General features: G+C 40.5%; 3 protein-coding genes across 4 annotated transcripts; 2 read left to right on the forward strand and 1 right to left on the reverse strand.

Moving 5' to 3' along the window:
• Positions 1-4,095: 4,095 nt before the first annotated feature.
• LOC139662548 (transmembrane protein 266-like) lies at positions 4,096-9,979 on the forward strand (the record flags this gene model as incomplete). Its single annotated transcript, XM_071541225.1, has 4 exons — positions 4,096-4,211; positions 5,640-5,835; positions 8,782-8,844; positions 9,342-9,979. Coding segments are annotated over 4 exons (1,013 nt in total), but the record flags the coding sequence as incomplete, so codon positions are not given.
• A 4,346-nt stretch (positions 9,980-14,325) lies between these two features.
• Positions 14,326-30,861, reverse strand: LOC139662553 (electron transfer flavoprotein subunit alpha, mitochondrial-like). Its single transcript, XM_071541233.1, has 12 exons — positions 30,746-30,861; positions 28,647-28,796; positions 27,768-27,849; positions 27,458-27,540; positions 26,231-26,330; positions 24,909-25,019; positions 24,389-24,490; positions 23,527-23,595; positions 23,088-23,170; positions 19,336-19,401; positions 16,796-16,876; positions 14,326-14,561 (listed from the first exon to the last, which is right to left on the reverse strand). Exons 1-12 carry the CDS (start codon positions 30,785-30,787, stop codon positions 14,526-14,528), a joined length of 1,005 nt encoding a protein of 334 aa, XP_071397334.1. The 5' UTR covers positions 30,788-30,861; the 3' UTR covers positions 14,326-14,525.
• A 3,628-nt stretch (positions 30,862-34,489) lies between these two features.
• Positions 34,490-40,170, forward strand: LOC139662555 (insulin gene enhancer protein ISL-3). Of its 2 annotated transcripts, none has more exons than XM_071541238.1 (6): positions 34,490-34,547; positions 35,015-35,204; positions 35,736-35,998; positions 37,749-38,035; positions 39,258-39,425; positions 40,054-40,170. In XM_071541238.1, the coding sequence occupies exons 1-6, from the start codon at positions 34,490-34,492 to the stop codon at positions 40,168-40,170; spliced, it is 1,083 nt and encodes a 360-aa protein (XP_071397339.1). The 2 variants fall into 2 exon arrangements, with proteins under 2 accessions (XP_071397339.1, XP_071397340.1); XM_071541239.1 differs by having other exon boundaries at positions 37,752-38,035.
• The last annotated feature ends 31,919 nt before the right edge of the window (positions 40,171-72,089 follow it).

Genomic DNA, 72,089 nt, shown 5'->3' on the forward strand with positions numbered 1-72,089 from the left:
TTGATTTCCCCGCAGCACACCTGAACCTGTTGGGTTTGATATTTGTGAGTGATTGAGTTGGCTTGTTAGGCAGGAGGCAACACACCTTGGAGGAAAAATCACACTCAAACCAATACAAACCAACAAACAGCTGAGGGGCCAGCTCAATTATCCTATGAGAGGGATTGAGTCCCTCACAGAATTAACTTTGAAGTGTACCGTAAAGTGCCAACATTTGTGTCAGTCCTCTGGAGGAGGAAATACAGAGGAGCAAACTGCAGCACAATTGGTGGGGGACAAAAACTAAATAGAATTTATCAGCAAATTGAAACATCAGATGGAAAGTGTCAGTCTCCAGCAAAAGAAATAATTATTGTGTTGCTACTTGAATGAAAGTATTTGAGAACAATCTGCTACACTTTTGAATGAGGAAGTTTGGTTTGCTATTCTTGTAGAGTGACCAAAACACAGTGAAGTAGCTTATAAGATAATAAAACTTGGTATGGGATGAAGGCTTTATTTTATTTTATTTTATTTTATTTTATTTTATATTTATTTGAGTGTCTCAGATGTCTCCTCTCCAGACCCAGCTGTGTTGCTCTTAACCTTTACTGTTGCTGTTCAGTGCAGATTTGGTGGACATTTATGAGGTTGTTGTCCTGAGCCATGCACAGAGTGTCAGTTTTTGTGTTTCACCTCTCCTTTCCTGACCTGTGGCTGAGAAACATTGTGCTAATGGGAATCATGCTAATGCTTCTTCTACTACTACTACTACTAGTACTACTACTACTACTGCTGCTACTACTACTATTACTACTACTACTACTACTACTACTAATAACAATAATAATAATAATAATAATAAAAAATGGGCTTGTTGATTGAAACAAAAATTAAATAAAACAACCCACTGAGCAAAAGACGTGATTTCAATGTTCTATGCTTTAGCTCTCATATAGCCCAGGATCATTACGGCTATGTATAGACCTATTTTAGACCAAGCAGTAAATACATTATTACAATGAATAAACATCTGTAAATCCAAGCTAAGACGTAGACATCTAATAAACTTTCACTTTTCAACCCCATTTAAACTTAATTTAGCCTAGACGGCTATGGGCCATTTAGACGTGTTTTAAACGTCTAATCTACATAAAATTGCTCAGTGGGATCTCTCACTTTTTCAGTTCTAACCTTCATCGGGGAGTAAAACATAAAATATACCAAATAGCACAGTACTCTTAGAAACAGACACTACATCAACTGGCCCACAAGAATTGTCATACATCCGAGTGCAGGGAATACAAGGCTTTGTGGCTTGGTGTATCATGTGAGGGAGGCAGGTATCAGTGAGGGGCAAAACACTTGGCCTGGGCTGAGAGCAGAGAGCGGAGCAGGTCCATGTGTTGGCTTCTGTGATGTTGTGGGATCAGCCATGGTGTGAATTACACTGTTCTGCATGTCCTGCCAGCAGCTGTCAACAGTGTTCTACCACTCACACACACACACACACACACACACACACACACACACGATCACACAAATGCACTCGCACACATGTACACGTGCATGCACATACTGTACACATACTGGCTCCAACAAAGACACACACAGGCACCCATACGTACACTTGCACAAGGTGCGTGTGCACAAATGGACACATATGCATGATGTGCCTATTATTATCATGCACAAATGGTACGGCTAGCTAATCTAGTCTAGTTTATTTATATAGCCCTTTATCACAGTCAAGTCTCAAAGGGCTTTACATACTATCATATACCATATGACATAATACATATACATACTACATATCTACATACACATCATATACAGTACATCCTATACTAGGTCATATACATCATATACATACTATACATCATATACTACATCATATACATCATATACCATACTACACACAAACCCACTCACACCTATGGGCAATTTAGAGTCTTCAATTCACCTGACCTGCATGTCTTTGGACTGTGGGAGGAAACCTGGAGGAAACTCATGCAAACACGGGGAGAACATGCAAACTCTTTTCTGACCCCCCCCCCCCCCCCCCCCGCCCCCCTTTCTGTGTTTTGACACAGCCACCAGCTGAGTCGCCAGCTACACTACAACAGCAACAATATAAGAATGAGACAAAGAATAAGACCAGAATAAGTAATGGTTAGTTTACACTACCAGTCAAAAGTTTGGACACACCTGATTGAATGCACTATGTTTTACATCTTAAAGCCATTTTGATCTAAAGGCTTATGCTTAAATGCTTGAAATTTGTTTCTTAGACAAATATAAATAGTGAGGTTGATGCCTATGTATCAATTTCTTTCCAAAGCCTTTGCCTTTCCATCAAGACAAAGGGCGGCTACTTTAAATAATCTAAAATATAAGATAGTTTTGACTTGTTCAGCACTTTTTTGGTCAGTGTATAATTCTATTTGTGTTATTTCATAGTTTTGATGTCTTTACTATTCTAAATTGTGGAAAACAGTAAAAATAAAGAAGAAATGTGATGTGTCTAAACTTTTGACTGGTAGTGTTTGTGTCGCTCATAGCAACATTCCCCATCAGGATACACACAGGATTATTGTGTGATGTCACACAACTGATTTACAAATGTGATGGCAGAGGTGTGAAGGACTAATTGTCTGCCAACTGTGATGACAAGAGGTGTCCAGATGTAGCCTCACTTCCTTAGGTACATCTCCCTGTTTATTCGAACACCTCCCTCAGTGAGTCACGTATAAATAAAGCTTGCAGACAGGTTCGAGAGGTACAGTTATTGACTACACGTTAAAACTGGCAAGACGTGATATAAGCGATTGATGTGTGATATAACCCTTGGTGCTAGACGCATCAGTTCCAACATCTTAGAAACGGACGTCCTCCTGAGATTTTTTCACAATAGTGTCTAGAGTTTACTCAGAGTGGTGTGATAAATAAAAAAAAAAACATGCAGTCAGCAGCAGTGCCTTTATTGATGATAGAGGTCAGAGGAGAATAGCAAGACTCATTCAAGGTGTGCAGATAACATCTCAGTACAACAGTGATGTGCAGAAGGTCAGCGTGAAGCCTACGCCAGGTTTCACTTCTGTCAGCCAAGAACAAGAAGATGAAGCTCCAGTGGGCATGTTATCACCAAAACTAGACAAGTGAAGAGTGGAAAAATGCTGCCTGGTCCAACAAATCCAGGTTTCTGCTGTGATATGCTGATGGCAGAGTGGGAATTTGGTGTAAACAGTGTGAATCCATGTATCCTTCCTGCCTGGTGTCAACAGTACAGGCTATTGGTGGTGGTGTAATGGTGTGGAAAATGTTTTCTTGGCACACAATAGGCCTCTTAGTTCCAACTGAGAATCATTTGAACTCAGTGTACCAAAACATTGTTGCTGACCAGGTGCATCCCTTTATGGCCGCAGTCTACAACTGTTTCAAATGGATACATCCAGCAGGATAATGTGCCATCATCTCAAGATGGTTCCGGGACCATGACAGTGACTTTAGTTTATCCAAATGGCCTGCTCAGTCCCTAGATGTCAAACTAGATGTCCAGATGTAGCCTCACTTCATTAGGTAGACTTTTGGGATGAGGTGGAATGGGATGTTCATAAATGTGAGCTGAAAAAACTGTGTGATTCTATTAGTTAGCATAGACCAATATTCCTGTGGAACATTTCGGCACCTTATTGAATCCATGCCTCAACAATTCAAGCTGGTGAATTGGAGGCCTTACCCAGTACTAGGTAGATGTATCGAATAAAGTGGCCTCTGTAGCTGTAGAACCAATATTTTTAAGGTGACACAAAGCCATGCTTTTGCTGTTTTATGGTTAACTGACATCACATATGACACGCTTAGTTCAATCACAAGGAGTGATCCTGTATAGCCTGATGGCAAATGGATTTTGGACTACTGAGCAAGTTATTAACTGACTTAAGTGACACTGCTGTCCACCAACACTGACCCTGTGTGATGCCCCTTATCAACATAGCTGGTAGTCCTTGTCAGATCATTTTAATCAGATGATTAAAGATAATTACCTAAATCAACTAAACTCTCTGTCTGTGTGTCTGTCTCTCTCTCCCTCCTTTCCCTCCTTTCCCCCTTTAGCTTATGTGTTACAGGTTAAGGTTGAGATGGAATTGGAGATCCAGCAGTGTGAGAAGACCAAGGCTGTGAGAGAGGAGCAGCTGGAGCGTCTCACTCAGATCTGCCAGGAGCAGGCTGTGAGTACCAAAACACCTTAGATTTAGCCTTACAGTGAGGCTGTAATTCCCCATAGACCTACACCTTAGATTTACCTTTAAAGTTATCTCATAAACTGCATAGGAAGAGAAAAGAAAATATTGCAATGGCTGGTCAAAATTGGGTTATGCTATAGCACATGCATTGAATAAAGTTTGAACATACATTGAACCCTAAAGTTGGCCTAAGTTAATCGCTGGAATTGCACTAACTTCCTTTAAGCCTACATTCATTTTGGTCCTTCAATTTATTCTTAGAGTTAGCCAGTAAATTTCCATTCATTTTACATTTAGCCTTAGAATCACTCTGCAAGTCCACCTTATATTTACTGTGAGTTAAATATTAAATGTAAATCCAAATTTACTCAGATCTAACATTAGTCTCCCTAATGCCTCCCTTCACATTAGAATTAGCCTTACTGTAATTAGACTGTGTGTAGACTTGTCATTGTAAATGTTTTACTACAGCAAGTCTTACGAGGGCCATACAAGCCCATAATGGTCTTTGCCAGATAAGAGGTTGTCATTTGATAAACCACCAGAGGAGGGCAGCAACACCTTACATACAGGTTCAATCTCTCTACATATTTCAACAAGATTCCTCAGAGCCTACACAGAATGCGACAATGCAGAATGTCAAAAGGCATTGCTAAATTGATAAAGATTTAAAGGAAGGAAAATGATATAGTATAATTTGTGCTGATGGATGCTACAAATTGTTCATTTTTATTATTTTGTAATCACTTTCATTGAAGAAGCTTACTAGACTGCATGCAAGTGTTTCTTGTCAATAGGTGCTTAGATGTGCACTTATTCTCAAGACCCAAAACCCCAAAATCAATACAGAGAGAGGCCATAACTGTACATCAATAAAGCATATTGTTGTGCAAAATACCTTGGACATAATTGGATACTTGGAGTAATGCTGAAAACAGTTCACCAGTAATTTGCCTTGATGTTTTTCAATATGACTTGTCAGGTCTGGAGAAAACCTAATGAAAACATTGATCCAAATCAGTCAGGACACAGCTTCCTGTCAATGTTTGAGATGGTGCTGTGTGTTGAAACGTATGCCTCATTGTATTTATAGATCATTTTTCTCTCTCTCATCTTACTTCTCTTTCAATCCTTCCTTCTGCCCCGAACTCCCTCACCTCTTCACCTCATCTTTGTCTCTGTCATTCCATCCTTCCTTCCTCCCTCTCTTCTTTCCTTCCCCTTTCGGGTTCTCTTCTCTCTCTCTTCCCTCTCCCACCCTCCCTTTTTTCCATCTCCATCTCCAACCTCTTCACCCCTCCTTTTTTTTTTTTATCTCTCTTCACTTTCCCTGTTTGTTCACACTTACCACCATCTCTTCTTCTCTCCCTCTCCACACACACACACACACACACACACACACATCTTCTCCAGTTTGAGATCAGGCAGCTGAGGGCCCATCTGGCCCAGCAGGACTTGGACCTGGCAGCGGAGCGTGAAGCAGCCATGCAGATCCACCACGTATGGGGCAAACAGGGCAGGAGCTTCCAGGTGGTGGAGGGCTTGACTCCTGGGGAGTCTGACGATGAGGGTGGCCAGAGGAACCCCAGGGAGCCCCATGCCACTGCAGGTATATTACGGTTACTACAGCAGTGCTTCTTCGAGACTAGGAAGGAACCCAAAGCTGGGCTGCAGGATACTGAGAATGAGTCCTCAAATTGTTCTGGAGAAACATTTCACAGATTATAGCTAAGCATAAGTTTTACGTATTTTGGGGCAGTATCAAGTGATCATATTTGTAACCAGTGAAGTAAAACACACCTGCACTTTTCCTTATGATGGTGAAAAACATAGTTTCCATCTACAAGTCAACTCCTCAAAAATATTATGTGGATATAAAAATAAAATCCAATTTAAAATAAAAAAACAAAATGTACTTCTAATAGTAAATTACTGCAGGTTGAAAAATAATGACACATATTTGCATCATAAATAAATGTATTGCGTTTTGGTACAAACCAACTGCAAGGATCTTGGTACAGTATGCTATAAGTAACAACAGCAATAAAAAAGATGACTTCTCAAACTGAAGACTGCATCTCAGACAAAAACCTGTGGAATAAAAATATGGCTCATTTGGATATTCACTACGATGGGTACAGTGTTTGCTTGAGAAAGCAGCATGACAAACCTGGACAGAGGTGCAGCATAAAGTATGTACATAATTATGTGGGACAAAAAGTCCCAAACGGTGTAACATCAGGTGAATTGGATGCCAGAGTGTTCAGTTAATCTGGAGCAGTAGCCCTGGAGCATCTTCCAGGCCAGGCTCTTAGCCCCTCCATGCTCACACACAACACCCATCTGACCGCAGGCGCTGTGGGATCAATACGAGGGCAAAAAAGCTTTTAGGATCTGGTGAATCCTGGAGAAAACAAGCATGTTCTCCAACACTACGTCAGCCCGCGTGGGCATCTGTCTTACCCCAACTATCTCTCTTACTGCCCCCAGCCTAGCCGGCCCAGACCGCTCGGGCTATTTCAGGTACAGAGTGCTCTGTGCTTTGGGCCTTGTTGTTAGGAGAGAGTGGGCTCCTGTCAACATCTGTTCCCCTTCACCTGCAAACCACAATAGGGCACCAGGAGGCTCCACAGCAGCCACACAACCACCCCAAGGGGATAGTGGGAAATCTGGCTCTCGGAAACAAGTGGGGCTTTTTACAAAAACATGGTCATTGGGACGAGCACTTAGGCCGCAGGGCTCGCCGGGTGGACTGGGGCCTGTATGGGTGTGCAGGCATGAGGGGGTGGCTCACTCTTGCCTGTGGGGTGCCATCAGAGTGTCAAGCATTCTCATCAAGGCAGTGAGCTAAGTCTCTTTCCTTGTTGAGAATAAGCAGGAAAAGCAAAAATAGGGGTCAGAGCATTGTTGTAGGAAGAGTCTGAATGTTTGAAAATTGTGAATTCAGTGAATGTGTCAGGGGATCGGTGGTTTTGTCACCTTAAAGTACTAAACCGTGTAGATTTTGAGAGCATCCAGTGACATCCAGTGTTGATCAATGAGCCACTGGTGTTTTCTTTCTGATTCTGAAAGATCATACAGTGACTGAGCACACAGTACTGTAACAGTACAGTGCAACATTCATTGCAAAGAATACAGAAAAAGCAAGGCAAGTGTGGTCGAAAGGAGCATTTCAGATTGCCCCACCCTATCTGTCAGATTGCCTGATTGCAAAGCCTCTGAAACAAATTTAAATGGATTGTTTCTAAGCATACAAAGCTGATATTTTACATGAGAATGTGCTAAAACAAAAGACAAATACATTATAACTCCATCCAGTTCTATGGACTATTTGATTTTAATCTGAAGTAACTTTAACTGTCTACTTCCATACAATTTTGCCTACGATATAGAACTGATACCTCACCTGTAAATATCATAATTTAGAAATGAACTAAAATGACCTTTGCATGTTACCTCTCCATTCCCATAGACAGCCTGACAGCCTGACTATCACAGAAAGAGGACGAGTCTTTTTACGTATGCTGGACAGCCCATTCTCTTTTCTGAGACTCATGTGTTATTAATTGCGGAGCGATTGTCTCGGTCTTGTTTTAGTGAGCGCAATGCCTCCTCTCCAGGGGTGGCTCTGGGATTAATATTTTAGACTGAAAAATAAATGAAATTACCCATCAGAGTCTGCAGCATGTCCCGGGGGACAGGGGCTAGCACTCAGGGTACTTTGGGCTCCCACTCAGCCAGCGGACAGTGAGCTCAGGACCAATCAAGCGAGCAGAAGAGCAGAGCGGATCAGAGCCATTCACCGTGCGGGCAGCCCACCAGACTGGAGGGATGGCTGCTTGAACAAAGAACTCCCACTCTCTCTTTCTCACTCTCCACCTATATCTGTCTCTCTCATCCCTGAAGTCAACCCCACCCTGTCCCTGTCCCAGTTTATTTCTTATGCACTAGGGTGCAGCTAATGTACAGCGTAGCTCTGAGACTTGCCTATAAAGCACCTGTGGCCTGTGGCAGATGTAGGAGAAGTTATATTTGTCGATATTAAGTTGTGAATTTTCCATTTGGGCCAGTTTGCCCTGTTAAAATTGAAATAGACCTATGTACCTGCTATCTAAAAAGAGTGCCATCCCATTAAAATAGAACTTAAATAAGGGTGGAATTCTAGCAAGAAAGACTCAGTTTTGATATAGGAGTATGTGTCTGTCAGATCTGACCCTAATTTGACTGATTACTCCCTTGTCATGTATACTTAATAATACAATTTATATGTGATATATATGCTATAAAAGTACACTGTCCCTTTACTATGCTTTTGACATTTGATTTACAGTAAGTAGGAATTTAATTGACAACACAAAAAACAGGAAATAAGCATAGGGTTGAGGTATCGGTTTAGAAGAAATTTGCATCTTAATTAGAAATTAGTTCTTTTTTTATCCAAAAATGTCATTCACTATGCATGAGAACCCATTCAGATATTATTGTTGTTCAGAATTTTATTTGCTGTAGTAATAATCACATTATCCATTTCCATTGTTTTTGTTTTTAAATTCAGATCCAGTTGCACGTGATGACATGAACAACTACATCAGTCAGTACTACAGTGAAGCAAGCAGTGGTAAGTGACTATGAAAAACATTTTGCACAGACTGCACACCACACAGAGCTAGAATATGTAGAGCAGCTACACTAATGTAAATCATTCTTATTGAGTGGTAATTTGGCTTCTAAGTCATAAGACTTTTAAATTCATTGTTTGGCTGCGTATAAATTAAACTTTATTATCTTAATTCCTTGTTTGGCTTACTTATGGTGGCCTACATAGAATGTTACATAATGGATTTAACCTTCTAAATTCATTATTACATTTATCAAAAATTAATTTAATTTAAAGGTTATTCTGTTGAGCAAATAGGCTATCTTAGATTAAGCTACAGCTCCTAAAACAAAATAGAGCTAGAATGATTACTAGCAGCATCATTCATTCTCAGAAAAAAGGTTTAGTCCCTGGGGCCGACAGAAGGTTGTGTAAATGTATTGTGTGTGTAGTTAAGGGCTACATTCTTTTTCTTTGTGTTGTCTGATTTTTCCCAAATGTACACAACGCTCCTCAAGATGCCGGGGCATCTGTCTCAGGTGCTCGGGTCATCACCACAGCAGCCATCGACGTCCACCTCCCCACCAATCCAAACCCCATCCACTCAAACCCCCTGCTGGCTATGGAGCGGGTGGGCAGCGCCGTGAGCGACGCCTCCACCAGCGTATCGCGGTCCAGCGGCAGCCTGACGGCCCGCCCCCACAGCCTGAGCAGCCACACCCTGGGCTCCTCCACCACAGACTGCAGCAGCAGCACGGCCCGGGACCTCAGTCTGAACTACAGCGCCCATCACTGCTGCCCCCCCTCCGTCTCAGGCCAGGGTCCCTGCAGGGACCCCAGCATGGTGGTGCAGGAGCTGCTCTCCTCCCTCTCGGAGGACTCCTGCCTTGGCCAAAAGGGCCTGGTGGTGGACCCTGTCAACCTGAAGCTTCCCAGCCCCGCTGGCTCGGCCAACGCCAGCCCCGAGCTGGAGAATAGGATCAACATCTATAACCGCAGGAACCAGGAGGAGAGGCGGGGCCGGGGCAGGGGCTGCGTGCTGCTGCAGACCAAGCCCCTCATCCACCTGCAGGGCGGCGCTGAGCCCTCCCTGGAGGAGAAGTACCGACTGCTGGGGCCGGCCGACACATCGCTGGGGCACATGCCTGATACATAGGCTAGATTTACACAGAAACAGAAAGTCCTTTTTTTACTGTAACCCTGTTTGGTCCAGATCTGATCTTTTTCATTGGCAGGACAAATCTGTTTGGAGAACAGGGCCACATAAGAGTTAAAAATCTGATTTTTCAGTTGCTGTGTAAATCCAGCCATAGCAAACGCAGAGCAGGCTCAGAGCCTTAGCTTCCAGCTGACACTGACTCTCTTCAACATGTGTTCAGAAGTCAATGGCAGAAATTACATTTTGAACTCAAGCTAGGCCAACAGCCCTTTTCCATATTGTACAACCTCCGCTGTTCCTCCTTGAGGCATTTTTGAAATGAGAAATGCCCTGATATAGCACAACAAAGACAATAACATCCCAGCGAGGGGGAGACTAACGTGTTCTTGGACACAATCTTCATCAGGAATTCCCACTTTGAATAGGTCCCAAATGTACTGAACTTAACTTGAAATGAAACCAGCAAGGGGCCATTCAAGCCTATACTGAACAAAACTTCTGTACTGAACAGTGTTGCACACCAAGACACTGTTCTCTGTTCTTGGATTTTCAAGCAGTGAAAGGGAGTGTTTTTTTTTTGAGTGCATTTAGTTTTTGTTTATTTGTTTCTTTTGATTTGTATTAACAACTTTTATCATTCATTGTGCGGTTCTCAAACAGCCACAGAGTGCGTAACTGGTTGAACCATGCAAACAGCCAATTTCTTACCTTTGCCTTTCTAGCACTGAGATTTATTTGTTTGATTTGAAACCATGGACCATCATCAACATTTATTCAACAGTATTTTTTGTTTTACTTGATTCAAGAGTTAGTAGGGTTCATTTGTGTGGGTGAAATGAAAAGGTAAGTCTCTGGATTCTTAAAATGAAACTAGATTGGAGTGCTTGTAGCATGAACCTTTAAAAGATAGGTGCCCTGAATGGCAAGCAAATCCTTTGCACTTTAATGTTTACAGACATTTTTGTAAACTTAATATGGAGGAAGTCATTGCCAAATGCAGGTGTTGTCATTTGAATAAAAATAGCAAAAATAAAAGCTGGTATTTCTTTAATTGCTTTCAGTTTACTGACTTGTTAATATGCCATTTCAAGTGATTTTTGAGCCGTACCAAAGATACTGTAACAAGAGAGTATTGGATAAAAAACAATGGCATACGCTTTAAAACACATGGTCTAGTTTGTAGACTGGGCGGGCTTTTTATCAAATGTGTTTCTCCTGACTGGCTTGCATTACTATACGCTGTACAGTACAACATTATTGCATTAGCAACTGTCTCCTGATTTGCATACCACTCTGAAAAATGTAAATTATTTAAGGTTATTAACATTGGAAGACCTGTCACAACGACTAATTGGTCAAGTCATTATAAGTGTCTAGTGTGAAGAATTAAACCCCCTAATTACCATCTCATATCATTAATTCAGAAGATAAACTATTGTACCATTTTGTTGCTTGTCAAATGTTTACAAGTATCTAGAGAATGTTTAATTGTTAATAACAATTATGGCTGCAATTAAGCAATCAACACAAGTGTTTAGGTATTAAGAAATGGGCAATGTGCAGTGCAAGAATCTGAAGACTCATCTCGTAATATCACACTGATTTTCAAGCAGGAGTTGCTCTATTGACCCTGAATGGAAGACTCATAAAATGTTGGTCTGAACCTTTACATCAAAATACTAATTATAATGGTTCATGCAATTAGCTATGAACCTGAAAATGGCATCTTAATCCCAAGAAAATCATCCTGGAGTCTACCAATATCCTTTTTTTCTGTCTTTTCCAATTCATTTTCTGTGGAGCAGTGCTAGCCAGTATTACAACTGGTTATGGGTCAGGACAACCTCTTCTCTCATTTCTGGGTATGAAAGACAGGAATTTCAGTTTAGACCAAACTAGACTGGGGCATATGAACTGAATCTAAATTGTAAAAACGCATTTCCTACTTTCCTACAGACTATCATAATATTGTTAAACAAGAATAAGCCAAATCCACGTCATCCTTTTCACAATGCTCATGTTTGCTTATCGGATATCTTCTGAGTTTGATTTTCCGACCAAGAAGCACGTGAATACAACGCTGTTTGGCAGCCAACTTTGAAGTCCTGGATGTTGAAGCTTCCCAGCGGCATGCAGGGCCGGATTAACCAACCACAGGGCCCCTGGGCACACATGTCCTATTGGGCCCCCCACCTCTCGGTAAGCACAAACAATACAAATGTAAACCTTTTACAGGTTCAAAGTAATCTGAAACTCAGATTTAGCTATTACAAACTGCCATTCCTTCTATCTAGAGCTTGCTCATTCAATTTGAGAGTGATAACATTTGTCCAACCCGAAGGCAAGCTTTAGTTCCTAGTTTTAGGTGTTGGGGCTTCCCTTTGTTTACATTTGGATTGCACGTTGTGGCTTTGAGGCGAGGTGATAGGTGGCGAGAATGAAGGACCAAAAAATTTGAAATTTATTGAAAAGGTTTGACTGTCTGTACCTAGACCCCCCTGCCCCACCAGTATATAATTAGTGCTCTGCATCTTAGCTGGATGATACTCACTAAATGCACTGCTCATGAAGAAAAAGGAGACTTACAGGGAATTCTTCACACAAATATTGCAATTATTTCCAATCAGACATTGTTGGACAAAATGGACTTCATATACATGTATTATTTTTTAATTGATTTTCTGAACTCAGCCACACAATTTCGAATTGTTCGCCGCTTTCATCCCAGTGCAGCTGGACCGGCTGGAGGCTTGGTGGCGTGTTTATGCTTCAAGGCTGTTAGACAACATTTAGGCCTATATCTCACACACACACACACACACACACACACACACACACCTACCTAAGAAGCATGTGACATCCAATTGCACATAATTGTTTACTTATTTTACATCCATTCGTCTTGAAAAGTTTGACTTGTAAATGCATGCATCTACAAGCCTACTCCAAATAGAAATAAAGTTCTACGTAATAGGCTAAATATCATTTAAAATAATCCAAACTCATTTTGGGCATTCAATCAGAACCAATCAGAACATGGTTTCGCTTCGCCATTCTAACCGATTATGACATCACTGGATGTAGCTGGACTGTGCATTACCAATCAGAGCCTTTTTTCTAGTTAATTTGAGGGGAGGTTAGGGTTAGAAGAGCTGGTGGTTGGTACAAAGAGACGCAAACCCGCCACCCAGTCCAAAATATCAAAATTACCTAGAAAAAAAATAAAATTCTAGTTAATTTTGATAGTCTGGACCGGGTGGCTGGCGGCTAGCGAACGCGGTTCGGTGAAGAGCTGGTGGTTGGTACGAAGAGGCACCGCTCCAAAGGTGCGATCTGGCAGTTAGCGATGGCGGTTTGTTGAAGAGGTGGTGGTTGGTACGAACAGACGCGGTTCACCTCCCGCTGAAGCTAGCCTGCCAGCCAGGAGCCTACAAAAGGTGGTCTGGCGGTCACGATTGAGGGAAGGTTAGGGTTAGAAGAGCTGGTGGTTGGTACAAAGAGATGCAAACCCGCCACCCAGTCCAAACTATCAAAATTAACAAAAAAAAAAAAAAAAATCTAGTTAATTTTTATAGTTTGGTCCGGGTAGCGTGGCGACTAGCTTATCTTATCTAATCTTATAGGGTTGTAGGCCACAGTAAGAGCTTTACCAGGGGCTCCAGGGACCGTGCTGGGTAGTGCTGCTGCAGCAGTACTTTTAAGCCAGGTGGTATTAGTCAGTAGTGGCAAGCAACAACACTGCTGCTGCTGCTACTACTACTACAGCTGCTGCAGCAGTATAGGCAGAGTAGTGGTAGTTCCAGTAGTTCTTATTACAGATATCTGAAGTATTTTAAAGTAGCATTTTGGCTAGTCATAATGTAATGAGAGATACTGTAAATTAGCATTTAAGATATCTCTCATTACATTACATTATGACCAACCGAACTGCTAATTTAAGATATCTTTCATTACATTATATGACTAGTCAAAATGCTAATTTAATATATATCTAATTACATTATCACTAGTCAAAATGCTAATTTAAGATATCTCTCATTACATTATGACTAGTCAAAATGCTAATTTAAGATATCTTTTATTACATTATGACTAGTCAAAATGCTAGAGGTATCAAACACAAGGCAGAGTCCAGGTGGCGGATGCGGTTGGGATATGACTGGCATGCTTGGTGATTGATGATATGTGGTTTCGATAGTGAATGTCCTGTATCACAAACAAACTGAATGAGATTGAAAATGTGATCCGTTTTGTTTTGTATTGCCCACATTACCACAATTTAAGGAATAACATTAAAAAGTAAATAACAAAAGGGTAAAAGTTTAGCATAAACAATAGCTTTATTTACAATTAATAATTACGAATACAGAATCAAAGATGTATTACATCTAAATACAAAGCACCTATTTCAAATGCACCAGAATAATTACCAAAATAATTCATGTAAAGCAGGATTCTCATCTGGGTTCACTTGCAGCTGATAAGCAGTTATTGTTTAATGTTTGGATTTGTTACATTGTGATTTTGACTTTGACTACAGCGATCACTTCTTCAGTGCTTCAGTCATCTCTGGAACAACCTACAAATAGAATATAAAAAAAAACAAAAAAGGCATTTTTGTTTTTCCATTCCATAAAACTTAACCCAACAAATACTTTTCTTTCATAGTCTGCAGCACGTTGTCTGATTGCATTGCTGTTACGTGAGACCTGAGCGCACACGTAAGGTGATAACCTGGATCTGCAACCTGCTAGCTATTACTATACCCATCACATCAATCTAGTTTACTAAAACACCAGCGCCTATCACACGCCATGGAACAAGTAAATAAATAATGACCTACGGCCAAACAAATGGATGGATCCACTAGGCTTTCAACACACACAATGGAGCCCTTCTGCATGTGGGTGCCAAACCTTGGCTGTGGCACTACCTGTCACTGCCACCTCCGTATTAATGGCTGAACTCAAGTGTGGAGGTGCCGTGGCTCTAAACTGAACCCTTCCCAGCTCAACAAGGCATGTAAATGAAGAGATAAAATGAAAACAAGGCACGGAGGCTCAGTGGTTAGCACTGTTGCCTCACAGCAAGAAGGTACTGGGTTCGAACCCCGGTCCGTCCCAGGTCCGTTCTATGTGGAGTTTGCATGTTCTCCCTGTGTTTGTGTGGGTTTCTGCCGGGTGCTCCGGTTTCCTCCCACCATCAAAAGACATGTATGTTAGGGTTAATACTCCTGTCAGTGCCCCTGACCAAGGCACTGGCAAAAGAACTGGAGTTGGTCCCCGGGCGCTGTACTGCGGCTGCCCACTGCTCCTAGTGTGTGTATAGGATGGGTCAAATGCAAAGGCAAAATTTCCCCACGGGGATAATAAAGTATACAAATACAATTTTTAACAAGATCAATGTGAAAGCCAACACCAAGCAGGACTGCATTATTTGTGTGTCCAAAAAGTCTGTGGGGCTGTATGTTAATTGTACGCATAACGTATGCTGCCAAATGCCTTCAGCTTATGGCTAAAGGGCAAATGAAAGGTGGGCCTAAATGATTCATATGAACCTAATTTGTCAATACGTATCATACAGAGACAGTTTGAGTAATTGTTCAACTTTGACAGTCGGGCACACTGAGCAGACCTGTAGGAGACATGGTAAGAGGTAAATTGCTTTTGGGACCTCTCCAGTGAACCAGGAGGTGTAGTCCCTGTCACACTCAGAGAGGAAGCACAGTGAATTAACAGTGACCATTAGACACTTGTCTTAATAATTGAAATGTTTTAATAACGGCTCAGAGGGAGTCACTTTAACTGCATTAACATTACATGATCATTGTTTTCATTCTCATTAATAGAGGGAAACTGAGGGTCTTGGAGATGAGATTACATCTTCTCTAAAGCACAATAAGATTACAACTTCCTTCCTTCCTCTCTTAGAAAACAGACAAATTCTTAATAAAATAGCATTGTATTACTAGTAATATAATCTGAGCTGTTGTTGAAAATCTTTTATCGCCATTAACATAAGAAATTGTTTTATTTCAACTCAGAAAGAGCACATGGATTTACTATCAGTTAAACTTTAAACTTTGCAGGCTGACTTTAAATTATAAATTGTTAAAAGGTGCTTTATTTCACAAAAGCTTATGTTGACCCTGAAAACAAACAAAAAAGATTCCTTAAGACAATTCCTTAAGAGAAGGGTAAGGATGTGTCACACGTCCTCACTCGGCGGGTCATGTTAGGATATGTCACCTATGATTTTCTCAGTCCTATCTTTCTGTCAGAGCTGCCCAGATCAAAAGGAAATCAACACTGAAATTTTAAATGGCATCATGAATTAGACATCCTGGGTATCATGCAGATTAAATCAAGAGTTTGGATAGATAAGAGTAGGAATCCACCACAGGCAGTCTACTTAGTTGTGTGAGTTGGGTGTTATTTTTTGCCATAGTACCATTACCTGTCTGTGTCACTTTTGTAAGCTTTCTTACCTGTCTGTGTCACTTTTGTAAGCTTTTTTGTAAGCGAATAGACATTACATTCTATTCGAGTTGTCCTGCTTTAGTTGGCGTGTTAGAAGTACGACACTTACACACCGAACACACCCAGCAAGAAGAACAAAAGTTAGCGAGTGACATCACCAAGACCACGACCTGCCAATCATGGTGGTTGACTACCCAGGAACTCCTAATAGGATGTAAGTACTCAAAACTATAAATGTTATTTGCAAAGTGAACTACCAATTTAAGCTCACAGCTAACTAATTTGAATTCTGTCTAAATGTCAGTAGCTGCTTATCCACCTCACACTCCCTCACCTTGAAAAGATCAGCCACCAAACCATAGTCAGCCACCTGGAAGATGGGAGCCTCTGGGTCCTTGTTAATGGCAACAATAGTCTGTAAAGAGACATCATGGTCATAAACACCAATGTCTGACTTCCATAATACAACACCATTGTTATTTTATTTTAAATTACCAGACACTTGTCACGTGCAAACAAATTTTGATACATTTATCATCCTGTTCTCCTAAAAATGCGTTATTTTCATTGTTACCATTCCTCATTTTAACCAATGAGCACCAAAAGCTGCAGGATGGTGAAAATAATCAGAGCTACGAATCCATTTAGAGAGACAGGACAGGAATTAGGGAAACCTCTTCCTCACAAAGTGACAAACGCCTGGTGAAGAAAACTAACCAGTTAAAATTCAAAATGTGAAGGTATTCCTTTAAGGGCTTTGAGGCTAAACCACAAACCCCTTAAATCCAAAGTTGTGTTGCTATGTTAGCTGTCTACCAGTACAACAAATATGAGTCAGCATACATATCCGGACAACAACCAGTCACTATGATGGAAATGGAAATACGGGAAATTCTAGTATGATCACGCCGTTACTGTAGCTTGTATTATGTATACAGCATGCTTCCATGATGTTTTGAATTTTCCGTATGACAATATGCATTTACAGTGCAATTCGAATTAACTACACCTAAGTGGTTTCATTTTTGAATGTGATTTCTTTTCAAGTGGGCGAAAGTGATTTTGAACACAGCTCTATGGCATCAACCAGCTGGGTATATGTTAAAATGGGTAAATCTCATAAAGAACAAACACATGGGGGAGTATGACTGCATTACTGGGGCGGCCTGACAGATTCAGAACACGTCTCACACAGGACGCTCTTTCAAGAAGCTCTGAAGCAGGAGAAAAATACAAATAAATTATACATCATTCTTTAAAAAGCTTCTCAGGTTCTCTTTTTGAAACATACTTCTTAAGTGCACAGGATCCAGAGGCAGGATAGCTCGCTTGGTGGAAGAAATCCACTCAGGAGACTGTTGTCATGACTACAGAATATTTTTTTTTTTGTTTCGCATTTACATAAAACAGGTTTCTTCTGGTATCCTCCCCTCCACTTCTTGTTACACTTCTTAGGATAAAAGTGGGTCAACTCCAGCAAAAAGGGGGGAACTGCAAAGGACTGACTGACCAAGCTCAATCACATCAATCCTCTTGAGATATAGTATTAATTATTAAATTACTTTGTAGTATGTGTACATTAAATTAATCTATTTAATTTGCTAATTTACTCTATCATGCACACAAACGGAAACTATGAACAGAACCTATAAACTCTATCAGAAGCAGATTCTCATTCTTTAGAAGTTCCTTGCTAATTGCTGTGGCTTTCCCATTTTTTCCCAAAAGAAAAAAAAATGTTACTTTTTGTCCTAGCTATTTTAATATTCCATATGGTATAAGCAATCAGAAGAGGAACTACACTAGTTAGTCATGTGATAAACATGAGGATACAACTGAGCCGGTCCTCTGGGGGACGGGACACAACATGACTCTGAGCTCCAAAGAATTGAATAAAATAATCTACACCAAAATTAACTTAGCAATCCATCGTGCAAGACCTAAATTCTATGTAGTTATGCATGACTTGTTCCAGGGTGAATTAGCAAACAGTTTTGAGTAAAAAGCACAACTCTTCAGGGAAATAACTGCTAAAGATTCAACATTTCGCAAAATCCTCCTGAAGCAACATATTCATAATGACTTCGCTCTGAAATGACAAACATCCTGACCATGCATGTCTTTTAGTGACTTACCTACATGCATGAAAACATAGTTTTAAGGGATGTAAGTGCTTACTGACTCACTGAAACAGAATGATTTACTTACTTAAAACCTAATCCTTAATCCAAATGTAAACAAATTGTGCCTATTTTCTCGTTCATACTGAATGAAACAGGGCTGATAAAGGACACAACTCTTGCCACAGTTTTAAATGGTTTCTGAAATTGTTAAAGATTTACTTATCTTTCTAAGCAATGAAGTTAACTTGAATTTTGAGTTTGGAGGAATGCAAGACTTGAAAAAAGTTTATTTTATGATTATTATGGAATATACACTACCAGTCAAAAGTTTGGACACACCACATTTGTCTTTATTTTTTACTATTTTCCACATTTTAGACTAATACTAAAGACATCAAAACTATGAAATAACACAAATGGAATTATGCAGTGACCAAAAAAGTGTTAAACAAATCAAAACTACCTTATATTTTAGATTCTTTAAAGTAGCCGCCCTTTGCCTTTATGGAAAGGCAAAGGCTTTGGAAAGAAATTCACACATAGGCATCTTCACTTCACTATTTATATTTGGCTAGGAAACAAATTTCAAGCATTTAAGCGTAAGGCTTTAGATCAAAATGGCTTTAAGATAATGAAAAACATAGTACATTCAATCAGGTGTGTCCACACATTTGACTGGTACTGTACAGTAGGAATATACAATATGGAGGTACATTATAATTCACTGACAATTCTGTGTGATCTGACTTACCTTGCTGTCTTTCATTCCAGCCAGATGCTGAATTGCTCCTGAGATGCCAACTGCAATGTAGAGCTCCTGGATTTAAAACAAAGATATAGAAATAATAACGGAAAAGCATTGATTCACTATTTTAGACATAGTGACTTATATAACTCCAACACTATATTAAGAAATGAATATTGGTAAATTAAGAGAAATTAATTCTTTAACTTTAGTTTGCTGAGACTGATGCTGAGACGTTAAAATCAATGATTTGCACAGAACACACACTCACTAAACATCTGATAGTGAGCAAAGCCTGTAAATTTAGATTGTATCCATCTAAAATCAGTGGTAAAGCCACATACCACTAGGATGAATAAAGTGAATCACCTAAATCTAAAAAGAGAAGAGCTAAACCGATGTGTCACTGTTGTTAGAAATACGCTGATTTAATAAGATTAAGAAAAAATATCTAATCCCAGACAAGTAGCAACCACACGCACGGACGCACGCACGCACGCACGCACGCACGCACACACACACACATTTGACAACAAGAGTAAATGTCTCTAAACCAGGAAACCATGTGGCTATTTAACAGCTTGACACCTTGAATTAATGTGGGCCTGACTGTGCACAACTCTACCATTGGTCATATTTGGGAAATTTGTTCAAATGAAGGAGGGGAAGAAGGGGATGGGCAGGTTAACTATAATCTATAGTTAATGTGTGAGGTTGAATTCATTATTTTTTTCTATCAAATGAAAAAAATCCTAACTGGCTTGCACCCGTGTCAAGTCACCCCCTGGTTTGCACCACAACCCTGCCAAGTTGACCACAGCATGTCTCTGGCCAGCAGGCCTGACACTGGGACCACCCTGCTGGATCCAGGAGCTTTCAGCTGAGTTTGACTCGGTATCCCCGGCCCCTGGTACAATCACTGTCCCAGCCGGAGCTCAGGGTGTCTGCCAGCGTGTGCTGGGGCCCTGCAACATTTCCATCTGGCCTCTGGGGAGTCGCACATCAATTGCTTTCAGCTAAATGCACTCACATATGAATATTTCAGTACAATTTAATGTTTCAGCTACAGCCCCAAAGGAGCAGAGCATCAATTTGTGAACACAGTTCTCCCGGAGTTAAAAGCCAGGCCGGATAATACAGTATGAAAGGCGCTGTCAATCTAGGGGGCCTTTTTTCACTTGAGAGACAGAAAAAAATAGAAAAGCACACCCCTTTGCCTTTAGTACCCAGCTGCATACAAACAGCTTTTGAAAGTTTTCCTCTACAAACTAGCCGGCTGGGGCAGCAGGCAGCCTTCTGTTTAAAAAGACGCAGGGAAGGGAAAGAGGGAGAGAATGACCAGTCGATTTGCCAAGCTCGGTCAGTTTTCCCAGAGCTCTGCTTGTCTGCTGTCTGCCATTTGGTCTCCACATGCACATGCACATGCACACGCTCACACACACACACACACACACACACACACACACACACACACACACACAAACACACACACAGCTGGTGGAGGGAGCAGGCCAGGGAGTCATGCACCTGCTGTCCTGTTAATAAAATACCCCAAAGTGATGCTGAAACGTCTTCCTTCACACAGCAAAGCTTCCCTCAGGTGTGAGAACATGAGTGCTTTACAAAACAGGCAGATTGTGACACAACTGAGTTAATCAGCCAGTCCGTATGCAGGATATTAGAGCGTGTAACAAAAGACAAAAGCCTGGACTGCTGCACAAATTACTGTTGATTACCCAATAGTGTACAGCTGAAAAGGCAGTGAATATGTCTTGCATTCCATGAAATAAACACCATGAGAAGCATTAAAGCAATTGTTTCTATTCATTCATCAAATTAAATAAATAATTTTGTAGATCGCTCGTGAAAAGAGACTATATAAGACATTCACCTGCAAGAACTTTATGAATGAAACCGCTATAACCGGTATCATATGGGTAAAGTTTCCACATCACTAATAGAAGACACAAAACTGAAGACACTTGAAGAAAATTGTTTGTTTTTTTCTGCCTGAAACCAGGTTGCAAAAATTTAAAATACAGCTTATAGAGAAAATACTAAACCAAGAAATCCTGAAATGAATCTAAATAATGAATAAATAGTAAATATTATTCTGAAATTAAAAGAGATCGCTATAAAACTGGACTATACATATTTTTCATTTTCAGTTCTCTCTCCATCTGGCTTCAATGGACAAAGTTCTTCATTAAGCAGCAGTTTCAGTGTGTACAGTAATTACCAATAACACAAACGTCACGCTATGTGCTGGCACTGTTGTGACTGGGCCGAGCAGAGACTCTATCCTCATTAAAGTGACACGCTCTCTTGTTAAAGCCACTAATAAGCAACAGGAATGCTGCTCTGTGCTGATGAGAGCAGCTGATAATAAAATACAAGATGTGCATTTGTAAAATAAAACAGGCGACTGACAGTTACACTAATAAGGTAATAATGGCACAGGTTCTTCAGCCCAACAATGCAGAAATGCCCTGAGGCGGCAATCAAAAATTAATACTAATTATCATGTGAATACTGCATTAACTCTGAAGAATTATGAATTATGAATCGCCAACATGGTTCCCCTCTCAGAGTAGACTAGCTTGCACGAGGATGTGATTTTTTTTTCTTTTTTTTTTTCTTTTCCAGATGGAGTTTTTTGAAGGCCTGTCACAGAATAAAGTATTTCACATAGACCAAGACATACCATCACTGCTACAGCATTAAAATGACTATGCAATATAACTATAAATGTGCTAAAAGTATTATTTGAGCCATTTTTTTCTTTAATTCATCACTAAATAGTTTGAGAAGATATCTGTTTATGAGTTTTACCATCTTATACCCTGAGTGCTTGTATTAATTACACTTTTGGCAGAGTTGACTATTTTGAGCATAGAGTGGACTCAAAGCACTTAAAGCCTACTCACTAATGGTTCTGGTAAATCATTTAGGACTTTAAACCAGCCATTAACTATATTTCAGTAGGTTCAAATGCTGCTTAAGTGTGTATGATGACAGCTGGGGTATCTCTGTAGCAAGCCAAAACGCCTAATTAATGTATTTAAACTTATTCCGATTGAAATAATGAAATAATGTCACATCACACACTGTGAGATAATACACTGTATTGTACAATCTGTGATTTTGTTAGAATTGTTTTGAATAACGCTGATCTGTCTGCACTGAATCCCCTTGCTGTTTAGGAGTTTCTCTATCAACACACACTTGTCATGCATAATGACACACACTGATTAACTGTCTGTATACAGAACTGTATGTACTATATGTGGCAGATCATGACAGTTTGATAAATATTTATAAAATAATTGTTGTTTTATCAAGGGAAAAATATTTGTATTGATCTTCATGGATGTTATTCTTTTCCTCTATTTTTACCAATTTGCTTCAATTTTAGCTGTGGTAATATATATGTATGTATGCACAGTATGTGTGTATTGTCATTTCACAGTCATTAGACTAAATCACTAATTAATTCACATAAATCTCTGTAATTCTACAAAAAGTCAGTCCGGCAGAGATCTATAATGAATATGATACTATAAATACAACACAGGCCCCAAACAAGACTTCAAAATTGTGAGTAAATATACAATTCCAGAACAAAATTGACAGCACAATGTTAAAATCAAAATTTTGAAGTTATTCGGACTTTGAAGTTATTAAAATACAGTATTCTTGGGTCACACTGTGGGAGACTGACACCCTGAGAGTGAAGGTTTATGTGATTAATGACTTACAGGCGCGACGATCTTCCCGGTCTGGCCGACCTGCATGTCATTGGGGACGAAGCCAGCGTCTACAGCTGCTCTGGAAGCCCCCACTGCATTTATAACACAGAGGGAGATATTAATAAATCTGCAACACATACACACACACACACACACACACACACACACACACACACACACACACACACACACACACACACACACACACACACACACACACACACACACACACACACACACACACACACACACACACACACACACACACACACACACACACTAATGCATGCTATGATATTGCATGCATTAATACAAACGCATGCACACATGAGCCCAGACACACACGCATAAATCCATGCATGCATGAAGACAAACACACACACACGTACACACACACCCACACGCATAAAAGAAAGGAATTTGACTGAAATAGATAAAAGCATAATACCTGCAGCATTCAGTTGATCAGCCAGGTCATACAGCAGCTTGAAGTTCTCACCGCTCTTCAGGCCTCGTCCTAAATGGATAAAACACAAAAACATGAGGGTCAACCAACTGAATGTACGATGACCCAAGCATGGTTAGGGCTTTGACTCCCACTGGGATCACGTGTACTAAAATTGTATGCACCCATGGCACTCTTATACGCTTTGGATACAAATATCCTCCAAATGGCAGATGATATTATGATTATATGATTAGTGGCAACATGCCTGGACAGGCCACAGAGGAACCAATACAAATTGTGAAATGAACAAATCCTGTGCCAACCTGCTGCAAGTGTGTCGCAAACTGAGCTGAAAACAAATCTTGGGCGTGCAACACAGAAAGAAGGGTTTCATAAAATAAAAAACTAAGACAATATAAAAAACTTGTATTCGAGCCATTATGCACTTCATCAGACATGATGAAGCTGATGATGTTGTCTGATGAAGAGCATGATGGCTCAAAATGTCACATAGCCGGTAACTGGCAAATAAATGTGCAAATGGGAATAGTGCAGTGTGTGGAATCTTTTTAAAATGGAAAGCACATTATGTTGCCTTGTGTATCAAATGTGCTCAATAAATTGACTTGACTGTGAAGTACTTGGATGTGCGTGCCTTTGAGTATCTTTTTTTTTTAAGAATAAAGAGAAACATCAGATTCCTAATGAGCCCCATGCCTTTGGTAAATCATATCCTAGTCCTGAACAGGTTTCATGAAACTTATGCAGCACATCGAAGACTATGCAAAGTTTTAATTTCAGAAAACAAGAAAAAAGAAAAACACTAATCATGGAATTTAAAGAGTTTTGGTGAAGCCGTCACCTCCAGACACCACCACTTTGGCACTGGTGAGCTCCGGTCTGTCGCTCTTGCTCAGGTTCTGCTCAAGCCACTGGGAAAGCCCCGCAGGCGAAGTTGGAGAAACTATGAAGAGCAAACATATATATATACATATTGTGTAGAGAGGCTTTTGATTATAGCTCTTTCTGAATTACACAGTAATTAGACAATAACCAACAGGTCTATCATTCACCTGATGTTGACTGAATAGTAACAGTATTTGGTCACCAACCCAGAGAGATAAACCAATGCAAATAAGGTGAAACCTAATGCAAAATACTCTTAATTTACCATATATTGCACTTAGTTGTTTTTAAATACACCTGAATTATGGATAAAAGTAGTTGCAATTGAAAGGTTACCAAACATATCAATGCAAATGGTTACAGATTTTATGCCACATATTGCACAGCTGTACAAATTTAAAAAGATTCAGAGTATGATGTATTTCTCTACTAAGACTGCATTATATCACAGATAGTTCAGACAGTAAGGTCTTTACCCTGTTCGGTAGCAGCACTTCCTCCTTCCATAGGTGCAGCTTCAAATGCCGTCCCCCTCACGGTGAACACCTTGACCTTCTCACTGCACTTCACCGTGCACAAGGCATTCCCTGTAGTGGAGCAACAAAATCGAGTACAATATATTTCCTTGAGTTTAATTGCAGTAAGCCAGTATAACGCTTATAACGAAGAGCCACTCTGCTGGATGTATGCATTTAATGTGTCGACATGGGTAGGACCGTGTTGTTTTATGTGAAAAAACAGACCTTCCAACAGACATAAACAAACTGGCACAACTTCAACTGAATCAAGCTGGGGGAGTTCCAAGGAATGGCCATAGTAAATTACTTATAGGTCTGACAATAGAGGCAAAGTGCCATAGAACTCTAAAACATTCAAGAGAAAACGAGTCACTGTGAAAAGTTCAGTAATGCAATCCAGGAAAGCCCCCCTGAATTCCAAACAAGAACATTTGGCTCTTGCCAAAGTTTAAGTGGATGATTTCAGTCAGACATATATATTTCATGAGGTTAATGGGCCCCATCAAATTGTGATTAGAGATTCTTCTGGGAGGCTTTTATGCTAGAGTGACAGCTAGGATGACTGGGGCAGATCTTGCAGTCATTAACAGGTCACAAACAATAATGCTGCATGTGCCATTTTCACCGCATATTGAATATATATGGAAAGCCGCCTCAGTTTACCCCTTGACCTTCGGCATTAGCCGGGCAGTGCACTAAGTGACAGTGAATTAGCCTATATCCAATAATTTATTCTGCCTCATAGGCTATGCATTGTGGGTAATAAATACTATGTACAGAGCTAGGGTTCATAAATTAGCAACAGCATCATAAACCAGAATTTGGCAAAAGCTTTAATGAATGATTAAATGCATCATAACTAAAGCATGCTTATACAGTTGAAAAACACAATGAGAATAAATGGCAGACTCTATTTATAACCTATTATTTTAATGAACTGTCATGGAGAATGTTGGGTTCTAATCTATTTTTGGGGCAGAAGTAAAGATAGAGAAGCAACCTTGTGACTATGGAACCTTGCTGGACACCGTTTGGAAACTTTGACCTGTAAAGGAAAAGTGAACAAGACGCGCTCCGCTCTTTTCCTGCAGCCACTATTACAAAAAGCCCTTGAGCAAGGTGCTTAAGCCCCAGTTGGTTTGATGGAGCTGTTCACTTACCAACAGTGCAATACTGCACTGATGTGTGTAACCCTACTTCCCCCTGTAACTAACCCCTCCCCTTTACACTTTTGTTATTGTTTACTCCACTGACTGAATTTGTCAAAACAAGAGCCTCACCAGCATAAATGGTCCTGACGAAGGTGTCCTGGGATTTGACCTCAGTGATGTCTGAAATTGTAGCCACATCCAGCTTGGCAGACACTCTGGGAAGGAGATTCTGCAAAGGGAACCACAGTATTTGGTTAACATTTTCAGGCTTACAAAACCACGGCACCCTAGAGACATAAAGTGAGACTATAAAAGGTAGAGTAATGGCTGTAATGAGCTCTCTGAGGACGGAACGGAAAGGTTATGGAGACAGTGCGTATTTACAAATGTACTGTTAGGCCTGGTTTTGGAAATTAGCGCAACAAATTTCCAGTACATTTAAGCAACTTTTATATGAGCAATTTACAATGAACCACTCTCACTGAAAAACACCAATCCTATGGTATACTTTAATGGAACTGATGCAGGTGACGCATCAACCACATACCCTTTATATGATGGCTCAGTGTACAGTGTAAAGCTTAGCCCAGAAACAAAGATCACCCAGCCTCAGTCAATATGAGCTAGATTACAATACATAAGATATTGTTTAATGCATCCTAATTCAATTGAAATACCATTAGATCTGTGAGTTGACAGTTCTATTGTACAATGACAGATTACAAGGGGGATAATTGAGGTCAGTACTACACTTACTGAAGATCTGAAGGGGAAAAAAAACCTTTCAGACGCATTAGAACATTAAGACATAATCTTTGAAAATGCAAAATCAGATATGCTTAGTTGGTCAATAAAATATTGTATTTTTCATGCATGCCAGGGCACTTTACAATATAAACTTATTAAGATAACAGAGAATCTCTGGATTCTTCCTGTATTTCCTTACGATACTCTATGTGAGTGTCGTAAACTATGGAGCAGAACCCAACATGTTTTAATGAGCATGGGTCCCAGGGTTAGACTAAATCTATTGTAGCACCATTTATACGATAAATATTTGTCACGGTCGATGATTATGTTGATTATGTAAAAAACAACTTGTATGTCCCAAATTATGACACTGGATTTCTGTAATCAACAATGTTATTCACGTGATTTGTCCTTCAAAGGCAACTACATGTACCAGCAGCTAAGCTTGACAATATGCACATTTCCACAACTAACTGATGACAATATCTAAATTTTTCAGGCGTGGAAAACAGTGAATTCATGACATGTATGGGAAAAGAAACTTCCTGATAAAGTAATCACTTTTTGCTGCTGATAGTGGTACAGAATACATGTGGCCTAACTCACCTTTCCAAACGCAGAGGCTCCTGCACAGATGTGTGTGAAGTTAAACTGACTCTGAGTAGCCAGAATCAGTGGAGTTAATTCCTCTGTGGACCAAGGTTAGGTTAGGCTTTTTACAGGGCAGAGCGGTAAGAGATATTCAGTATGTATATATCAACGACCAAATAATATAATATGACAATAGGCATAATAAACAACAGAAATTCTCTACTCATAATATGTAACAGAATAATATAACTATAATAAAGAGATAAAAATAGAAAGATAATTCCCTAAATTAAAAAAAGAAAATCTATAATTTTCCTGGGATTACCTGGTAGAAGGCCTTTGTATGAATCATGCTGAGCCACTAGTATCTTTTTGACCCCTTTGACCTTACTGACCTGTTCAGCCACCTGTGCAGAAGAAAAGAAATAAGCATTTCTTTCTATCATCTTCAGTGTTGGCAAGCCAGTTCATGCCTTCCTACTGAACTCCCTCCCTTCACATCAGCTGCTGTCTAATTTTAGCTCAAGTATCACTTTGTGTTTGTGCACTGCTGAATTGTCTGGCAGGTCTGTTCTTTTTTTTCTTTTTTGGAATAATGGATTACAGCCCACATCAAGCAGCGTCTCTGCCAGCTGTTTTTGATGCCATTAGAAAGACAGTAGAAGATACAGGAGTCTGGAGCGACAGACAGGACACACGGAATATACAGTAAGTGAGTCTTTGAAAATCACCAGTGCCCTTGTACTAATGTGAACCTATGTTGGCAAAGAGCTGCAAGTAGAATTATACCAATATTATACTATGACTGTTGCCAGGCAGCACACCCACATTATTTTAGGATACTTAAAGCATAAAGTCCCAGCAGTATTTCCTTTACATTCACTTAGCTGCAGTGGCCCCAAATATCCGGAACATTTCCCCCACAGCTAGAAAATGTAAATACATGGAAAAAAATATGATCTGGCCTGATTGCTCAGCCACCCAAACAAAATAACAATTACACTTGCAATTACAGCACAGTCGTCCATATATCATCTAAATATCCAAATAAGAGCCATTCTTTAACTGCAACACCTACTCCTACCCCCCACCCCCAACACACACACACACACACATCTACAAAAAAAGTCATCAGTAAACACTACACCCTCGTATTCCTGCTCTCGGTCTTAGTTTAGGCCCTGTTAAAATACTGCAGGCCTACCTTGGTGCAGTTGGTGCCGGCGATCAGGCATGACACCTCTCCCCCCACCTTCCTGGCAGCAGTGATGGCATTCAGTGTGATGGGTGTCAGCGTGTCATTATTGTGCTCTGCCACGACCAGGGTGCTCTGAAACCTCTGGAGGAGGCTGGCCTGCGAAACAGGAACAACAAGCACGGTTTTACTTGGACTGAAGACCCAAGGACACATATCGTCGCTTAGGAGCAGACATAAGGTCACTGGAACACATTTAGGAGCCATATGCAAGGAAAGCACACTATCACACTGATTCAGGGGCCTGATCTTAAGAACAGACAGCAATAATACCCGGGAAGGCATTCTTTATTGGGATTATGGATGCAACGGTGATGCACCTATAGGTGCTATTGGTGGGACTGGCATTGTACCAACAATCACGATTGGGAATGCCCTCAAGGGAATTATGGCTTTTATACAACCAACACCAATGCACTTTTTGAAAGTTTGTCTCCAAAGTGTTATACATAGTATGTAAATATAAAAAACAGGAGAAAGCAATAAAGATGGCAAACAAGCTCCCGGTATGACACAAGTGAAGATTAAGATGAATGTTAGATCCAGCTCACTGCCCATTTCACAAAAGGTTATTCGAATTTGTCTTCCTATTTCTCTCCTAGTCACAGACACAGAAAGCCCAGCTCAGGTCAGAGTGCAGTCCTGGAGCAGTTTGGATTTCAGTGCCTTGCTCCACAGCACCTTTACTGTGTAGGTGAGTAGGTAAATGTAATGGGCCTGCCCTCCAATCCCAATTAGATTTTTGCAGAGGCCACACAACAGTGATCTAAGCCATATACAATTTACAATTTACAATTTACAATTTCACATTTGGCAGACGCTTTTATCCAAAGCGACTTACACATGAGATTTGCATACAACACAAGCAAGTATCTAGATAGGAGAGAACAACGAGAGTAAGTGATATAGAGCTAAGTTCTGGTCCAACAGGACAAAGGTGCTACGAGGGAGTGCTACAAGGCAGTGCTATGAGGTAATGCATAGAGTGCATCAAATCTTTTTTTTTTTTTTTTTTTATGAAAGGAGGTATTCGCTAAAGAGCTGGGTCTTTAGCCTTTTCTTAAGGATAGAGAGGGATTCTGCGGATCGAATATCATATGATAACACAGCAATGTGGCCTGATTTAACCTTCAGTCCTAGAGCAGTTTGGCATAAGAGCCAACAACCTACTTGTGTACTTTTGGCTATGATAGTGAAAACTGGTTCAATCAAGAATATAGTGGAAATAGTCCTAGTTGTTTCAAAGTCCAAAAACACACACTACATCAGACATGACAGCAGTAAATACTAAATTACAACAATTGTAGTGGTCCTGTCCTCAGACATACAGGTATGGTAATAGCTTGATCAGGCATTGACTTTGGTTAGCTGGCTAACGTTAATACAGCTAGTCCAAAGCCTTTTTTCACAGAACATGAATCTGTGAATTCATGATGCCCTTTGATACAAATGGAGGATTGCACACGAAGCAGACAGTTGATTAGTGAAGAGGCTTTTCATTTACATTATAGCTGACAGACAGTAAAGTGGAGTCGTTCAAAAGGTAAATATTCCTCAATGCCGTCTTGCAGACGAGGGGGTGGCCCACGAGTAACTTGCTTACTCCTCCCTCGTGTCTGGGATGCAAGCATGTTTGTTTAGTTAAAGCTTGAGTAACTTTTTTGGAGGACAGATAGTTAAGGAGATAATTTGCTGAGTCACTGTCTTTATGTTCATTTTTAACCATTCGTGTCCCTCTCTTGTCTATAGTGAGCTTGCCAAAGCAAATCCCAACCAACCAAGTTGAGATGGCAATTAATAAAGTATTGAACTTGAACTTTATATTTGTTTGAGATTAGCTTTTCAGCAGCCAAGGCTTAGCTGAGGATGTTTGGGCGCGCTGCGCTGTCCCGTTGAGGACTTTAACACCCGCCTAGCGTCCTGATCTGACCTTATAATATCTGCTGCAGCCAAGCAGGCAGTGAACTTGACGCTGCGCTAATAAAATAACAATATTGACGCACATGACCACGACTGAATTACGTTAAATCTACATCCGATTTACTTACCAACTTTCCCACGCCCCTCCTGTTCAGTGCAGATGTGTACATGGCTAAAGATTGTAATTGCTCCTGCCTGAGCTACGTTACCTGTCACGGGAAGTACCGAACCTGTCAAGTCACCGTGTTACCAGGCAGCAGAACATCCGGTATGTTTTTCAAAATAAGAGTCCAAATTAGAAAACTTGCAAATTCGCAGCTCCCTAGTCTGTTCTACACGGATTAGATTATTTAGAGTGCATACTGGTTTAATGTAAAGTGCCAAGAGAAAAAGAAAGAGAGAGAGGAGAGAGATGTAGTGGAAGGACGAGTGAAGAAGATAGATCGATAGATAGAACAAGATTTGAAACGGGAAACCGTTTACAACACGCCCTTGTCAAAAAACATATCTCATTATCTGGTCTGCCTCGGGTGATTAATACTGTTTAAAATAGAAAAATAGAAGGGATACAATACCAAGGCGCACAGGGATGTTATTTTTTAATTGATCCTCTTTGACCCCAGTAGCAGTCTATTTTTGTAGCAACTATAAGAATTCAAGTGAATTAAGAGGTTACCTGGATCTAAATTAGGAGGACAGAGAGGTGGTATTTTGGTGATCCTTTGAATTTCCAAGCTAGCTGACTTCTGACCTTGGTGAAGTAATAACTATCAATGCTAATAAAAATATTACAAGACTGATATATAGGGTGCTAATGAAATTAGCAAATCACTTTATTCACATTGCCACCATTTAGCAACATACAGAACTCACTATTGTAAATTCATAACAAGGCAACAGCAGCCACCACAGTCAGTAATAAGGTGCAGCCTCCCTTCACGTTTCACCAAAATCAAGGAGACATATTACTGATCACATAATTTGTATGAATGGCACACTGTACAAGAATCAGAAAGCTGGTGTGCAATCATGGCATTTAGGTCATCACTCCTCCACTCATAAAGCAATGCCCATTTCCAAGGTTATCAAAGTTGTATGACGGCCATTTCAACTGTACCCAAGAAGATGACCATGATCTATCAGTACAGGTCCTTTCTATTTGCTGTAATACTAGGGTGAATGGATGGATGGATGGATGGATGTTCAAGAGACAGCAGTGAGGAAGGAGGGAAGAATGCGGTTCAGACCATTTTCCCTGTCTCTCCCTAATCCATTAAAATCTGTAATTAAAATGTATGATCTGTAATTCAAATGTAATTACATGCTGCCCATCTGAACCAAACATAATGAAAAGATTTGCTGTTTTCAACCATAAAAATGATCACAGGGATTCAGGCATAGGAAACTACTTGAGTGAAGTAGCCTACAATACAACTGAAGCTGCATCCAAAAGGCTGAGAAAAAGACTAAAACTCATGACACTGTGACACCTGCCGTGCTGTAGATCTAGTATAGATCTTGATTCAAGGAATGCTATTTATTTATTCATTAATTTATTTATGTATTTGTTAGGGACCATGTACAATATTAAACATAAATGTTGCCATTTGATGTATTGTACCAGATTTAGCTTAAGCTAATTTTCATCATTTATTATGGCGGGAAAGACTCATCATACTGGGATTTTATGGATATAGATATCACTACCATTTTAACCTTTTGAACTGCACAAGTAAGTGTGTGTGTGTGTGTGTGTGTGTGTGTGTGTGTGCGCGCGCATCCAGGACACATTAATTAGAGCAACAGGTTTGACATTTTGACCCATGCCATCCTGAGAGAGAAGGACAGAAGCTCAGAAGCTGCTGGCCTGAAGCTCAAAGCCAAAACTACTCTCCTTCAGCAACTATGAGGCTAAGCACTCTCATGATCATCAGTTCTAGCTGTACTTTTTTTGTTTTGGTTGTTGTTGTTGTTGTTGTTGTTGTTGTTGTTTTTTTTTTTACTTTGACTTTTTCTTTTGATATTCCAACAGGTCCCATATTATTCATGTTTCATAAATGTATTTTCAAATGTACAATAAGGATAAGAGTGATGACCATCTTGATATGTTTTGGTTTATTTAACAGAATGAGTTGAATGAATTGGAAGAATACTTTCTTATATTCACAGCAGTGAGCAGTCACATTAATGGGCCCTGATTGGCAGGCAGCGCCAGCTTCCACGATTCAGGTTATTCAAACCTGCTAAATGGAGGCATTACAGAGGGAGTGTCAATTCATACATGTCTGATTGGAAGAATTTTAAACAGGGGGACACTAGACCAAGTCATGATGCATAAGTGGAGCTAATCTGAAACTGCCTATAACAATGAATGGAATTTTTACAATAATTATAAATGTAATAAATGAAACAAAATAAAATTTTAAGACTTCTTTAAACATTCCTGATCACATACCTACACAAATACACCAACATTTGATTTTTTTTTAAATTTAATAATAGGGGATTATATAATATGGAATACATCCTGAATGGCCCAATCAAAGACAACAGGCCCAAACTGTTTGTGTGTGATACATGAGCTGTCTGCAAATGGCACTCCAACTCACACTCCAGGTCACTGCCACTGAGCAACAGACCCATCCAGAGAAAAAAAAAACTATTTAAATATTATAGTTTCAAATGTTTTAATTAGATTGATTCACTGAAATAATTCATCCATCATTGTAGAATAATTCAGCAGAATGGCTAAGCGTGTGTTGGGTCAGTGTAGTTCTAGTTTCAGTCCAGTAGATGGCCTCGTTCTCGAATAGATGAACAGACCGGACGGAGCAGAGGAGAGAGGTGTCAAGTGTCCCGAGTTCCTCCTGCATTTTCTCCGAAAACAAATTACTCAAACAATTCATCGTTCTGGTTAAAATGAACATTTTATTAGGAAGAGCAAGGCAATAATCTGCGTTATTTTGTGCATCAGTGTCAAAGTCCTACAATGTGACACAATGGTTTGATTTTTCAAGACAAAACTTTATCCTTGAAATAAACAATAGACAGTGTTTTACCATTATAATGGAGAGCAAAGATCAAGCAAAAAATTATTGAAACCATATATGTATATATTAAAAAAAAATAGTCGTATCAGGGACCATTCAGGACCAATGTTCCCTCTGAGCTGTGTGCGTCTGTGCAGGACAGTTTGGGGACCTAAACGTCTAATAGCCTAATTTATCATAGTAACCAAATAATATCTTGTCATTGATCAGTAATTTCTTCACTTTGTCCCCCAGAAATTTAGTCGATATAAACGGGTTTTTGAGGTTTATTTTTATTTATTTTCTTGGTGCCAAATGATATTAGATGCAGGAATTTTGCCACAAATGATAGGGTATAGCGAATTGACGCCCCTGAACAACGATGATGATGATGATGATGATGATGATGATGATATGTGAGTACCCTACACCAAAAGCATCCCATGGCCCAATGCTGCCGATGTTGCTTTTTTATCCTTTTAGCAATATGTTATATGAGAAAAATATTTTCTTTGAAAGATTTTACGTCTCCTATCTCGTTCTTCCTCCTGAGTGTTTGGGGAACGAAATATTCACTTCTGTCACGAATGCAAAGGGAATTCTTACATTTCAGTCATGTAGAGACAGACATGGGGCACATTTATTATGAGGTTGAGAGAGATGCGGTGGGACGATTGGAGGGTCCGGTTTTGACGTGATGACGTCAGAGCAGCGTACGGGACCTTGCAGCCTCCTCGCCCCCCTCCAGTCCGGACAGACACAAGTTATCAGGCAGCCAGCCGAGGGCCAGTCAGCTCCTCACCTCTTTTCTGCATCTACCACACTCCCCTTTATCCTTCCTGTATGGTGGATATTATTTTCAACTCTTCTTTCTTGGGTGATATGGGGGATCATTCCAAAAGTAAGTAAGCCGAAATAGTCGCTGTTTTTTAATCCTTATTTTGCAGCGGGGAAAAGTGGTGCCAGGAGGCAGATTCTGTTCTCTTTTTTTGTATGAAACATGATGCATTTACTGTACTTACAGCGATTAGCACATACTGCGAGTTCATTTTCTTATCAGTAGAATATTGCATATAATTAATTTTACGGCTGTGCATAGTTCTTTCAAAATGAAACAATTCAGTGTTTTGGAGTAGGAATGCTGGCAAAAGTCTCCATTTGTTACATAACACCAAGAGTTGTCCAGTCTGCAATAAAGAAGAGCTCCCTGCAGAACTGACACAAATTAGCTGGACCTTTAAAAAAAAAAAAAAAGATTATTTGAATAGCCTACATGCTATTTCAGGTGCACGAGGTAATTATATGTAATAGTGGGGTTATATGGCTGCATTTTTAGTCTTTGGTTACCATGCTGTGGGTTCTTTGCAGAGAAGTCCGGATTCGCGATGTGTGTAGGATGTGGAAGTCAGATCCATGACCAGTACATACTGAGAGTCTCCCCCGACCTGGAGTGGCATGCAGCCTGCCTGAAGTGCGCAGAGTGCAGCCAGTACCTGGACGAGACCTGCACTTGCTTCGTCCGGGACGGCAAAACCTATTGCAAAAGAGATTATGTAAGGTAGGCGTTTGGAAATCTTTCCTGTAAATAGCTTATGTTTCGTGTCAAAGTAAAAAGTAAATAAAATGCAGTCTAACCTATGCAGTAATTTATATCCAAAAGACTGAAGGCTGCTGACTAGTAATAGAGTTAAAACAATTGGGCCTAAGTCTGTTGTTTTTCAATAAAAAAAAAAGAGAAAATAAATTTCACAGAAAGAAAGAAAATACATTTCATATTAACCAAAATGAAGAGGTGCACGATTTTAAATAAAGCAGACCAATACCAATATAACTCAAACAGTTCATTTAACCACATAATTTTACTTGTGCAGCTTTATGGAATCTTTTGCAAAAATATGCCCAGGACATATTTTGTTGTTATCCAGTAAAATAGCCTATATGAAGGCATTTAATGCTAAAAAAAAACCCCAATCTAAATAGGCTACACCTCTCAACTCTAATTTATCAGCCTGAGTTGTTTTTTAATTATTATTTTACATTTCCTTATATATTTCTAATTCTTCCTTTTTTTCAAATTTCAATTTTGCAGGCTGTTTGGAATAAAATGTGCAAAATGCAACCAGGGGTTCAGCAGCAGCGACTTGGTGATGCGAGCCCGGGACAACGTGTACCACATCGAGTGTTTCCGCTGCTCGGTGTGCAGCAGGCAGCTGCTGCCGGGGGACGAGTTCTCTCTGCGGGACGACGAGCTGCTGTGCCGGGCGGACCACAGCCTGCTGCTGGAGAGGAGCTCCGCAGGAAGCCCCATCAGCCCGGGACACGTCCACTCCAACAGACCGCTGCACCTGGCAGGTCCGATTATTACTAGTAGTAGCCTATGTTCATCTTGTGGTAGTTATTGTTATTAACAACAGGCTAAGTATTACTTTACCAAGGTTAGAGGTCAGTAAATTAGGAATGAATTAACCTGGAAATGAGAGGGATAATGACAATATTTCCTCTCTGGCTCCCTTATCTCAGACCCAGAAAACCTCTTAATTCATTTGAATCCTTAGTCCTTCAAAATTATCATTATTATTATGATTAGCCTTTTGGATCATTAAATGGCTGATATTTAGCACCAGGACTTTTACCACCTAAAAATCCCATTGGTTAAATGCCCTGCAAAAGCCTAGCAGTAGTAGTAGTAGTAGTAGTAGTAATAGTAGTTGTAGTTAAACTAATAATAGGCTAAATAATAGGCAATAATCCATACCCAATATTTTAAAAACAAATAAACAAACACAGGCCTACATACAAAAGTCAGTCTTTGACTGCAATGGAAAAAAGAACAGAAATCAAAAATCAATATGAGATAATTTACTTATTTTTATTTAATTTACTTTTTTGTTTTGTTTTGCACACTTGGCCTAACTGCCCTTTCTTTGTCTATTCATTTTTAGTGATTAATGGTGTTGGCTACTTTGTTTTTGATGTGTGTGTGTGTGTGTGTGTGTGTGTGTAAGGCAAAGGGTGTGCGACCTTTCTTTAGGCTAATTTCATAATTGATCTCATTAGCACTAATCTACTCGTTGCCATTATCTGAATAATCTGGTATTTCTGTCGCCACTGTCGCAGTGTAGCGAGTCTATGAGCTGACGGCTGGTCAGCAGAAGGAAAACAGAGACAAATGTAAATAATGCTCACAATCTTCCTGCTTGGATCAGAAAGGACTCGCGGGCATGATAGTTCAAAATAATTCAAACTGTCCAATGTGATGACACAGGCCTCCAGGCTCATTTACAAAAAAATTAAAACTATACACTACAATTGCTCAACATTAGTTTAAAATTTAGATCGCAATGACAGGCATGAGTTTGTGATTTTCTGATTTAATTGTAGGTTATTTGTAAAGGCCTCGTGGAATATGGCCCTATTTTATGGCAGCAAGATTACGGATTATTATAGGCTAATGAAAGACAGGAATGCAAGACGCGGATAAGATGAGTGCAGCCTTTTTTTTTTTTTTTAACATACTTGAACGAATTTTACTCGTCAGTTCACCATAAGACCATTAGGCCATTTACTGTCCTAGTAATCTATTTACCGTATGGGCAACTAGGCTATTTAAGTTTTATTCCCAAAAGTGGACAAAATATGGCCTCCAGTCATCATAAGGCATCAAAACCAACAATAAGCCTATAAACAAAAAATAAGTATATTTTCAGAAAAGCATCAATTTGTGTTTTTTTTCCCCTTTAAACGACCTTAACGTCATATAACTTGTATTCGTTCGCTGCTGCTTAGCCTTAGGCTGTGATGTAACGGTATACATTTATCTAATAAAATTTAATGTTAGCCTAAAAAAATGGGTAAACAACAGCACAAAAAAGTGGGTAAACTGAATTTAGCCTTCACTACATTCCAGCATGTAAAACGATAAGATTGAGAATGATAGCCCAGTAATAAAGAGATGACGATGATGACGATGATAAAAAACGCTAGTGTATTAAAACCATTCCTAGGCCTAATGACGCTGCTTTTTAACCGTTCATGTGTTCGGCCTCTATACGAGACTTCTCCGACAGATGTGACATGTCTTCCCTCCCTCCTCCGCCCTCAGCAGACCCGGTGACGGTGCGGCAGGCTCCGCATCGGAACCACGTCCACAAGCAGTCGGAGAAGACGACGCGGGTCAGGACGGTGCTGAATGAAAAGCAGCTCCACACGTTGCGGACCTGCTACAACGCCAACCCGAGGCCGGACGCCCTGATGAAGGAGCAGCTGGTGGAGATGACCGGCCTGAGCCCCCGGGTCATCCGGGTCTGGTTCCAGAACAAGCGCTGCAAGGACAAAAAGAGATCCATCCTCATGAAGCAGCTCCAGCAGCAGCAGCACAGTGATAAGACTGTAAGCATCTTCGTAAGTTACAAGCGGACAACTTTTTTTACTTTTATATATATTATTATTATTATAGCCCAAGGCAATGACCAGGGAGATATCCGCCGTTTTAGGCTGACATAAATATTTGAATTGATTTGATGACCCTTCTTGCTATATTGTTAAGAAATGCAGAGTATACGTCACGTAGGCTATAGGCCTACTCTGCATTTCTTAACAATATAGCAAGAAGGGCCATCAAATCAATTCAAGATATAGGTTCTTTTAACATAACGTTTTTCTTAAAATATAAATGATTTTTGTACTATATATTGTTGATAGTTTGCCTTATGATGATGACCAACTGGAGGTCATCTATTTATTTATCATTGCATCACTGGCAATGACTAACACTGTAATTGTCTTACTCCTTCCTAAATTTGAGTTTTTACTTTGATTGCACAGTGACAGAGCACAGCTTTTCCAAATGGTTCAATTGCTATTCTGTATTCAAACTTTAAGTCAATGAATAATGAATCAACAGCTTTGGCTTCAGTTGCTTGACCTGAAGCGAACAACAGCCTTAAAGAACAGGCTTGTTCTGGCTCTAAAACACCTCTTGCTCTCAGATCATTGTTCCTTCTTTGCTCCACCCCCAAAAGGAACTGTTTGGAAAACTTGCTGCCCCAATGTGAAAGATAAAGGGTGTGGGAACTTCTTCAGTGGTTACTACTGTACTATTGTGATACATACTAAGCCATAGTGATTTTTTTTCTCAGTTATTTTCCCAGTTAACAAATTTTACATGTGGCATTACAAATTTGCCTTTTTTATTGACATATGAAAATGCCCCTTTTGACCGAGCCAAACTATTTTGAAAACACATTGAAAAATCTAAAAAAAAAAAAATGTAGTCTATGTAAAATAAACCAGTTTGTCCTCATTTCTTTAAAAGTTGACAGATTGGTGACAGATGTTTCTTTGCAGAACACTGACAAATCACTGCTGACAGGTGAAAACCTTGTATCTCCAAAATGTCAACTTTTCAGGAACTAAGAAAAAGAGCCTTATTTTTAGCTTGAGCACCATGCATTTTTCAGTTTATCTAATTGCTTTGGAAAAGGTTTCATAAACCCAAAGGTTGTAAAATTTTCTCAGCCCATAGAGGAACATGTAATCCTTAGGTTGCTGTAAAAACATGAAAATCACCCGACAGCGACCAAATGAGGCTTGTGGTGTGTTTCCCTGTCAGAACCTGCAGGGCCTCACAGGGACGCCTCTTGTGGCTGGCAGCCCCATCCGGCATGAGAGCACAGTACAGGGAAACCCAGTGGAAGTTCAGACCTACCAGCCTCCATGGAAGGCCTTGAGCGAGTTCGCCCTGCAGAGTGACCTGGACCAACCAGCCTTCCAACAACTGGTGAGTGAGTGTGTGTGTGAGTGTGTGTCAGGCCCGACTGACTGACATGCAGTGCACATATACAGATGCACAAATGCCTTCATGCTGCACATAGGCTACACACAAGGTCCAAGCATTTGAATGCCACATCACGTGAACACAGACACACACAGTCACACACACACAGTCACACACACACACAGTGCAGACAGACTTGTGCTGCATGCATATACAGCATACTGTGAATGCTGTATATAGACATCAGACACACACACACACAGACAGGCACAAATATTGATACACACAGATGCAGATGCACGTAGACATAATCGTGCACACACACGCACGCACGCACACATAGGCCTACATACACACACACACACACATATACATACAGTGTGTCACATGAATTTTGTTGCATACCTGGGTACCAACATGCATCATGCACACACGTGCACACACACACACACACACACACACACACACACACAATGTAGATACATTGTGTTTGATACATTCTCAACACTAAAGAAAAGGAATGGAAACTGAACTGTTCAAACGAATAATCCTCCGATGCTTTTACACACACAGGTGCCAAAATAAAAGCCGACATGTATTCTGACACACTTTGTTTCTTCTGCCACTTCAGGTGTCTTTTTCTGAATCGGGGTCTCTGGGGAACTCCTCGGGTAGCGACGTGACTTCTTTGTCCTCTCAGTTACCGGACACCCCCAACAGTATGGTACCCAGTCCGGTGGAGACGTGAGACGGGGCCCTCAGGCCCACCGGTCCCCCCCTGCAAGGACAAGCAGCATGATCCCGGTCCCCTGCATGAGACCAGCTCATCACATCGCCCGAACTACAGAGAGGAAAGAGTTTTTTTTTTTATTATTTTCTTTTTCATTTCCTGACATGGAGGAGATGCAATGAACAAGCACTGAGTGACACCAAGATACTCTTAAGGACCTTTTCAAAACGATACGGCCTATCCAAGTCCGGCATTCTGGAGATTTCAGTAGCAAAAAAAAAAAAAAGCAGAACAGTTGTTGCATGACTTGATATGGAGAAAGAAGATGTACAGAAGACCTCTCTCGATGGATATACTACAACAAACCTTCCCTCAAATACGAATTGGAAACATTTTCATGTCGAAACAGATGGACATTCTGCTGATTTCATTGTGATCATATTGTGTCTTGTTTCTTCAACATGCGAATTTTTGATACATTTATTGCGTTGTCGAGTCCAGTTGACTCAAAATGTCTTTGTCTTAAGGTCGGAGCATGATATCCGCAAATTATTCGTGTTGTAAAATATTTTATCTTATGGGCAGGAGACAGGTTGTTTGAGCTTCTCGAACAAAAAAAGTAAGTTATTGTTATATTATTTATTGTTAGGAAAGCGATTCGTAAAGGGTTATTAACTGATAAAAAAAGAAATAAACAGCTGAATACATAAAATGTCTTCATGAACAATCTTTGTACAGGCGCAAGTCAGACCCAAAACTTGCCTATCAAACCGCCGTCGCTCTGCATTTTAATATGCCAATATTCTTGAGAAAACAACAAACAACAAACGTCTGTCTCTGATTGAAAATTTAAAGAGCGACGACTAATTAATTACATAGGTTTACATGTGTTTTTCCTGTGCATTTGTGGCAACAAAGGCAAACTCATTGTCCAAATCCATATGATTTTGACAGGGAGTTATTTGTGATTTGATAGGAAAAGGCTTGTTACTCAAGATGCGACGTCTATAGCCTATGGATATACTTGGGGATTAGATCCACTACAACGTTAAGTATTTGTCAAATGTAACGAGTTTTAAGGAAAAATATACATAAACAACCCCCTCTAACAGTAATGCGCCACAGTGGATAGGTCGCTTGGCCTATTCACCTATCAAGTTGGCCTGCCTGGATTGAAGCAGACCTGCAGGCTATGTTGCCTTATCATCCGTGTGATCTGCGGTGTTTTCCCCTTCAGTTATGCAGCAGGAATAAGCCACTGGTCATTTACTTTCTTGGGGGCAAATATCTGTTGTAAATTGTGCTCAGTCCAGTTTCTCTGGTTAAGTCACAACCTGGTCTAGACAGCGCGCAGGGATCGGCGACCTCTTATCTAGTCCTGGCATCACCTGCAAGCGATACACTGACTGAAGCCACAACAAACTTACCCCCCCTCCCCCCTCTTCCACCCCCCCTTCCACAACCCCCACACCCCGAAAGGAACTGAGCAGAAAGCAGCTCGTAAAGGGTCACTTCTCCTCCTCGGTTTATTTTCCTTCAGTGAATTGCGTTATTACGCGCAGGTCGCCGAGATGACAGCTCAGACCAAATGAATTGACCTCCTACACCGTGGGTTGGAAAAAAAATTAGCTGCCATGCCCCAGACGCACTGAAAATCTGTGGATAGGCCAATGAATTAATTAATATATTCAGCTACATATAGACAAATATAAAAAAATACATAATACATTTTTTTTTCTAGGAGCATTTCGTTCAAATGTTTGTATAGGCCTATGTAAAACTGTCCATTTTAACAAATTATTTAGTTTCATGATCTCATGATCAGCTCTTATTTTTCATAAAACGACTGAAACATGCTGCCAGTGGGGATGAGATAATTCCACTTGTTTTCAATGCACTTTCACTTGTATCAGGAATATTCTAGACACAAGTGTCAGTATCTTGAAACAAACAGAATAAGGCAGATCACACCACTTGTATCAAGAAAATGCCACTTTATTCAGTAATATTTTTATCTCACATCACTGGCAATTTTTGCCACTTATTTTAAGAAAAATACGATTTTAAGACTCAATAATAGACCGATTTGTTAAAATGGACATTGTATCCAGTGTCTTGCTGAAAAATATCTCTATTGTGAATATTTTTTTCTACACAAAATAAAACAAAATTCAACTATTTCAATTCTAGTAGGCTACATGGGCAGTGTCTTAATCGGAAGTTTGAATAAGAAAAGAAAGATAACAGATTTGTAATTGAGCTATTTCAAACACGATAAGTAAATAATGCGAGCAGATTAAGATAACACAAATAACTGAAGAATAACAATGGCGTTTACGGACAAGAATGCAGGCCTATTAACTCATTCCCCAAGCAGAAAATCATTGTGGACCCATTTGTTTATAACATGTGTTTCCAAAATATGGCTAATTTCCCACCAGAATATAGAGTTAATTCCCTAAGGCTCACATAAGATACTGTAGATCATATCAAAATTAGGTTTAAAACACATTGTCAGTCAGGAATAATAGGCTATCCTTGCAGAATAATCCCCACTGTCAATTTTTGGCCAATCACTTCATGCATCTGTTACACCTAAAACCAAGGGATCATTGCAAATAGATTTAGCATTTGAAAGATGGATATTAAAGCTTTTGTGGACAAGGGGATCAAATCTACAGGCTGTGGGGTTTTAGCCACAAGATAATGATAAAATATTGGGGAAATTAATCGTTTTGTCCGTTAAACAAAGTCTAACTTCTTACAGTGAGCTAAAACTCATTTAGCATACTAATAACTGGAGTGGAATGAGAGAGCCAGAGATATGATGAGAATCCATGCGGAGAAGTGCCATGAAAAGACTCACAGCATTTGCACTCACACTCACATTCACTGTTCAGCTACAATTATTTATAAAAACGTCGTTGAGGTGCATCTGACGTGTTTGACCAAACACTTAAACAGACTCAAACATGGACATATTTGCAAAGCAATATTTTTTATTTTTTTTTAAATGTATTAATATGAATTTATATTACGCCTCAGCCTGGCGCACACATGCGTTCACACTCACATTCCAGAGATCAGAGATCACGTCCTCTGACAAACATCAAATAATGCTTGAATACATGTAGTATATCTCTCCTATCTCTTCTATCTACTGTATCAATGGGCGTGTCTCCTCAATGCGTTAAACGAGAACCAAAATAAACAGCGGTGATCCTTGTCGAGAGCGCGTGCACAGCTCGTTCTGGAAAATTATTGCAGTATAATCCTCAAAATATACGGCCTAAACCAACAGGATCATGTTTAGGCCTTCCTACTCGCCACTGTAAACTGGAAAATTAAACCTTTAACGCATGGAGGCCTATATGTCAAAACATCAACGCAGCACCTAAATCTATTTCTCACAGCTTTTTACGCCGATGAGAATGACAGCGCTTTAGCTTCTCCCAAATTATTTCTAATTAACTCCAAACTCTGTCAGTGCTGCAGGAACTACTAAACGGACGGATGCATTGGAAACACGCCCGTCTGTGTCAAGTTGCCCCGATGCAACCAGACGCTGTTAGAGGCAATGACACCGTATCATTAATGATTAAGAAGACCAACCCATTTAAAGGTGTGATGTAATTCTCTAATTGGTAGAGGGAGTCTTCGTAATTAGATAACTCGTCGTGCTTGGGGAGATTGCAGCGCCGCCCATTCCACTCAGGCACTAAATGGTCACTGACTGACAGACACACACAGGTGAGCAGGATCACACGCACACACACATGCACGCACGCACGCACGCACACATTTCTTGGGGGGCATAAGGGCAAGAAAAAAGAGCACTGCCGCATTTCAAATGATTTTTGAGCAGGAGAAGGATTTTAATTGGAGCAATATCTTGTTTTCATGGATAAACTGTTCTTGAGAAGGCAAACAAAGCTGTTAAATAAATAAAATACACGGTTGAACACATTTAAAGAGGGGACTGTGAGTATAGCAGGTTAAAGGAGTATAGGCTCAAGCCTCCTTTGGACGCTTTCTGCTGTGCCAAGTGACAGGCGAACAACATCTCATTTGTCTACAACAGTGGTTTTCAGTTTTTTTTTTCTTTACAAGTAATTTTCCTCATCACTCAAAAGCAATTTAACAGGCAATTACATAGAAATATATACTTTGTTTTGAGGCTTTTAACCTACCAGCCCACAGAATTTTATTCAGACTACCTTTACATTGCAGGACTAAGCTATTTTAGGGCTTTCAAGCTTTTTAATCTTTCTACAACTTGCTTTTCAGGCCTGACCCATGCTTGGAAAAACATTACCTTAGAATCCTTTAACCCCAAATGTAACAGTGAAGCCTCCTGAGAAAAGCTGGTTAGTCCAGAGGAAATAACACATTGTTGGTTCAGGAGGTGGATGCTGCTAACAGAAGGTGTGATCCTACTATCTGATATATTTCAATGGTAAAATGCCCAGAAAAAGTGAGGCGATACACTTTGTATACCTGTGAATACCTCTGACAATACACTGTTGTCCCTTAAATGTGTGTTAAAATGTAGTGAGGAGAAAGGCTGTGTGGAGCAGAGGTTACAGAGTCCAGGAGCTGACCTGCAGCTAGGCAGACTGAATGGAAAACGCTGACTTTTTGTAAATCAGCTCTTCACTCTGAGAATGGTAGCAGTTTCACCTCTACATTTTCACTATTTAGTATTATGACATTTTTACGATGATGCAAAACATCATCCCCCACGGTCATCCACTGTCCACTAAACATGCATAAAGCCTTCACAGAGTAAATTAATACTGCTGCACTTCAATGCAAGTTACATTTTAGGAGGCAGTGGCTGTACTGGGGAGAAATGTTACAGCTGAGTAAAGGAAGGTACAAAGTTGTATCTGTTTTTCTGAATGATGATCAAGTGGATACTTACTTGAGATTTGGATGTCCACTGAACAAAATTAGTTGTGGAGCTATATGAGTAATTTACAACAAGGATGTTAGCTGTCTAAATCTTTCAGGCTACACCTCAGCCTTCAACTAAATTCAGAAACTAAACAAAGCATGTCCATGGTAGGATTGTGTCTTAGTGCCTTCAGGCTCTCTGTGTGGGATCATTTCCACTGATTCTCAAACTTAGAACAGTCAAGTATAGATTCTAAGGAGAAAAAAATAGATGAAAATGACAATGTTCCTCTTGCTGAATTCAAAGAAATTGTCCTTAGACTATTGAATTTGCATTACTGACAGAGTGATAGGGTGTGTGTGTGTGTGTGTGTGTGTGTGTGTGTGTGTGTGTGTGTGTGTGTGTGTGTGTGCGTGTGTGTGTGCAGTTTCTGTGGGGGCTGTGTGAAAATTGTTACACTCGGGCCCATTGTGACCTTGCTCCGCCAGTGGGGGCCACCACCAGTCGAATTGGCAGGACAAACTTCAAGTCCAAACTCTCCTGGGAAGCATTCTGACAGGCTGAGTTAATGCAGAGACTGGAACCGGGAGGGTTTTTTTTTTGTCTGAAGGAGGGAAAGGAGGAGGGAAGTAGAGGGAAGAGAATGAGAGAGCGAGTGTCGCATTTGAGCGGAGAAACAACAATGACTGGGCCGAGGGTCTCCATATAGCTTATGTGAAATTAAATCATACAGTATATTGAGAACCATAACTGCCTTTGGGAGTTAGAATATCCATCCTCACTGCTCCCCCGCCAACTGAAGGATATCAGAGAGGGATTGAGAAATTAGTATGAACTTGGCAGAGTAATTTCTCATTAAATCCAAACTGAATGATACAATATGATGTGCCAAAACAGGCCCAGTATTTTTCTCAAAGATCTCTATATTCTATATCCTTCTATGCAGCCGAACACAGTTTTGACTCCTGTGTCAACAACAGTAAATTATGTACGGTGTTTTTCACTGTGTTTTCTCCATCCCTTGTCAGGTCTCTTAAATAGGAAATTTAAGGACCAATTTATCTTAGATGGGTAATGGCCAATTTAACATCTAGTGACAAGAATTTAATCATCTCTACTCTTGGGTTACGGTGATAATGAAAGGGCAGCGTCAACATCTCGGTGTAGTACGGGGCTACTTGTGTTCTATCGATCCCGGGGAATGGATGCTGCTTTTATGGGAAACTGACACAATGAGTAAATATCCACATATTATCCTTTAAACTTTTAAAAGCACAGAGGCCAACAGGGGAGGGGATATTTTTGAAAGGTACATTAAAAAAATAAACAAATATTGATTTTTTTTTTTTAAAAGAGAATTTTGCTTTGGGTGGTTTGGTGACATATTGTGACCGTCATTTTTTATTTTTAAAGCCACAAAACAGTTTTATCCAATCATTGATTTAAATATATTAGTTGCAGTAATACCTGAGAGGAAAACAAGAAAACACATTTTTTGTAGAGTGACTTTTAATTTTAATGGGTATTTAAAGTAACTTTGTACCCCAGCTGTAGAAGGACAGCAAGGCATGATCTCATATCCTACTGTACTTTAGATGAACCTGCAAAGGAGGAAATTGCAACAGCAGCAGCTAAACTGCAGTGTTACACCCCACGACTCAGGTCAACCGAGTACAGAAGCTGTGTGTGTGCGTGTGTGTTTAAATCAATATGTGTGTGCTCTTGTGTGTGCACATGTGAGTATCTGTGTGTATCTTGCAATGTGTGTGCACCCTCGTGTGTGTGTGTGTGCATGTGTGTGTTGTGCAGGGTTGGTGACCAGACTGCAGGCTCACCTGGAACACACACAGAGCGCCACAGTCAGCCACTCTGGTCCCGCTGCTGAGACAGTGTCAGAGCTCCGTAAATCACGCCGCCCCACCCACGCGTAAATCTACAGCAAAAACAACACACAAACGCCCATTAGGAGGAGAGAGGACGGTTGGAGCCGCCCCACTCGACAATGACTCGCTATAAAACACAATGAAGGCTCACCTGTGCTTGCTTCCCCCTTTGACAAGACCAAACTGTCATTAGCCAAACTAGGAAGACAAACATTTGTCATTGGAATGAAACAATGAGGCATTGAGGGCGAGTTGCTTATAGGATGAGAAAAAGGCTTCAAAAGGTTTCAGGGAGACACTCTGGCGTTCATCAGGCTCATATCTGTGTCGGTTCAGGAGTTCAAGAATGTTTTCAGGAAGACTTCGTGTAGATTTAGTACTAAAGTTCATTTAACCTTCTGACTCAAGTGAGTTGGAATGGAATTGGAACAAACTATAATTATAGCATAGCTACACAGTGGAAGCTGAAATCTAAATGCCACTGATATACTGTCTCCGTCAGATGAAAACATTGTATCTCAAAAGGGTCAGCTTTTCACGTGGTAAGGAAAAAAACAACTTTCGATTTGTATCGATTATCTTTCATTTCTAAAAATATACTATAGGTAATTGTATAGGTTTCACAGGCCTTATGGTTCTGAAAGTTATTCAGTGTATAAATGTCCAGAAAAACTTTCAATTCAAGTTGAAAAAAAAAGGTTATAATGTTCTAACATGACAGCAGGGCAACATCCACCTTACCACACACACAGTTCAAGAGCGAATCTACAGAAGTAAGGACAGATGGAGAGAGAGACAGAAATAGACAATGAGAGAGAAAGAGAGGAAGAAAGAGAGAGAAAGAGGGGGAAAAAGAGAGGGAGGGCTCTGCCTGGCCAACTGCAGCGACCCCCTTTCTCCCAAGGCGTTACTGCCACTTTAAGAAATGAAGCAATATCATTAATGGAGGCCTCCCAGGGCTGACATCTTGCTCCAATTCACCAGTCCCCGTCCATCACACCATTACGGTGGGCCCAGCAATATTAAAATCCAATCACTCCTCTGGCTAGTTTGATTAAGGAGGGCAACCATACAAAGCGGGGCTCTGACCCATTGTTGCCTCTGCCAGGGAGTCCCAGGAGGCTGCAGCAGGTTTCTGGCCCAAGCAGACAGCCGGGGCAGGCTGCTTCATGGTCACTGTGGACGCTCCTGTGCTGAGCAGAACCTGGTGTGCGACTTTTATCCTGATCTCGGGTTTATTTTTATGGCTTTCTGCTTTATTTGTCCGTGTGCAGTGAAGGGTCACATGGAAAATGGAGGAAAGAGACGGGGGGCGACGATGGTCATGAGCCAGACATAAACCTGTAAAGTCACAAGCACATGGCTCGTGGTGGCCCACACACACACACACACACACACACACCCCTAGATTCTTTAAAAGGCCAGAACTTACGAGGCAAACAAATAGAAAAGTAAACATAATAATTTACAGCTTCAAATGACATTTATGCTTGTGTTTAGTGCCTTGCTCAAAGACACATCAACGCCAATTGAAGGAGGACAGACTAGCACTGTTTCACCTCCTCCATCCGGACTTTCCTCCAAACTGGATTAGAACCAGCAACTCCCAAACTTGCTTTTCTAACCTTCAGGCGGCCACTGGCCCATCCAGGGGTCACGTCGGTAAATTGTGTCTGGGAAAAAAGGCAGCATCACAGGTACAGACCCTGGAGAGCAGAGCCCAAGCCAAATTGAAACCAGAAGGCCAGGGTGAGCCTCCTCGACCATAGTGACATAAATTACTGGGATTTACAAGATTTTTAAAACACTTTTAACAATACTCCCCTTTTAATGCGCTCTCTGTTTAATAATGCACTTTAGGTTTTAAGAGCATGATAAACAAACCAATAATTCACTTTTTTATCATCTGAGGGTGAAGCCCTTCAGGACCGCGTTCTACAGCAGCGTTCAAAGGGGCCTCGGACGGATCAAATGAAGGGCTGTCGCAAGATGTTTTGGACAACACTGGAGACGTAGCCGTTGATCTCCTTGCTCTCGTGAGGATAAAAGTACACAGAGGTTCATCTTCCCAAGAATAGGGCAAAATTTCAAAGGGACACTGATACCGAAATGGAATAAACATACGATTTTGTAGCAAAGGTCATGAGCCAGCGTCATGTTATGGGAGTCTTCTGAAGAAAGAGTCTTGAGTCATGTGGATGCCATGCTGCTTATCCTATGTAATAGGATGTGGCATGTATTTTATGTAAGAGGAGAACCTGTGATGCTTCTATTTAAAATTTAAATAGATCATAAACAATGTCAGGACCTAATGGGAACAAAACTATAAAGCTAAATTACATTAACATTGCGTACAACAAAAGCTAGATTAATTTCCTTGTCCAGTAATGCTAAAGTTCGAGTTCCTTCATGAGGATGTCGCTTCTTAACGAATGTGTAACAAAAACATTCAGAACTTCCCAATTCCCAGTTTTTAATCAGATCTAAAATGTTTTTGCCTTTCTGTTCTTTTTCTCTGTGTGCTCCAGTCATGTTTGTGTGTGTGAGATCTGGGAATCCTCACAGTAGCATCTGGTTGAGTTTTGAGTGTGTGAAGCTTCACAGGATAAGTCAATGATTCTCCCGGCTGCCAAAACGTATAAAGGGGACCGGGCAAGAGAAGGGTTTCATAAATCCAAAATGAAATTCCTGGATTATTAATCTTTCAGCAGGGACTGAATGTAACAATGTGAAAAAAGAAAAAGCATTTAAGAACTGTCTTCCTTTAGGGGTCGAGGCACCACACTCATAAATGTAAGAATCCAGAGGTGGCAGGATGGGAGACAACTGATGTCTGTGTTAGAGCGAGGAGCTGGAACTAAATGCACACGGGCAGGCACACACTCACACACACACACAGACACACATAGACCCAAAGGCAGATAGAAACACACATACACACTCTCGCACGTATGCATACACACGCATATTCCAACCTGCTACCAGCCACCACAAATCACTGGCCGTCTCATATAATCCTCCACCAGCTAGTGCCGCAGCATCAAACATCCAAACAAATTGTCCTTCGTCAAATGCTCACTGCAGGGAAGACATAAAACAAGAGCAGATAGCTAGCCGGGGCCGCGGGGCTGGATCTGGAGCAGCAGCCTCTCTGCAGCTCCCAGGAACAGGACAACAAGGGCTTCGCTGCTCTCAGCCTCTCCTGCATTTAACTGTCATTTGCAACTTTTGTGAAAGTGATTTTAGGGGATAGAAATAGTCTTGAAGAGCCACTTGATAAGTCAACTGGGTTTCTTGAGTTCCTCCTGAATGATTTCTTCAGAGTGAATGCTTTTCCAAATAACTCCTCTTTGGAGCGGGGCAACAGTGTAGCAGCAGTGCAGCAAGCATACGAAGTAAGGCTGCTACGATGGTTACGTTTAAGCTTCATATATTAGGTCCAGCATCCAGCAGTTTCGGTGTGTTGTGCTGTTGATGTGGAAAGTTGGTGTAGTTTATTACAGTACTCCTTTTGGTGTTAAAATAGCTATCAATGTTCCACAACCATTACTATAAAATTGCAATGGTTTTAGTGTGAATAAACTGAGGCTTTCTTGTTCAGAGAGAGAGAGTCATGACACGCTTGGGCAAAGAATTTCTTCACAATGAACCATAACTGTTCTCATAGTCATCATTTCAAAGAAAAAAAAAAGAGTTTGATCAGATAATCATAGCTCAAATATTAATTATCAGCACTGAACGCTGAACAGAGTCCATACAGCATCATTTACAGACTTCAATTAAAAGCATCGACAACCATCTGAAGTGATGAATCAGGCTTTAACCACACGGTGTCTATTTCCCAACTCCAAATAGCATCTGTTTTCAAACAGATCTTTACCCTTTTTACAGCGTCCCATTACGTAAGCTCTGAGAAAACAAAGAGGGCGTAAACTCAACTCACTGGAACACAAACACAGCCGCAGACAAGCTAGTTGAAGAGGGTCAATGATGCGTCCTAAAGTACTTGTGTACAATGACTGTGAACTGAAGTTAAGGGCAATGCCATTAATGTCTATGTGTGGATTAGGTGGTAGAATGGGGGAAAATAATATTGAAAAGAGAGGAATCTGGCATGATTTATACATAAAAATGTAATTGTATTTCACAGAAAGTTTACCTAAATATATATACAGTATATACAAAACAATGCATTAAACACGAGGTGGTCTGGAAATCCTTGCCTGCAGCTGAAAAACAAATGTGACTGCTGCAGTGAATACGTTGGCGTATCTGAAAGTAACACAGATTACCCAGGAGGCTTAGGTAGGTCAACAACACTGGTCTCTGTCCGTAAATAAGCCCCCACTGGGCTGAAGGAGGTGGGTGTGTGTGAATGTATAAAATGACTACAACCCAGTTCCTGTTACCTTCCTTGTCTAGACACCTTGAACATCCTTTACGCTGAGATCGGAGATGTGTTGAGCAATGGACACCTTCACAAACATCAGCCCTGCATGCTGTCCCCCAAAACACACACACACACACACATAGAGACACACTCACACAGCAGATCTCCATCTTTCTCTCCAAGCATAAGCTGGAAGTGGGCATGGTCAGGTTACTGATAAGAGCGAGGGCACGGCTGTATCTGGGAGATCTGAGAGATGCCGAGAGCCCTTGTGCAAAGGAAGCTAGACTTAAGCTGCTGTGGGGACTTATCTTAACAGTTTCCTATACCACCTACTGACAGGTCCTGCGACTGTGTAAATTCCTCTGCCCTCTGAAATGACTCTGGGCAGACAATGAGACGACACTTTGTGTATTGACGTGTGCTATAACACAGAGAACAGAGGACATTTTACAAGGTATGTGGGAGACCAAGACAAACACAAGTTTCAGGTGGCGCAAACTGTTCTTAAAAATCAGTCAGTCCTTGAAATGAATAAAGGGAACAGCAATATAGTTTATGCCTTTTGTATATGAACGCAAAATCGTGACAAGAGACGTGTATGTATGATATTTATTTGTATGAATTTGAACAATTTAGCTTTATAATAATAATAATAATAATATAAGAAACTTTATAAAGCACTTTTCAAAACACAGTTACAAAGTGCTTTACAATTAAAAGAAGACAAGAATAAAATGAATTGATAATTTGATTTTGCTTTGATTCTATGGCATGTAAAAGAAGTCTTAATTGGTAACAAGTGACATGCGTAAAAATATCCCAATTAAATAGTGATATAGTGTCAAAAACTAGCCTCCACAAAATTCCTGGAGGATGATTCAATGTGCAGTGCATGAGGAGCACCAGGGGTGGAAACATGGCCCAATGTTATTGTACAAATGACGGTGTATAAGTCACTCCTGAGATGGCTTTTGTGCTATTGGGAAGAGTTATTTATATCCTAAGAGCAGGGGGCATTCATCATCTGGGGTAGTGGTTCCCCTTCAAAGTTCTCCTTTTTATGACGTGCATTATTTCTCGTGCACACACATAAACAAAGCCAGGGCTGCCGGCACTGAATCAGCAGACTGTGTCACCGTGTGGCCCCCGGGTCAGGCCAGCTTTCTTGTGCCGCCAGTGCTTACATTAGCATGTGAAAGGCTAAAGCTGTTCCAAATATTCCCTCTAAACATTTATCCTGCCTGGACTCCGCATGGAAAAATTCCAGGCAGCGCGGATGACTACAGGGGGCAACAAGGGAAGTTAAGCTGCTAATAACACTGGGTCATGATAAACAAAAATAAATAAATAAATAAATAAATGAATAAATACATGTTTAGACCAAATACATTCAGTACCAGTATCAGAAATAAAAAATTCTCCCAACATTGCCCCAGAATTTGAATAAGAAAATCAATATCACCTTCTTTGGATGATTTGTGATTTTTGAATTCAGTTGGATTCAGGAAAATAACATGTTTTTTTTTATAATTAAAGACATTTGTCAAGAGCTGCACAGTAGCTTATATATCAAAATTTTATTTCCAGATTTGCGATTTTAAAATGGGTTTAAAATAAGTTCCAAACATTTATTGCCAAGACATCATCAAGCATCGTCAAGCTTGTCCATAATGTGGCAGGCAGGCAGGCACCAGGAGTCTGTGTTTACATTGGAAGTGCCTGGAAATGAATTTCCCCACACTACTCTCATTTGTCTTATCATTCTGTAAATGTGTTGCCTTGATGGTGGAGGAACACTTTTATAACATCCAAAAACTATTTATTTTTTCTTTTTCTTTTCTCAACTACCACAACATTCCCTCCATGCCTCTCTATATACAGTAGTAGCTGCCGAGGAGCAGCCAAAGGTGAAGAAACAGCATCTTGTAACTTGCAAGCATCCACACCCCCAAGTTTAGCCACTGCACTGCTGCACATTTTTTAAATTAGTAGAGTGCGTCTGTTGGGGGAACACGGGGAACATATAAATATTCAAAAGGTACACGTTGTATTCCCAGTCTGGTCATTCTGTTAACTTTTCCACACTGCAAGCTGAATCATCTGTCATTCACTCTAATTTAATCATCAGCCACTCTCATTCAATTATCCAATATAATATGTAAATGAGGCGAACAATGGCCAGCTCATGCTAATTATGTACATCAGAATAATTAAATTGGATAGAAGTGGTGGAGGGGAACTGAACTATCATAAAATGGGGAGCAGATTCTTTAATTAAGGCTGCAAAAATTTTATTAGAATCTGTAATCTGCCCGTAAATTGTTGAATGGTGGCCACACACAGGGGGGACATTACTCTTATTGGAAAGCTCTCCCTGAAGACTCGCTGAGGGGAGCACCAAGGGACGAGGCTGATATCAAGGGCAAATCCATCCTAAAACAGAATTCCCTTTTATTATTCCAATGATCTTGGACTGTTCACTCTAGATTTGTGAACACACACAAGTTGCTTCAGAAGACTGTAATCCATCATCAGTCTTTAAAGGGGCACTTTTGGATCTGCTCAGTTGACAATGAATGGCAAACTGACTTTGTAGAAATAATAACCGTAGCCAGGGCATTTTTATGGGGATTAGAGCACATGTTTTCTCCATAACTATTACTACAATGAAATAAAGCTGATTTGAATGTAAAACCTCAAACAGTCTGAGTCTGCAAATCAATGTTTGGTTCCCATATAACCTTGCAGATTCAAGTCTTGATTCTCTGGTTTACTGGTTTAAGATAGAGTTGTTAATGGTCAGTAATATAACACTATCCAAACATTGTATGAATAATGTCAATGCTGTTTTAAGGTAGATTTTCACTTTACAGTAAGTAGAACTAAATAATGACCAGCGGCTGCACACTGCGCCCCTGTGCCAAGGCGGCGGAGCATGCCTGGCAGCCAGTTAGACACAGAGAAACATCAGCCCTAATCCTCTCCTCTACTACTGCATGCATGCAGGCACTGCTGCCTCCCTACAACAGACCAGCCATGTCCAGCAGCACAACACAAAACAGTCTGCCATGGGCCACACAATGGCTCACTCTGAAGACCAGCAGACAGCAAGCAGCAGGACCCGGCCCGAGGTGCCGAAGCCACTGAAATATTTACAGAGGCGTGTTTTGTTGCTTTTGTGCTGAGTGATTGAAGAGGGAGACCTCTGGAGCAGTCCCCTTCCCTGCTGTTTATACACTCTATCTGGCCTGTTGGGTGACTTTAATGAAGACTCACTGGCCAAAAAATAAAAAATAAATAAATGAAATTAATCAAAAAGTTATGCAGCAGAAAGTGATTATTCTCAACAAATTTAGAATTTAAAATTTTAATAGTTTAATTTCAAAATAAGATATTTGTGACTTGAAAGAAGTTACACTCCCACTGAAATCAATTTCAAAGTGATTGCTAGCAGCATTTTGAAATAAAACACTTCAAATTAAGGATGTCCTTAAAAATGACAGTTACGTGTTAATGTGCGTCTGCGTGTGTGTTTGTGCTTGTTTTTTTGGGAGGGTGGAAGAAATATGCAGAGGTGAAAGTTTGGACATTTTGATAAAAAACTCTGAAACAGTTTGATTCATTTGGCTCATATATGATCCATCATATTCTGTGCAGACAACACCTCTGCCCTGCCCCCAGCCAGTCACTGTAACACCATGGTATATCCTGCCCTGGCCCAGACAGTATTTGGTAAACATGTCAGGGTGACAGAGCAGCAGCGGGTCAGGAGCACCGCAGATGAAGTCAGGAGTAAGTTTGAGTGAGGATGTAGGGACGTGTAAACTGACACATGACACAATGCCCTTTCCACTATCTCCTCCTCCTCTGATATATGGATGGTAGATATATATAAATATAGGGGGGATAGCAGAAAGGCTATCATTTATGTTCGGAATCATCCTTTAAATATAACACGTAATCACCCTCAATCAATTAAATTTTTCCTGACTTCTTCCTTTTTTGCATGTTATTAATTGGGCTGGTTTAGCAGACATGTATTAAGCTAAGTCCTTGATAAATATTTTTTCTTGATTGACAGAAACTTTGGACTAAGTTAGTTCTTGTGTGTGAAAATGGCTCATTTAGACATACAAAGAGCAGAGTGAGCAAGTCTGAAACAATCCAGACAGCGTAATGAAGCTTAATGTGTATGTCTATGCTTGACCCTTACTAGAGCCTTACTGTGTGTCTGTCTTCTTGGGTGATAGAGGAACATCAATTCTGGCTTCTAATTCTGGCTTCACCATTTTTGTTGAATCTGAAGTACGTAATACATTGGCTTTCAAATGGATTGAAATTACCTTGAAATCAGGCTGGAGAACACACAGGCTGAACCTGCGAGAGGAAGCCTTTGCAACAGAATGCTGATGCTCTCTTGGCTTAAATCCAATCAGGTCTTTTCTATGTTTTGTACAAGAGGTGAAAGCAGGCTCACCCTCTGCTTTGGTGAATTTGTTTGTGGCTTTATGAGAAGATAATTTTAAGAGAGGGTGAAGGCAGATGGCATCCACTTTGTTAGCTGTAGCTTAAGAGGTAAATAACTTTAAAAGGAATTTAAGTATTTACCATCCTCATTGTTACAAATGAATAAATTGGTGGCGTATGCAAATCGATTGTCAGAGCAAACATGGCATAGTGCATTATTTGGTATAAAACTGATAGTTGTAACCACGCCTTGTGATTGGCTAAGAGGCAATTATATTTATTGACATTTTTCACAGCACCCTGTGGCTGTGGTGCAATTATTTCACCTGTCCTATTATCAATACACCATGAAATACAGTGCTATAGAAGCACATTTTTTCTGTTAATAGTGGCTCATTTGTAGTTTTGTAGACATGTGGACCAAAACTAGCCTTGTATCAAAAGAGTTTAATTGAAAAAGCAAAGGGATTAAAAATTCATCATGTTTGCTTTAATTTGTGTCTCTCACAAAGCCTTGGTCATGAATAAGACCCCATATTGTCAGCTATTTTTACCATCCTGTAGCACTATAAACACACACTGTGCTGGTATGTCATGAATTTTCTTATCCAGAACATAACAAATCTTACTACTCTTTCATGTCAGCAGGCGAGCCAAACCACTGCTCACACTCATACCTGTATCTTGATTTAGTGAATAACAGACGGTACAAATTTAGAAGTGTTTACCTTTGTCACTATGACGTTTTAGATAGTCAGCATTAGTCAGAAGCCCTGTATATATTGTAGGCAGAACTATGACGTGTGCCTGCTTAATAAAATCTGAATCATTGACCTTTTTGTCCGTCTCTCTGTCTCATCCTTGACCGGTCCTGGGTTTACGTCGACCAGAAACCTTCAAGAGTCTCAAAGCCTATTTTCTCAGCTTCTACAAAAGTTAGGGAGGATGGGAGGAAATCACAGATTACCTCAGATGTAATCACAGAATAACATAAATATATGAATTACATCCCGGCTCCCGTCCTCCCCAACTGTTTGTTTGCTGCTGGTGTAGTGTCTATCTGCTTCCCTGAGAAGCATGGAGATTTCTGCTATTGTTAGATGAAAACCTTTTATCTTCAAAAACTGAACTTTTCATGACAAAGCTTACTTCATTAGTGTTTTTGAAATTATACAGCTGCATTTTTGAAAGGGTTTATACACATCTGAATACTCATACAGTACATAAAGGATTGTGCAACTCGAGTTAAGAAGTTTATACATGAAAGCAGCATTCTGGGCTAGGCTGGTCCACTAGTTGTGCTGTATGTCGGCCCTGCCTCGTCTGTCCCTGTGATGGATTAGCAAGGGTCAAAGGTCACACCACGTTTATGCTCACGGAGGAAACGTCCTTTCCTAATGACAGCTTAGAAGCACAATGAGAATGCCTTTCCCAATTACCAGCACATCAGGTTGGACCACAAGGTGATGGGGCTAGTTTGTGAGCTGCCTGAATCATTGGGATGCATGCTAATGAGAATATGATGCACTTTGATGAATTAGTTGCTGTACACAGTCGTGTGTGTGGTGCGCAGTAAATGTGATTGTAGGGGTTGGAATAGTTGTCTAATGTAATGAAAGACTTCAATACCAATGTAATGATAATGATGATTCTTAGGTTAGTAATAATAATAATAATAATAATAATAATAATGTAAAACAGTCACATTGTGGGAAATAGTTTTTTTTTGTGCTTTTTATAGATTATTGATCTTTGCATATAGAGCTTTAAAATTGTATGTTACATAATAGGGGTCAATTCATGTTTTAGTTTAATTTTGAATATCAAATCATTTATGATTTATGTCTAATGCATCTTCTGTAAAGTTAAATGTGCCTGGGTTCATGGTATTTAGTCACATTTTCTACACATGGGAGTCAGTATCATCTGAAAAAAAAAAAAAGAACAGCAGAAACAAGGTTTCTGTCGGACACCAATGACAAACAACCCTTCACCTTAAATTTTGATATTGCATAAGACACAATAGGAAGACATGCAGGCAACATGTTACACATGCACACTGTGAGATGTGCAACACAAACACCACCAAGCTAATGAGCTGAAGGGATCTTACTGTGGACAAGCCATAAGCTTGTTTTTGCTCACCACAGAGTCTAACTAACTGCATCTGCTTACTGTAAGAGCCTTTGCAGCAGAGTCTGAGCCAAGAAAACTCCTCTCTACCTTTAAAGTCTTAATGGAATTCCGATAATAGCTATTGAGGTGTGAAGTTGCTCCTCTTCCTGATAAACTCCAAGGCTGAAATGACAGAACAATCAAGTTTTGTTTGATAATAACTAAGTTTCCAAATTACCTAAAACCTAACTAATCATTAATTCTGTTTGGCAACTACAGGACTAGCACAAGGACCAAGCAGGATTACTGGCCCTGTAAAATGCCATTCTCACGTCACTTCATGAGTCAGTTACTTTTGCAAATCATGACTCAAAAGTATAATTTACAGACTCTACAGCGTGTAAAAATGACTGGCAGCTTGTCAACCAAGCAAGAAAATGATGTCGAGGTTTTAAAAGATCCAGATCCAAGACCGAAGGTCCAGGTGTCTTGAGTCCACATCCTGAAAAGGAATCCTTGTTCCCAGATGAAAGGGGGGAAAGCAACATACTGAAAAAGTGATGATTTGAATTAACATGATTACCTCTAATAAAGTAATCATGTAATTAGCCTCTAATCCTCAGTTCAACCCAATAAATGTTAAAGTTGTCCACTGCAGATACACAAACAAACACAAATCTGTCTGATCTCCCAGAGTGCTGCAACTTAAACCCCTTAAACCGATTCATAATGAGTCAGCAAACATTTTCATTACAAATTTGGACCACTTTTCCCCCTAAATGAGAGAGCCAAACTTCCTCCTATAAATGCCATGAGCAGGTATCCCTTACTCTGTGGCATGCTAAGCACAGGATGGAGACCTGTATGCCAATACCTCCACAGTGTAAGGGCCTGATTGTGTGTGGGGTTGCCTGGTCACACTTAATGCTGTACTGAGATACCTGAGCATGGTTATGGCTATTGTACATCAGCCAACTCCTCTCCATGGCTCTCCTGTCCTCTGAAAGCCAGTCAAGGGAAGAAGGGAGGCTCATTTCCACCTCCTCCCACTAAAATCAATGCATCTCTTGGACACCGGAGGGTCAGGCCTGTCAAATGGCACTAAAGAGACACCATTAGGTCTTCAAAGGGCCACAGGTTACTGCTTGATGTACTCATCTGGGACAGCACTAAAGACAAGTGTGCCTCTGTGCTAAAGGTAAGTAGAAAGGATAGATGCAGGATGGGGCAAAGAAGACACATTTTGGAGTAAATGAATAATCAAGTGCAATCTCATGATCTCTTCTCTTCTCTTCTCTTCTCTTCTCTTCTCTTCTCTTCTCTTCTCTTCTCTTCTCTTCTCTTCTCTCTTCATCTTGTCCCATTTGCAAGATAAGATGCAGGTTTATGTCTGCTGTCAAAATGGCAGACTAAAGAGAATATTGTCATTGAAATATCAGTATTCCAATAGCAGCTGTCTCCACTGAGATTTTGAAAATGCAGTTTTTTTTTTCCAGATCCTCAACCAGAAGCATCATAAAGCCTTACTGCCATCTCTTTGCTGGTGAACACAGCTAAAGCATTCCCAGACATAAACCCCTCACACACAGTATTATCCACAACTATATAGGTTACATTCTCTGGCTACTGTGCAGAGCGGGGTTATGGTGGTGGGACTGTGGAATGAGTCAGAGAACTAACGGCGGGTTTCTCACACATATTCAGTGACAGGCATGCAGCCGATCAAACAGCTGGCTGTCATTATAGCACAGCAGCTGGGCTGGACATGGGCACCAATGGCAATGACTGGACACAGACAGGAATCAGTCACATAAATGTGAGATGTGTCATGTTGCTGTACCAGACTGTTTCTGTAACAATCTGTGGATCATTTTCAATGTAGAAGACAAAAAATGACATTAACAGTTTGGATTTATTGGTGATATGCTAACAAACAAACAAATGGAAACACACTGAGTCAGTTACATGAATCAAGCTTTTTGTTTTGGTGACATCTTTGGTAAGACTAGTAATGCTGTCTACATATTTGCTGTGGTGTTTTTGCACTGCCTTTCCCAGAGATCATTTGGCAATCAAACAGTGCAGGCAGTACTGCAATTTCATTTCCATGGATTTTCTGTTGATGACTTTGGTACTGGTCTGTTCAGCCTTGGTGGCTATCGCTGCTCATACTAACTTCCAAGTTCTTCTTCTATTTATTCCAAACAAACTGCTGTTGCTGCTGCCAGAAAGATAAAACGCATCACTTCCTGTGCCCTGATTTTTCCCTGGAAGGATCGACCCAATACCGGATGTTTGGAACAGCAAATGTAAATGCTTTTATGAACCCAGTTTAGTTTGAATCATTATTGTGTTATATCAATCCACAGCAGAAAGAAGCAAAACAGACATTTATTTATATGAAAATGTCATGGATTATTACTTTGGCATAAACTGAAGTTTGGTGTCTCTCAAAGTGTCAAAACACTTTGAGTGAATTTAATGTATTTTACTTGACAAAAATCAAACTGAAAAAGACAAATAAATCAATGGACATCCAGTTTAACATTGTCTATCACAAGCACTCTCATATATGGATGTGAAAGTGAGAGTTTATGTTGAGATGAGAGGACAGTCTGTCTTCCTTTTGTCTGTTTTCCTCCTAGATTACTATCATCAGCTCTCCACTGTGAAGGCTCAGGCAGCAGCAGACCTGCAGCCTCTGCACAGCTCAGAGAGACGCTCCCTGACTAACATCTCTACCTGAGTGGAAAAGCAGCAGCTTACACCTTTCATTGGACCAATGAAAAAAAAGATTTTACCAAATGACAGACACACTTCTACTAATGCTGGGGAGAGTGACACAGTAGAACCTGATAGTACGAGAGGAAGTGGAAGGCATCCTGTCCCACTCTGATCTGGTTTGAAGTAACGCCAGCACAAGTTGTACTGGAAAGGGACTGGAAAGAAGCTGGGAAAAGGATGGACAACAACCTTGAAAAAAGGTTTATAAGGGCTTGAACAATACAAATTATCTCCATAAGTTAACTTTAGTTTTTCATGTATTTCAACTTTTCATTAACTCACCACAAATGCAAAAGGGCTAAGAAAGGCTAGAGGAGAATATCAAAACCTTCCCCCCTAAAGAAAATGAACCCACAATAGCCGAGCCGAAACACAATACCCTAAGCTTTAAGGGGGAGCCCACCATGACGATGCACTATTGTGATATCGCAAATATGTCTGCCAATGACAGGTCCAGAGAGCATTCCCTCCCCGCCCACTGCATTACAAATCACTGGTAATTGGCCTATTACTCTGTCGCCATGTCTCCTTGAGTAGGAGCCAGCGGAGGGATCCGTCTCACCTTGTCGGACTGGCTCAGGTATGTCTCCCCTGGAGGGACTGCGGCCCACTTCTCTTAAAGGGATGTCCCGCAGAGAGCTGTCAATCACCGGACCTCCCAGCGTGTCAAAACTTTTCTAGTTAACTGTTAGAGGAACACCAGCGTTCGATCGGCGCTGCTAAGAGCGTTTAAAACACCCTCTCTCGCTCTCCCCTTCTCCAAGACAATCCCACTCCCCTTTCACGTCTTTGTTGGAGCTGTCAGTCAAGGCAGGCTCTTTCATATACTGGTAATTACAATTTCAAACTTCTCGCGAGCTCCACCATTCAATGGGTCACCTGTCACTTGAACTTAAGCTTGTTGTTATGACATTCTTCCCCTCAGTAGTTTCACTAAGGCGCTCTATTGTCAATTTGTCAGCCTCCGAATGACTCTAGGCTCAGCAGTCTGGAGAGCACACACCTTAAATCACACAAGACTCTGGATATGGAATATAAGGACAACAGGCCTATGACACTCCTGCAGCCTTAAGGTTGAGCGTCTCACCATACAGACAACATGCCCACTACAATCTTGAAAGAGGTAAATTATTTCAAAATTTACATTGAGGCACATTTTAGGCAATTTTCTGAGAGCTTGCATTTTTAGATACCTGGTGGCATACCAATAACAACTCTTGACACTCTCTGCGGTGTGTCATTTGGTACACATCTGCATAATTGTGATTTGCCTTGTCTTCTGTCTTCTGTCTTGAAATTGAAACTGAAACATGTCGGTCCTTTTTGCAAGTATTACTTTCATTGCCCTGAACAGCTTTTTGTTATGACACTTAATCATTAAATAAATATATTTTTCTTTCGTTCTTTCATTCCTTTTCATGAGGCTTTTTTACCCTCAAATATTGGTGTGTCAGTTTCATCTCTTTAGTGCATTTGTTTTTATTTGACCTAAGCACCTAAATAAGCTTCTTTTTTCTGTGATTTATTGTCAAGAGCATCAAAAAAAGTGGACGATGACCTAAAACACTGCAATGGATTTCTCAATAATTCCTCAAGAATAATTACAAAAAAATTATCTGGGAAATTCTCAGAATAAAGACATTTACAAGCTGAAATGTTTACTGGCAAGGAAATAGTCGAGAATGAAATGTGAAAACGGTGATTGATGGCAGGCATTAATACATACTCTATCACTCTTTCTCACACTTTGTCTTGAAATTGCTCTTTTTATTTCATCACAAATGAAGAGTCTCTCAAGCAGAGTGGGTGCCAGACCTTGCACACTCTGGGTCCTGTAAATTAAAAATAATTTGAACTCTAAATAACTTTAATTAAAGCAGACAGCTGCTTTATTACAGCAGGCTTGCAGCACAATGATGGACAATGGCTTCATCTTTCTGATATCTAATAGTGTCAGTGTGACTGGGGAGGCATGCCAGCCATGATCACTTACACCACAGGGCACCACCACAAGTCTCTGCCCCTGCCAGCACCCAGTGAAAAGTGGGCTCAATTAAAAGCCCTTCATAAATATTAAACACTATCTATCAACAAGTTATTCATATAAATGATGTATCCGCTTGTAAGCGTAGAGTATCAACATCTAAATGTCCTCTGTAAATACAGCTCAGTCATGGAATCCTCGCTCTGCTGTAATTCCAGAGCCGGCCAGTTCTAAACGGGCACCGGGCCAGCGCAGCACTTCGCCATGCTAGCTAACACACAGGCGGCAGTACTAATGTTTGGCTCATGCTAACGTGGTAAGCGATCAGTTTCGTCAGAGCAGGGAGAACCCTGGACAGGGCCGACTCATCTGTCACCGGAGTGAAGGAGGGCTGTTGAGAGACACAGAACGCTTGGAGGGAAAAATACGACTGGTGAATTTATTCATAGTTACACCGAGGTGTTTGATATTGCGCAACTGAATTTGGTAACATTCCATATTCCAATTATGTAATGATAAAGCATATCAATTGCACTGTAAATACGTTACAGACTGTTCAGCAATTACATAACAACCAATGTAATAATCAGCCCAATCTACACAGATAATATATAAGTGCCAGCTTAAAGCACGTGATAGAAATACACTATTCAACATTGTGTGTTGAAAAGACACTTTTCAATGTTCAGTCACAGGATCCAAGAAAAGCTATGTATTTTTAAAGATGACATTTAATTAGACTAAATTACAATTAAATAAAATAATATGCACTGCATGTATTTCAACAGCATTTTGTCCCTTCTCAGTGATGATTAGCCTCAGAGAGAATCCTGCAGCATTGTAACATGAATAATAGCACATGTCGCTATATTATTCATCAGCTCTGGGCTAAAGTTGGTCGCTAGAAGTCAGGGTGACAGATGCTTTCTGGTCGGGTGCCAAATGCAGGCAAGTGAGAAGTCTCGGAAGTATTTGCAGTAGGGTGTAAGGGAGACCTGCAGGTCATGTTAGTCTGTTCAGATAACCATGGCTAAACACTGGGGCTAACTGGGAAACCTTTACTATCAGCAACCACTGGGTCCCCAGAATTAACCCTTGAGAGGCTCAGCAGGACAATGATAACCTTACTGTGTGTGGTCAGTGTGTGTGTGTGTTAGAGAGAGTGTGAGGGTGTGTGTGAGAGAGAGAGAGAAGGAAAGAAAGATAGAGCAATAAGAGATAATGAGACAACACAACTAAGATCAAGAGAGAGAGCAGGTGGAAGAAAGAGAGAAAGTTATACCTGTTTTGCAAAATAATTGCAAATCCTACCTAATGGCTGAGTTTTACATTTTCACGTTAGATTTGCTGTGAGGTTCTTATCGTCACTGCAGCAGGACAGACTAGGAGTGAAACAGTCAAAACCGTCTGCTTTGAGTTTTCTTAACATGGACCATATGCGTTGTGTGTTTGTGAATGATTCTGACAAGTCTACATTGTTTAGTCTGCATGGTTCCGTTTACATGAAAATGTGACAAATTCAACATTACTGCCGTCTTTAGATCAGCAGATAGCCTCTAAGAATAACACATTAATGCAACGTGCAAGAAATTAAGGTATTGCAGAAAACAAATATACAGTATATCTTTTCTGAGCTCATCAACATCTGTTCACTTTAAGAAGAAGGGGAACCATGGAGGTGAATGCTGCACCCTCACTTCTTATAGTATATGTGCGATGGTTGCAACTTTGACTGAAGTAAAATTTTGTGCATTCTTAGGCTGACATGGTACATTTTACTCTGTTTTAAAAAAAAAGAGGTGGGGGATGAGGCGTTCAAAAGCAATTCATGAAATCTTGAGACTTTATCGAAAAAAAACAATAGTTTCACCCGATTATCCTGCTATATAGCTACTTCCATTCCTCTGCACATATTGTAGTAGTAAAGGGTTCATTTGCACCTCTGAATGCTGTGCTAATTCCAGAGGCCCTGTGTTGAATTATTCATGCCAAGTACATAACTTTTCAATTAACTAATTGCCAGGCTCTGGAGATTTCTCCAAACACTGTGCCACCGGCAGGTCAACAGCAGCCGTGGAGGGGAATTCTTCACCTGTATTCTTAACACACAGTGACTTAGGGAAATAAGAATATAGTAAATATTTAAGAGAACAAAATGAGCTTTCATAATATAAGATCTACAGTCTTAGGGATCACAGCACACATATTTCCAGCTTTTGAAAGACAAAAGTCTGTTATCAAGGACTCAACTGTTAAATACACAAAACATACAAATACAAATACACAACTAAATTACTTGGCAGATAACACCACATAATACTGTGACATGAAACAAATCTCATGGAGCTGAAATATGTAATCCCTTGTCAGTCACAGCAAAGATTTGTTAGAACTAATTACAAATACGTATAAAATAACAAGTAACATATAAGCAACTTTGATCTTAATTTAGTGCCATTTCTGAAATTGTTGCAATTGTGTTTTTTGTCATGCAACCAGAATTGCATCTCATCTTGTATTGTGAGCTGAGTATGTCATTACACCACTCATGTTACACCCATCACACACACACACACACACACACACACACACAAACACAGACACATACTTTACTTCCTCCAGCTGAGAACTGAAAGTAGACACAACGACAAGGACGAGGTCAGAGAAATATTGACACAATATTTGAATATACAATAATGGCTTTCTCAAATGAGGTTATGATAACCTGTTGTAATGCAAAGTGGAAGGTTTTACCTTCTTTTTCCCCTCAATTTTTCTAATCAAAGCTCAACACATTACCAAACTGCAGTTGGCAAAAAGGTAACCTTGTTTTCATTGCACCTTATAACTCAAATTTACGAGTGATTTGGTTAGATTCACATTTTAATCTATTTTAACATAACTTTAAGTACTGTAGGCTGCTCGTCTAATTGACTCTCCACAATGACTGCACAGACTGCTAAAACTATCAGACCCAAACAAAGAACATGATGTATTTTCCAAATTCAAACCCTAAACTCAATTCCACAACAGGTGCACACAAGACTGTCTTTTATTTAAAAAAGAAGAAGAAAGTAAAGCTTTATTTTGTTAACCAAACACTTCCCAATTATATATACATATTCTGTGGATGTGTGAATATTTGTTACATATATTATCTGGATGCTTGAAATGTATGCTTACATTCTACAGCAGTGTTGAATTTATTTGTCACTTGCTCTGATGAGAGCAGCAGCTAAATGTCTGAGATGTAAACTTACAGACAGAAGGAGCTGTGGCGGGTGAGGAAGTGTTAGACAGCTGTAAGGAACCTGTTGCACTCACTTGCCAAATTCCACCTTGTTACAGAGACAATCTAATCTCTCTGACCTGGTGACCTGTCCCCACAGATAAGAGCCAGAGACAGGACAATAGGGAGTTCCCATGACCAGCCTTAAGGCCGGCAGCGTTACCGAGAGCTCATACTACATACTCTTTAGCAGTAATCTCTGTTGTATTGCATCCTGTTTCTTTCCAGGACATGGTAGCATTCATTTCTTCATTCAGTTAGAACCCTTTAGTCAATCCTCTTGATAATGGATTGCACTTCCCATCTGCAGTTGGTAAAATATGCAGAATCAGAAACATTGCAATGCACTTTCTTAAAAACTATCAAGAAATGAATCTTAATCTGCAATGCAACACCAGCATCTAAGTATTTTCAGCCATTTTTTAAAATGAAATTTTACCGGTGCAAATAACTACTGCATACATTTTTTTAAGCTGGTAAAAAATACCAACAACATTGTATTTTTATATATATATTTATTATTACATATATATATATTATTATTATATATTGTTTTATATTTTCAATGGAAAGCAGAAAATACAGCTCAGGTACAAGGCTGAACTCCAGAGTGAACTCCAGAAACAGGTTACACTGTCAGGATGCTTACTCTCTTCATCTGTTTTACTGTAACCATTCATGGCTCGCTCCAGCATCAGCAGAAACTCTCTATAAACAGATAATGTGCAACAAAAAATGAATGTCATTTCAACCAGAAATGAAATTGGATTGGAGTGGTTAGATTTGTGAGGATATTTCAAAGCAAGCCCTGTTTATTCCTTGTCATAAACATCTGAACGTCCACGATAACTTTCCCCATCTGCTCCTCATTCTCGACCCAATCCTCATCGGAATAACAGTAGACATTATAAACCGCATAACGTATCAGCCTAAAGAAGCTATGCATAGACTTGTGGTCACTCCAGATTGAGTAGATTTGAATATGGTGAAAGTACGGCTGCCTCTGCCTTCAGGCAGGTAAACAATGTAACAGGAAACTGTCACAACTGATTTGAGGGGCACACGGCCAATAGCGGGAGACGATATGACATTTCTCCTCAGATCACAGCCTTCAGATGGCAATCTGTTGAGTAGGGGAGTGTGTTGCTGAGAGCAGAGGGGCGGGAGAGGAGGAGGAGAAGGGGAAGAGAAGGGGGAAGGGGAAGGACAGGGAGTGGAGGATGCCAGAAGGAAGTGGAGAACAGAAAGAGGGAGAGGGCAGGAGGAGAAAGAGCAGAAGGAGGAGGCAGAGGAAGAGAAAGAGGAGGCGACAGAGGAGGTGAGCGCTGTAGAGTGATAATACTGGCTCCTTTCAGCCAGCGCACAGGAGTAAGGTGAGACTCCCTCCAAACTGTGCTTTCTGGGCAGTGGCCCAAGCCCGGGGTTGCCTGATTGATTTGCCCAGTAAAAGGCCCGTTTGTGTGGCTGTGCCAGAGCTGATTTCTCCCAACCTGCCCGCTACAGCTCCCACTGCGGAGAAACCACATTAACCAACATGTAGAGACCCCTTCTGAGAGCAAATGAGGGTGACAGCGCTTTCCTGGACTGGCATTTCATATATGCATTAAGATTTAAGAACAGTCAATGACATTGAGTTTCACTATATAATACATAGTGTAAAGTACATACGGTGCAAGACAGTTAAACATCTTTTTGACTAAATGTAATTGCGTTATTTAATCACATGTGAGGTAGCAATATGAGAAAAATTACAAACTCAGGGTGGCAGGATTCCTGACTGGCTATGTTTACACGCATGGAGTATCCCTGCTATTGGCTATATTCCACTTAAAGTCTCATTCGGGTTAAGGTGTTTACATGGACCTTTGATACCCTGCAATTCAGTATCCATGTTGCCATGAATAAACCAATTAACAGAATATTCCTGTCAACGGATATAACTTTTCACCAGCAAAAAAGTATGAAAAGGTGCAGCCACCAGCTATCCCCTCCCTATATCCCCTCCCCCAAGCGCTCTCTGATTAGCCATTCAGAGTGGATGGGATAAGGCAGGCCCCAGGTGGCCCCCCTCTGTTAAATGGCAGATTAAAGAGTGCACAACTAATTTCTTTAGCTTAATCTTATTAAAGGAAAAACAGCTGTCGACTGTCACCATCTGAATACAAACGGTCTGCCACAAGAGCAGAAGTACATCCTCGCCGTGTTAGTGGGATGCACAGTGACACCGCACGCACCCACCACAACATGCATATTCATCAGCTGCAAATTGGAAGATTACACATATCATTTATTCACATAAAACTCCAGAGGGTATTTCAAAGACTGTTGTAAGGAGACTGCTCATCTTGAATGCAAAAGCTGTGATGTTATGTTTTTTTTTTTTTTGGTCTCATATTTTATATTGGCCCCATAATTATGAGGCTACAGTTAACAGGAAATATGATATCAAATAGAGGAATATCATTTTAAGGAGAAAAGGGGTATTGCACTGAGATTGGCCTTTGATGAAGAACTAACCCAACATAAAAAATGGTCACAAATCAGCAATGATCCGCATACAAAGAGGTTATAATTGTACTGCATTTTGTGCACAAAATTCTCATTGGGGGAAGAAAAGAACAACTTTTTCAGGATACATCTGTACTTTGTCACCATCATCACCAGCTCACTAGTCCACAGACTCAAACTTGGAATTTTTGGCCCCCTGCCCTCTGACATGATCTGACACCAGGTGCACAAGACCATGGGGTTTTTCTGGAGACCCCTCCAGTTTAGGGCCTCATCACCTCCAATCCCCACCCCCATGCACAAACACACACACACACACACACACACACACACACAATACACACACACACCCCCAGTCTCTCCTTCAACACACTCATAAGCAGATACATGGGAGCAGACCTCCAGGATTAAAATGTACACTTCTTCACGTTTGAGAAATGGTTGGTTTGAGTCGCAGTGGCTTATGACACCCGAGTACCACAGCCCACACACTCCAGCGCTGGGCCATCACGGCCTTTTGATTGCTCCTCCTCTCTGTAATTGCCTGTGATTAACCCTGGCATAAGAGCAGGCCAGAAAGACTCCCTCTCCCCTCTCTGCTGACAGTCCTTGTCAGTAGGTTTGAGGGGCAATTTGGCCGCTGACATGCCTTCCCCAGTCTCTTGTTACTGGGGAAGTATGCTGCGCTTGACCCAGGAGTGCCAGACTATCTGAGGTGGCTGGATTCCTTTCCTTCCCTCACTCTCTCTCTCTCTCTCTCTCTCTCTCTCTCTCTGTATGTCTCTCTTCTCTCATTGTCTCTCTTCCCCTCTATCTCACCTTCTTCCTCTCGTGTCCTTTTCTCTCTGCTCTCTCTCTCTCTGTCTCTCTCTCTATCTCTCTCTTTCTCTCTCTCTCTCTCTCTCTCTCTCACTCCCAATTTCTTTCTCTCCCTGCTAGAGTTCACATCCGACATTGCGGTGCCCCGACAACCCGACTCCCTGGCTTTAGTGCCCGGACTGCCTGTGTCTGCCTGCCTGCAAGACTGCACGGGGGCAACAAACAATGGGCATATTGTTAATCTGTCCATAAGAAAGCCTTATCTTGTTGTAGACATGGTATTAAATTTCGGAGCGGCCCCATGCGGCCAGGCTGGGGGAGGGGGGTGTATGGGGACAGAGAGAGAGAGATGTGGATAATAAGCTGTGTAATCTCCTCACCTACTCTAAACAGCTTAACCTTGTCAGCGGCTGCTGGCCCGGCGGCACCCAGGCAAGGGATAACAAAGGGTTAATATCCACTGTATGCAGCAGAGGCAGAAATTATGGGTAATACTGTATGTAGGCAAAAGCAGCAGAAGCAGGCTCTTATGTTGGACAAAGTCAGTAACACTTTACTTAAAGCATACATCTATAATGGATAATTCTGATATTATTATAACGGGCCCATGACATGTTATTGTCTGTGTCTCTGTAAGGAAAATTAGAAATTGCCCCATAATGGTTACTGGATGGCTGCTTTATGATTAAAAAAACGTTTTTTGTATCTTGTACTGTAAAGGTTTTAGGGATAAGATGGGAGGAATTTGTCTGCTGAGCTTCCTTAACTCTGTATGATGTCCAATCTGAATTCCAGAACAGATGGTTTATCTGGGTGAGGGGGAAGAGGATTAGGGGAAGTACACATTTTTACTTTGGACAAAATCCTTACTTCTTTGAAGATTGCTCATTTAGTGTCAGTCCAATCACAGGACATCTTAAAGAATACTTGGAGTGGCTGAAGGACTTCTTGGACTACTTGGAGTGGCTGAAGGATTTCAAATGGTTCTAATGAATGTAAACACTGATATCAAACTTGATATCATTGACAACAAACTGGAAATGGTTACAATGAATTCAAGCAGTGAATGTTGAGTTTAAAACAAGACAAAAGATCCCTCATGTGGTGAGGGATCATCAAGGATTAGCTAACTCAGGTGTATGGACCCAAAGTGTGGCCCCGAGTTCAACTGGACCCCCTGGGATAACCTGGATAAAAGAAGGTGGATCAGGAGCTCCGGAATAGCGCTCACAGGACACATGTTGTCATCCCTTTATCAGACTGAGCCATCAGGATGCCCCAGAGTATTACAATGAAACAGACTATGGCGTTTTCAATGTGGTTGCAGCAAAAGTATTCCAAGACTGGAGAAATGGGTGACAGAGACACAACTGTGCAAAAATATGATTCTCGATTCTCTCATATCACTGTATCAAGTTAAATGAAGTTTCAGTAAATAAGTACTGCGTAAATGGGCAAGTCAGTTAAGGCCAAATGATTATTGGTGGTATATGCTGGAGGCTCAGCAGGCTAAACTGATCATTAAGTGACATCATGGGCTGAATCTAGTTAATATTTTTGGTCACATGTCCCGTCTCTCACCCATCTTTCCTATCCCTCTTCATTGAATACCATCTATTAAAGCACAATGGTCATATAACACAATCACTGTGTCTTGCACACAATGACAACCGTTCATGTGTGTTTTTTATTACTGCAAACCAATTTCCCTTTCAGGGACAATAAAAATACTACTACTATCACCATTTACAGTCAGGCTGTGATCTGTCATTTTCACATTGTTTCCCTGAGTGAGCAGTGCTGCTGTGGCTATGTACAATTATACACCAAATTGCTGAAGGTAATTTGCATTATACTGCATCCTTATCTCAACTGAAGTCAAGAAAAACCACAGAAACCAGTCTAATCAGTCCGGCAACATACTGATCTGTACTACAGATGTCCTCACTGCACTGTATATTTTATTTGGACACATGTTAGACCTGGGTCAGAATATTTGTAGAAATATTCTGACCCAGGTCAGAATCTTTGTAGAAATAGTTTAATGTTTGTTGTAACTTACTTGGAGTACATAACGGGCAGGGACTGGTTCATAGGTCAATACAAAAAGTATTAAAGGGATTTGACGATCACAGGAAAGTTTTTAGATTCTCATGCTGTGATTGACAACTTTCCTGTCCTGATGCAGTATCCCACATATCTGGTATTCAAAGCAGATTACAGTAAAACAAACTGTATTTGCAAATATTGTTTTACTATTTGACCCAGGTGTGGACGCATCTGTATTTTGTGTCACTTAGCAGTGTGTGCTGCGGCTTTGTCTATCGGCTTCTCCCTGGAGACTTGGTGAGTATAGTCGTCTTGTGTGCTGACAGGAGGTTGGTGGTGAGCCCAGATTGTGGGGACAGATTCACACACACCAACGCCAACTCTACTGCTCTCCAGCAGCACCTACTGGAGTCTACATGGACCTACACAGAAGATACACATGTAGAAACAGATTTCTACTCAGACTGTAAATGCACATACAGAAAATCTGCATAAACACAGGCATACTGTATAGAGGTGAGCCTACACACTCATGCTAACACACATATTACAGTAAGAAGCTGACACACTAATATGCACACATGTACACACACATGCACACACACATGCACACACACACACACACACACACACACACACACACAGATATCCACATATATGAACGTGCAGTCATGCACCAAATGTATGCATCAATAAATCCTTTCTAATTTAGTATTTGATTAGGTGTGTGAACACTATTGAATAGAATG

Source organism: Centroberyx affinis, unplaced genomic scaffold, assembly GCF_046629955.1.
Source record: "Centroberyx affinis isolate AG114_WGS23_722 - 3 ecotype Tasmania unplaced genomic scaffold, CSIRO-AGI_Caff_v1 ptg003839l_1, whole genome shotgun sequence".
Taxonomy (NCBI): domain Eukaryota; kingdom Metazoa; phylum Chordata; class Actinopteri; order Beryciformes; family Berycidae; genus Centroberyx; species Centroberyx affinis.

Coding starts and splice junctions, on each gene's coding strand:
- LOC139662555 (XM_071541238.1), top strand. CDS start 34,490: ATGGTGGATATTATTTTCAACTCTTCTTTCTTGGGTGATATGGGGGAT. Junction 34,548..35,014: donor TATGGGGGATCATTCCAAAA/GTAAGTAAGCCG, acceptor GGTTCTTTGCAG/AGAAGTCCGGATTCGCGATG. Junction 38,036..39,257: donor AGCAGCACAGTGATAAGACT/GTAAGCATCTTC, acceptor TTTCCCTGTCAG/AACCTGCAGGGCCTCACAGG.
- LOC139662553 (XM_071541233.1), bottom strand. CDS start 30,787: ATGTACACATCTGCACTGAACAGGAGGGGCGTGGGAAAGTTG. Junction 25,020..26,230: donor CGTCAGGACCATTTATGCTG/GTGAGGCTCTTG, acceptor GCTCCACTACAG/GGAATGCCTTGTGCACGGTG. Junction 24,491..24,908: donor AAGTGCTGCTACCGAACAGG/GTAAAGACCTTA, acceptor TGCTCTTCATAG/TTTCTCCAACTTCGCCTGCG.